General features: G+C 41.9%; 1 protein-coding gene, 2 non-coding genes and 1 pseudogene across 3 annotated transcripts in view; 3 read left to right on the plus strand and 1 right to left on the minus strand.

Annotated features, from left to right (window-relative positions):
* The first annotated feature begins 325 nt into the window (after positions 1–325).
* On the plus strand, positions 326–431 carry TRNAL-CAA (transfer RNA leucine (anticodon CAA)). The gene is made up of 2 exons: positions 326–363; positions 386–431. It is a non-coding gene; the product is annotated as a tRNA-Leu (tRNA).
* Positions 432–711: 280 nt separating this feature from the next.
* Positions 712–783, plus strand: TRNAE-CUC (transfer RNA glutamic acid (anticodon CUC)). Its single transcript has one exon. It is a non-coding gene; the product is annotated as a tRNA-Glu (tRNA).
* An 8685-nt stretch (positions 784–9468) lies between these two features.
* LOC100139823 (nucleophosmin-like) lies at positions 9469–10434 on the minus strand (annotated as a pseudogene).
* A 56003-nt stretch (positions 10435–66437) lies between these two features.
* Positions 66438–72089, plus strand: part of PGBD2 (piggyBac transposable element derived 2) — a 9766-nt gene continuing 4114 nt past the window's right edge. The window contains exons 1-2 of the mRNA XM_005209253.5: positions 66438–66956; positions 71080–71143. Of these exons, the coding sequence (XP_005209310.2) occupies positions 71127–71143 (17 nt within the window). The 5' untranslated portion in view covers positions 66438–66956; positions 71080–71126. The remainder of the gene's footprint in view (positions 66957–71079; positions 71144–72089) is intronic.

The raw sequence follows: 72089 nt of genomic DNA on the forward strand, positions 1-72089 counted from the left end.
ACACCTGGCACTTTCTTTTTGCTTTTGCTACTATAGTTTCCTTCCTTTGCTGGGTCGGATGGTCACTAAACCCTCTGGTTTTCTAGCGGGATTGTCCTTGCTTCTTGACTCGATTTTCCTGCCAACCTGAGAGCCTAGGCAGTCGGCAGGAACTGCAAACCCGGCATTCTCCAAGAGCTCCTCCGCAGCCAGCCGCAGGCGCCCAGCGCAAGGTTCTCCTCCGCCCTGACCTGGTGGATCCGCCGACAGCCTGCCCAGGAAGGCGGGACAGCGCATCAGCCTGTCGCAGAAAGCAGGCCGTTCAGGAACATCCTCCCTTCAGCGTGTCAGGATGGCCGAGTGGTCTAAGGCGCCAGACTCAAGGTGTCTACCTTCCCCTAGGGCATTCTGGTCTCCGAATGGAGGCGTGGGTTCGAATCCCACTTCTGACAGGCGCGTTTTTGCAACCTTTCGCGAACATATCCAAGAACATTTCCCGTTAGTGCTGGTGGTTTTGTTTTCTGTTTCTGAGACGGCGGCCATGTTTAGACTTCACAGTTGCTTCGGTTCTCCATTATGTTTTCTTCGGTTTTGCAGCGGCCGAGAGACCGGTCAGGTGGAAGAGGGAGGCGGTTTGAATACCGGAGGTTCAAGCAACCGCATTCAGGAACCCAGTTTACGTCACATCTTTTACAGTTTGTCTAGCTTACTGTAGAGGGCTCTCTTATGTGTTCCCTGGTGGTCTAGTGGTTAGGATTCGGCGCTCTCACCGCCGCGGCCCGGGTTCGATTCCCGGTCAGGGAAAGCACTTTTTTGTTTCGTTTTTCTTTCAGCTTGACGCCAAAAATACAATATTGGCTACCTTTCTGTTTAGGAGAATTAGAGGTTAGGAGTATTCTGGTTAACGAGTGCCGGCTGTCTGTGAATCACTGTCCTATACCTGCTGCTTCTGCTACTGCTGCTAAGTCTCTTCAGTCGTGTCCGACTCTGTGCGACCCGATAGACGGCAGCCCACCAGGCTCCCGCGTCCCTGGGATTCTCCAGGCAAGGACACTGGAGTGGGTGGCCATTGCCTTACGATACCTTAATTAAGAAAGGAAGAACAAGGCAGACAGCATTAAATGATCCCAAAAGAAAACACTGGTGCTGCTGCAAGTGCCAGGTCTTCCAATGCCCAGGGTTAAAAAAAAAAAAAAATCTCCCCGAATACTCAAAATGATTAGAATGACCGATGTCACCTAGAGGGGGCTCACTGCTCACATTGACTCAGGCAAGTTTTACTATAAAAAGGAGTCAGGAAATTCTTCCCACCCGAACACGTAACTTTTATTTTGAAAGTAAACTGAAATGAGTAAAATAATGACACAACGAACACCGGTGTTCTTTCTACCTCGATACGACATAGGTTAATATTTTGCCACATTTTCTCTTTCTCTCCAGACATAATCAGAGCTTCCTCAGTCTCCCACCCGTTTGAAAGTTGCATACATTATTACACTACTCCATGTCACACCTGAGAAAATCAACATTAACTTGTCATCAGATGCCAGTCCACATTTGAATTTCCCGTAATTGTTCCCAAAATATCTTTTATAGCTGCTTTTCAAATTTTTTTATTCTAGAAATTTCCACTGCTCATTTTTCTGTTGTGACTCCTGTGGAAAATAATCTATTTTAATAATAAAAACTCTTCAGCCACATTTAAGTTCTATCTTCTTAGTATTTGTATAATATTCTGACCCTCTATGCTTAATTTGTTGTTTTTGAAAGTATTCATTTCTCCCTGGGTATCTTTTCTAGACCTCCAGGCCAGGCTGTTAGGGTATAGCCTACCTCCATATTAGTTACAGCTTGGCTCACCAAACTACCCTTGAACAAATCATTTTGCCTCTGCTTTTCTCTTTCCTAGCTGTTGGCTTTTTTTTTTTTTTTTTCCTTTGGTAATTCAGCCTTGTGTGGAGTATAGTATAGCAAGAGATGATTGGTGGTCAGGTTGAGCTGAGTGCAAGTCCTGACTGGACTTTTCAGAAGGCAAGCTGTCTATTCTGTCTAAGCTTTAGTTTTCTCATCTGTAAAGCTGGCCGATCAAAGGATGAATAAGAAAGAGAATGAAATTTCATCTAACCTTTAAGTTTCATTTTGAAATTTTCCCTCATCTTCAAAAGGAATTGGAAGGAACCTAAGTGTACATATGTATGTTATGTGTGTGTGTGTGTGTGTGTGTGTGTGTGTAAAGAATAAAAAACAGCTGGGAAGACATATACTAAATGTAATGATTTTCTATAAGTGGTAGGATTATGAAAATTTTAAATTTTCTTTGTCCTAATGTCAGGCGTTTGCTTATTTTTCTACCATGAGTATATACAATTTATTAGTAGAAGAATAATACAATTTATTTGAAAAATTGCTCACACGTTACACAAAAATCAATTTAAAATGAGTCATAGATTTAAATGTAACGCTTAAAACTATAAAACTTTATAAGAAAACATAGAAAACCTTTAAGACCTAGTCCTTAGTGACAAGTTCTTAATAATGACATGTAGGAAAATATTAAATTGAACCTCATCAAAATTAAAAACTTATTCTGCAAAAGGCCTTGTTAAGATGATGTAGCTTGTTAAGACAAGCTACAAACAGAAAAAAAATATTTGCAAACCACATCTCTGACAAAGGGCTCGTATCTAGGACTTATAGAGAACTCTCAAAACTCAGTGATAAAAAAGCAAACAATCCAATTATATAATGAGCCAGTGGCATGACAAGACATTGATGTTCAATGTTGTTGAAGTGCAAATTAAAATCACAATGAGATATCACCAGAAGCTTTTCAGAATAGCTAAAATAAAAAGCAGTGGTAACAGCAAATGCTAGTGAGGATGACGAGAAACTAGATCACTTGTTCATTGCTAGCAGAAATGTAAATGGTATAGCCATTTAAGAAAGAGTCTAGCAATTTTTTTTACAGAACTAAACATGCAGTTACTATATGACCCAACAATTACATTCTTAGGCATTTATCCCAGAGCAATGAAAACTTATATTTACACAAAAACCTGTACACAAATGTTTAAAGCACTCTTAACAGCCAAAAAACAGGGAACAACTGAAACGGCCTTTAACAGGTGAATGGTTAAACAGGTGGTAGTACCACCATACCATAGAATGCTGCTCAGCACTAAAAATAAATGAACTACTGATGCAGGATATAACTTGGATATACCTCAGGGAGTTATGCTGAGTGAAAAAGTCAATATCAAAAGGTCACATACTTCATGATTTCATTCACATAAAAATTATAGTGAATGAGAAATTATAGTGATAGAAAACAGATTACTGATTGATAGGGCTTGGAGATGTTGGGAGGTAGGGAGTGGGGCAGAAGTGACTAAAGAGGCATAGCAAGAGGGAAATCTTTATGTTGATGAAATAGTTCTGTATCTTGTTGTGGTTGTAGTTAGAAGAATATGCACATGTGAAATAATAAAATACCTAGGAATAAACCTGCCTAACGTGACTCAATGGACATGGGTTTGGGTGAACTCCAGGACTTGGTTTGGACATGGAGGCCTGGCGTGCTGCAGTTCATGGGGTCTCAAAGAGTCGGACACGACTGAGTAACTGAAATGAAAACTGAAGGACGCAAAAGAGGTGTATGCAGAAAACTATAAGACACTGATAAAAAAAAATAAAAGACAACATTAACAGATGGAAGATATATCATGTTCCTGGATTGGAAGAACCAATATTGTGACATGACAATATTACTCAAAGCAATCTACAGATTTAAGGCAATCCTTATCAAATTGTCAATGGCATTTTTTCACAGAACTAGAACAAAAAAATTCACAATTCGTATGGTAAAATAAAAGACCCCAGAATAGCCAAAGCAGTCTTAAGAAAGAAGAATGAAGCTAGAGGAATCAACCTTCCTTGTTTCAGACTGTACTACAAAATTACCACACTTCCCTTGTGGCTCAGCTGGTAAAAAATCCGCCTGCAAGGCGGGAGACCTGGGTTCCCACTCCAGTATTCTGGCCTGGAGAATTCCATGGACTACAGTCGATGGGGTCGCAAAGAGTCAGACACAACTGAGCGACTTTCACTTTCACAAAACTACAGTCATCAAGACAGTATGGTACTAACAAAAAAAACAGAAATATAAACCAATGGAACAAGACAGAAAGCCCAGAGATTAACCTACACACATATGAGCACCTTATCTTTGGCAAAGGAGGCAAGAATAGAAAATGGAGAAAAGACAGCCTCTTCAAGAAGTGGTGCTAGGAAAACTGGACAGCTACATGAAAAAGAATGAAATGAGAATACTCCCTAACACCATACAAAGATAAACTCAAAATTGATTAAAGACCTAAATGGCTTCCCAGGTGGCTCAGTGAGTAAAGAATCTGCCTGCAGTTCAGAGGATGCAGGAGGTGTGGGTTTGATCCCTGGGTTGGGAAGATTCCCTGGAGAAGGGCATGGCAACTCCAGTATTCTTGCCTGGAGAATCTTACAGACAGAGGAGCCTGGTGAGGTGCAGTCCATGAAGTCACAGAGAGTTAGACATGACTGAAGCGACTGAGCACACAAGGATACTGTAAAACTTAGAGGAAAACATAGGCAGAACACATTTTGACGTAAGTGACAGGAAGATCCTCTATGACCCACCTTCTAGAGTAATGGAAATAAACGGTATGTAACTAACTAAACTCAAAAGCTTTCAGATAGCAAAGGAAACCATAAACAAGATGAAAAGAACCCTCAGAATGGGAGAAAATAATTGCAAATGAGCAACTGACAAAGGATTAATCTCCAAAATATGTAAGAAGTACATGCAGCTCAACATGAGAAAAACAAACAACCCAAACAAAAAATGGGCAGAAGGCCTTAATAGGTATTTCTCCAAAGAAGACATCCAGGTGGCTAATAAACACATGGAAAAATGATCAACGTAGCTTATTATTCAGTTCAGTTCAGTTCAGTTGCTTAGTCGTGTCCAACTCTTTGTGACCCCATGAATCGCAGCACGCCAGGCCTCCCTGTCCATCACAAACTCCCAGAGTTCACTCAGACTCACGTCCATCGACTCAGTGATGCCATCCAGCCATCTCATCCTCTGGCGTCCCCTTATCCTCCTGCCCACAATCCCTCCCAGCATCAGAGTCTTTTCCAATGAGTCAACTCTTTGCATGAGGTGCCCAAAGTACTGGAGTTTCAGCTTTAGCATCACTCCCTCCAAAGAAATCCCAGGGCTGATGTCCTTCAGAATGGACTGGTTGGATCTCCTTGCAGTCCAAGGGACTCTCAAGAGTCTTCTCCAACACCACAGTTCAAAAGCATCAATTCTTTGGTGCTCAACCTTCTTCATAGTCCAACTCTCACATCCACACATGACCACTGGAAAAACCATAGCCTTGACTAGATGGACCTTTGTTGGCAAAGTAATGTCTCTGCTTTTGAATATGCTATCTAGGTTGGTCATAACTTTCCTTCCAAGGAGTAAGTGTCTTTTAATTTCATGGGTGCAGTCACCATCTGCAGTGATTTTGGAACCCCCAAAAATAAAGTCTGGCACTGTTTCCACTGTTTCCCATCTATTTCCCATGAAGTGATGGGACCAGATGCCATGATCTTAGTTTTCTGAAGGTTGAGCTTTAAGCCAACTTTTTCACTCTCCACTTTCACTTTCATCAAGAGGCTTTTTAGTTCCTCTTCACTTTCTGCCATAAGAGTGGTGTCATCTGCATATCTGAGGTTATTGATATTTCTCCCGGCAATCTTGATTCCAGTTTGTGCTTCTTCCAGCCCAGCGTTTCTCATGATGTACTCTGCATATAAGTTAAATAAGCAGGGTGACAATATACAGCCTTGACGTACTCCTTTTCCTATTTGGAACCAGTCTGTTGTTCCATGTCCAGTTCTAACTGTTGCTTCCTGACCTGCATATAGGTGTCTCAAGAGGCAGGTCAGGTGCTCTCGTCTTCCCATCTCTTTCAGAATTTTCCACAGTTTATTGTGATCCACACAGTCAAAGGCTTTGGCATAGTCAATAAAGCAGAAATAGATGTTTTTCTGGAACTCTCTTGCTTTTTCCATGATCCAGCGGATGTTGGCAATTTGATCTCTGGTTCCTCTGCCTTTTCTAAAACCAGCTTGAACATCTGGAAGTTCGCGGTTCACGTATTGCTGAAGCCTGGCTTGGAGAATTTTGAGCATTACTTTACTAGCGTGTGAGATGAGTGCAGTTGTGCAGTAATTTGAGCATTCTTTGGCATTGCCTTTCTTTGGGATTGGAATGAAAACTGACCTTTTCCAGTCCTGTGGCCACTGCTGAGTTTTCCAAATTTGCTGGCATATTGAATGCAGCACTTTCACAGCATCATCTTTCAGGATCTGAAATAGCTCAACTGGAATTCCATCACCTCCACTAGCTTTGTTCTTAGTGATGCTCTAAGGCCCACTTGACTTCACATTCCAGGATGTCTGGCTCTAGGTGAGTGATCATACCATCTTGATTATCTTGGTCGTGAAGATCTTTTTTGTACAGTTCTTCTGTGTATTCTTGCCACCTCTTCTTAATATCTTCTGCTTCTGTTAGGTCCGTACCATTTCTGTCCTTTATCGAGCCCTTCTTTGCATGAAATGTTCCCTTGGTATCTCTAATTTTCTTGAAGAGATCTCTAGTCTTTCCCATTCTGTTGTTTTCCTCTATTTCTTTGCATTGATCTCTGAGGAAGGCTTTCTTATCTCTTCTTGCTATTCTTTGGAACTCTGCATTCAGATGCTTATATCTTTCCTTTTCTCCTTTGCTTTTCCCTTCTCTTCTTTCACAGCTATTTGTAAGGTCTCCCAAGACAGCTATTTTGCTTTTTTGCATTTCTTTTCCATGGGTATGGTCTTGATCCCTGTCTCCTGTACAATGTCATGAACCTCCGTCCATAGTTCATCAGGCACTCTATCTATCAGATCTAGTCCCTTAAATCTCTTTCTCACTTCCACTGTATAATCATAAGGGATTTGATTTAGGTCATACCTGAATGGTCTAGTGGTTTTCCCTACTTTCTTCAACTTAAGTCTGAATTTGGCAATAAGGAGTTCATGATCTGAGCCACAGTCAGCTCCTGGTCTTGTTTTTGCTGACTGTATAGAGCTTCTCCATCTTTGGCTGCAAAGAATATAATCAATCTGATTTCGGTATTGACCGTCTGGTGATGTCCATGTGTAGAGTCTTCTCTTGTGTTGTTGGAAGAGGGTGTTTGCTATGACCAGTGCATTTTCTTGGCAAAACTCTATTAGTCTTTGCCCTGCTTCATTCCGTATTCCAAGGCCAAATTTGCCACAGAGCGCAGCAGAGAGGAACTACTCCATGTTCGAGGTCAGGGACAGTGGCCAAGAGGAGCTACGATGCATCGGAGGTCAGTGGCTGCGGCCAGGAGGAGCAACCCCACGTCCAAGGAGCGATGGCCGCTCGGGCACTGGAGGGCCTAGAGGAGCTATTCCACGTTCAAGGTCGGGAGGGCCGGTGGTGAGGAGATACCCCTCGTCCAAGGTAAGGAGCAGCGGCTGCGCTTTGCTGGAGCAGCCGTGAAGAGATACCCCATGTCCAAGGTAAGGGAAACCCAAGTAAGACGGTAGGTGTTGCAAGAGGGCATCAGAGGGCAGACACACTGAAACCATAATCACAGAAAACTAGTCAATCTAATCACACTAAGACCACAGCCTTGTCTGACTCAGTGAAACTAAGCCATGCCCATGGGGCCACCCAAGACGGGCGGGCATGGTGAAGAGGTCTGACAGAATGTGGTCCACTGGAGAAGGGAATGGCAAACCACTTCAGTATTCTTGCCTTGAGAACCCCATCAACTGTATGAAAAGGCAAAATGATAGGATACTGAAAGAGGAACTCCCCAGGTGAGTAGGTGCCCAATATGCTACTGGAGATCAGTGGAGAAATAACTCCAGAAAGAATGAAGGGATGGAGCCAAAGCAAAAACAATACCCAGTTGTGGATGTGACTGGCGATAGAAGCAAGGTCTGATGCTGTAAAGAGCAATATTGCATAGGAACCTGGAATGTCAGGTCCATGAATCAAGGCAAATTGGAAGTGGTCAAACAGGAGATGGCAAGAGTGAACGTTGACATTCTAGGAATCAGCGAACTAAAATGGACTGGAATGGGTGGATTTAACTCAGATGACCATTATATCTACTACTGTGGGCAGGAATCCCTTAGAAGAAATGGAATAGCCATCATGGTCAACAAAAGAGTCCGAAATGCAGTACTTGGATGCAATCTCAAAAACTACAGAATGATGTCTGTTCGTTTCCAAGGCAAACCATTCACTATCACAGTAATCCAAGTCTATGCCCCAACCAGTAACGCTAAAGAAGCTGAAGTTGAACGGTTCTATGAAGACTTACAAGACCTTTTAGAACTAACACCCCCCCCCCAAAAAGCTTATTATTAGAGGAATGCAAATCAAAACTACAATGAAGTACTGCCTCACACTGATCAGAATGGCTATCATCAAAACATTTACAAATAGATAATCTTATGGGAGTTCCCTTGTATGTTATTTATTGTATTTCCCTCGTTGCTTTTAACATTTTATCTTTTTCCTTAATTTTTGTCAGTTTGATTACTGGGTGTCTCGATGTGTGTGTGGGTTTATCCTGCCTGGGACTCTCTACTTCCTGGACTTCATTGACTATTTCTTTTCCCATGGTAGGGAAATCTTCAGCTATTTTCTCTTCAAATATTTTCTCAAGTCCTTTCTCTCTTCTCTTTCTGGGACCTTTGTAATGTGAATATTGGGGCCTTTAATGTTGTCCCAGAGTACATTTTTTTTTTTCATTCTTTTTTCTATATTTTGTTTTGCAGCAGTGATTTCCACCATACAACCTTCTAGGTTACTTATCTGCTCTTCTGCCTCAGTTGTTGTGCTATTGAATCCTTCTAGTGTGTTGTTCATCTCTGTTTATTCCTTCGTTCTTCAAGGTCTTTGATAAACATTTATGGCACCTTCTCCATTTTTTCCCCCAAGATCCTGGGTCATCTGCCCTATCATTATTTTGAATTCTTTTTCTGAAAGATTGCCTATCTCCACTTCATTTAGTTATTTTTCTGGGATTTTATGGTGTTCTTTCATCTGGGAGATAGTCCTCTGAACTTTCATTTTGATTAACTTTCTGTGGTTGTGGTTTTCATTCGGAGGCTGCAGGATTGTAGTTCTTCTTGCCTCTCCTGTCTGCCCTCTGGCGGATGAGGCTGATGAGAGGGACTGTTGTTCAGTCGCTCAGTTGAGTCTGACTCTTTGTGACTCCATGGACTGCAGCAGGCCAGGCTTCCCTGTCCTGCACCATCTCCCATAGTTTGCTCAAACTCATGTCCATTGAGTTGGTGATGCCATCCAACCATCTCATCCTCTGTCATGCCCTTCTCCTCCTGCCTTCAGGAGGAGAACATTTATCAGACATGATAGGGAAAGTTCTCATTCTGCATTATGAAAAGGACAGCCAGATATCAACTGTTACAGAAATGAAATAAGACGGAAAATTTTTAACAAACTGTTTAAACTATTTTCTTAGAGAGACTTCTTTCACTGCCAGAGATCTTGAATAGCCTCCTGGTCAGTCATCTGGAAACAATTCATCACGTAATTGATAAACTTGGCTTCCACTTTGGGAAGGGAACCACCTCTTACTATATTTGCTTGCATTTTTCCTTTAATGTCTTCTGCAGAGCTAGGTCCTTCCAGTGTTTTAGGTGTTTTTTCCTGTTTTTTTGAAGGATTCCTGACCTTTTGATCTTGGTGTTGACAGTTTTGAGTCTTTTCCATTCTGGTTCAACTTTTGTGCATTTTTGGCTCGAGTATCTCATACAGATTTCTTTACTGGGGCTTTTTCTTTAACTTCCTCATCAAAATCATCATCATCATCATCACCTTCTTCATCTTCATCAGCAGCAAGCTTTACTTTTTTCTGGGGAATCTTGCTACCACAGAACACCTTCCAGATATACTTAGGAGTTTCATATCATCCTTCTCTTTATCTTCTGACTGTGCATCTTCCTCCACAGCTACTAAGTCTTGGTCAGTCCTGGTCAGCACCAGTTGTCCACTGATATGCACAGGCCCTGAACCACACTTCAACTGTAAGACCACAGGTGGTATAATTTCAAAGCCCCCAAGGGAAACTATTGGCTGTATAGACATTTTCAAAGTTGCCAGTGTCACTTTAATTGGACTGCCTTCATAATTCATTGCCTCTGCTTCAACAATGCATAATTCATCCTTTGCTCCAGCCCCTAAACTGACCATTCTTAAAGATAACTGGTGCTCATTTTCATCATTATCCACCTTGAAGTGATAATCTCTGTCGGCCTTTAGTTCACAACTGAAAAGATAGTCTGGGGCCTCGGGGTGTTCATGTCCATCTTCCCTGAATCCTCCATGGGTTGGTGACACACACTTCAGTGGGAAAGAAGCTGGATGGAATTAAATGACTACTGTTTGAACGAGCAGTCATGCAGGATGCAACCACACCCAGTCCCAGGAATCTTGATTTCAACTTGTGATTCATCCTGCCTGGCATTTTCCATGAGGTACTCTGCATATAAGTTAAATAAGCATGGTGACAATATACAGCCTTGACATACTCCTTTCCTAATTTTGAATGAGTCCATTATTCCATATCCAATTCTAACTGTTGCTTCTTGACCTGCATACAGATTTCTCAGGAAGCAGGTAAAGTAGTCTGTTATTTCCATCTCTTTAAGTGTTTTCCACAGTTTGTTGTGATCTACACAGTCAAAAGCTTTAGAGTAGTCAATGAAGAAGAAGTAGATGTTTTTCTGGGACTCTTGCTTTTTCTATGATCCAGTGGATATTGGAAATTTGATCTCTGGTTCCTCTACCTTTTCTAAATCCAGGTTGAACATCTGGAAGTTCATGGTTCATGTACTGTTGAAGCCTAACTTGAAGGATTTTGAGCATTACCTTGCTAGCATGTGAGATGAGCCCAATTGTATGGTAGTTTGAACATTCTTTGACATTGCCCTTCTTTGGGATTGGATGAAAATTGACTTTTTCTAGTCCTGTGGGCACTGCTGAGTTTTCCAAATTTGCTGGCATATTGAGTGCAGCACTTTGACAGCATCATCTTTTAGGATTTGAAATAGCTCACCTGGAATTCCATCACCTCCACTAGTTTTGCTTATAGTGATGCTTCTTAAGGCCCACTTGATTCTAGGATGTCTGGCTATATGTGAGTGACCACACCATCGTGGTTATCTGAGTCATTAAGACCTTTTTTGTATGGTACCTTTGTGTATTCTCGCCATCTCGTCTTAATCTCTTCTGCTTCTGGTAGGTCCTTATCGTTTCTGTCCTTTATTGTGCCCATTTTTGCATGAAATATTCCCTCATATTTCTAATTTTCTTGAAGAGATCTCTAGTCTTTCCCATTCTATTGTTTTCCTCTATTTCTTTGCATTGTTCACTTAAGAAGGCTTTCTTATCTCTCCTTGCTATTCTCTGGAACTCTGAATTTAGTTGTATATATCTTTCCCTTTCTCCTTTGCGTTTCACTATTCTTTTCTCAGTTATTTGTAAGTCCTCTTTAGAAAACCATTTTGCTTTCTTGCATTTCTTTTCCTCTGGGATGGTTTTGGTCACCACCTCCTGAACAGTGTTATGAACCTCTGCTCGTAGTCCTTCAGACACTGTCTATCAGATCTAATCTCTTGTATCTATTTGTCACTTTCACTGTATAATCATAAGGGATTTGACTTAGATCATGCCTGAATGGCCTAGTGATTTTCCCTACTTTCTTCAATATAAGTCTAAATTTTGCAGTAAAGAGCTCATGATCTGAGTCACAGTCAGCTCCAGGTCTTTTTTTTTACTGACTTTACACAATTCCTGCATCTTCGGCTGCAAAGAATATAATCAATCAATCTGATTTCGGTATTGGCCATCTGGTGATGTCCATGTGTAGAGTTGTCTCTTGTGTTGTTGGAAGAGGGTGTTTGTTTTGACCAGTGTGTTCTCTTGACAAAACTCTTTTAGCCTTTGTCGTGCTTCACTTTGTACCCTAAGGCCAACCTTGCCTGTTGCTCCAGCTATCTCTTGACTTCCTACTTTTGCATTCCAATCCCCTATTTAACCCCCAAGTTGTAAGTAATTATTTTATGCATGCTAAGTCACTTCAGTGGTGTCTGACTCTCTTTGACCCGAATCTTTGTGACCTAACTCTTTGTGACCCTATGGACCACAGCCCTCCAGGCTCCTCTGTCCTTGGGATTTCCGAGGCAAGAATTCTGGAGCAGGTTGCCATTTCCTTCTCCAGGGTAATCTTCCCAACCCAGGGATCAAATCTGCATCTCTTAAGTCACCTGCATTGGCAGACAGGTTCTTTACCTCTAGCACCACCTGGAAAGCCCTGTTAAGTTAATCATATTTCCATTATGGCTTGCAATTATAATTATCTTTTATTTTTTGACTGCTATTAATTGTGATAGCTGATGAACATCTCTTACTGTTGTGATTATGTATCTTTGTTTTAATACCATTGTATCATGACTGGTCAACAGAAAATAATAGAATTCTATATCACTGAAACTACCATTTAATAGAAAAATTTGTAATCAGTTTTTAAAATCCAGATGCAGATTAGAATTATCTTGGATATTTTTGAAAAAAAAAAAAAATTGGCCTGGTATTTTTTTTCCTCCAAACCTCCAGATGTGATTCTAATGAGCAGTCTTGTTTAAAAGCAACTGGACTATGATTATCTTTTATTTTTATCCAGTCTGTTTTTGGTTTCCCAGGTGGTACTAGTGGTTAAGAACCTGCTTGCCTAATGCAGAAGACATAAGAGACGTGGTTTGATCCCTGGGTCAGGAAGATGCCCTGAACAAGGGAATGGAAACCCATAGCGTCAAAAACAGTCAGACACGACTGAGGCAATTTAGCATGCACTGTATAGGTTTTGTTCAAATTTCACAAAATATTTTGCTAGTGTCCACGATTTGTTTTCATATCATATTCAAGATTCCACGTTGTATTTAGTTGAAATGAGCAGCTTTAGCTGCATGCAACAAATTCTGATAAATTCTCTTTTCATTTTTATTTTTACAAATATTTTCTAATGTTTCTTGTTATGCCTTCTTAGATACACCCATCATTTAAAAGTGGACATTGAACTTCCAAATACATGGAGTTTTTAAATTAGTTTTGATATTAATTTTTCATTTTGACATTGGTTTTTCACTTAAATGCTTTCTTCTCTGCAATCACCTCTGTGTTATTTCAGTCTTTTAATCTTCTTGAGGCTTTCGATGGCTAAGTCAAAGATTTCTCTTGGTAACTGTCAGATTACAGTTGAAAAATATGTGGGTTATTTTCAAATATCTTTTGATATTGTATTCTACCATAGTTATACAGTGATAGAACAGATTCTGTATGATTTTAATACCTTTAGACCATGACATTTTTGCATCTTGTTTTATGTCCCTGGATATGTTCCAGTGTCTCCTGGTTATAGCCTATGGGAACTTGAATAAAATTCATACCCTGCTGTTGTGTGAAAATTGTATAAATCTTAATTATATTGAATTGGTTAATAGTGCTTTTCAGGTCCACTATGTCCTTCTACTTCTTTTCTGTCCATTCTATTAATTTTTGAGAGTTTGATATTGAAACTCCAACTAAAAACCTTAATTTATGTACTTAAAAATAATGTTAATATATAATGGAGCTATATGTAACTTTGTTCTGTATTTTCCAAGTCCCTTGTAAATATGTTATCATACTTTCATAATTTAAAAAATTAAAATTAAAAAAATCTGCAAAGAATAAATGCTGGAGAGGCTGTGGAGAGAAGGAAACCCTCTTGTACTATTAGTGGGATATAAATTAATAGCCATTATGGAGAAGAGTATGGATATTTCTTTAAAAGTTAGAAATAAAACTACCAGATGACCCAGCCATCCCACTACTGGGCATATAACCTGAGAAAAACATAATTGAAAAAAACACATGTACTCCAATGTTCACTGTAGCACTATTTGCAATAGCTAAGACACACAAGCCACCGAGATGTCCATTGACAGATGAATGGATAAAGGACCTGTGGTGCATGTACACTAGGGAATATAACTCAGGCATAAAAAGGAACGAATCTGAGTCAGTTCTAGAGACGTGTATAGATCTAGAGTCTGTTATACAGAGTGAAGTAAGTCAGAAAAAGAAAAACAAATAGCATATATTAGCACATATGTATGGACTCTAAAAAAATGGTACTGATGAAACTATTTGCAGGACAGGAGTAGAGACTCCAACATACAGAACAGACTTGTAGACACAGGGAGAGCAGGAGAGGGTGGGACAAATTGAGAGAGTAGAATTGAAATAAATACATTACCATGTGTGAAATAGATAGCTAATGGGAAGTTGGTGTACAGTGCAGGGATTTCAGCCTGGTGCTCTGTGACAACCTAAAGGGGTGGGATGGGGTTGGAAGGGGGAGGGAGGTTCAAGGGGGATGGGACATGTGTATACCCATGGCTGATTCATGTTGATGTATGGCAGAAACCAATATAACATTTTAAAGCAATTATCCTCCAATTAAAAAGCAAATAAAAAAATATGCACATGCAATAAAACTACAAACACACATTGTATTAATGTCATGTTCTGATATTCATATTATATTACAATTATGTTAAGTGCAACCATTGGTGAAAATTGGATGAAAGGTACGCAAGGACCTGTCTGTACTGTCTTTGCAACTTCCTATGAATCTATAATTACTTAAAAACATTACTTGCTCTCTGCATAATGAGTGACATCAGCCCTCAGTCAGGAAGAAGCCCACTTCTGGCATTATGCCTTACGAACACCATCATCTGTCAGTTATCATACTTATTTAAACATATAGTCCCTGCTATGGACTGAACATTTTTGTTGCCCCAAAAATTCTTATGTTGAAACCTAATCCCAATATGGTGGTATGTAAGGTTTTAGGTTTGTTCCCAGGTTGATTAATATTCCCTCCCCCACCCCCTTCCAGCTACTGCAATTACTTCAGTTCAGTTCAGTCGCTCAGTCATGTCCAACTCTTTGCGACCCCATGGACTGCAGCACACCAGGCCCCCCTGTCCATCACCATCTCCCGGAGTTCACTCAAACTCATGTCCATCAGGTCGGTGATGCCATCCAGCCATCTCATCCTCTGTCATCCCCTTCTCCTCCTGCCCCCAATCCCTCCCAGCATCAGAGTCTTTTCCAATGAGTCAACTCTTCACATGAGGTGGCCAAAGTATTGGAGTTTCAGCTTCAGCATCAGTCCTTCCAAAGAACACCCAAGGCTGATCTCCTTTAGAATGGACTGGTTGGATCTCCTTGCAGTCCAAGGGACTCTCCACAGTCTTCTCCAACACCACAGTTCAAAAGCATCAATTTTTCAGCGCTCGGCTTTCTTTATGGTCCAACTCTCAAATCCATACATGACTACTGGTTAGGCATGGTTATGCCTTCACCTACTCGGCTAGCATGTGCACTACATGATATCAGAAACTTGCTTGTTTATCTAGGATGCCTAGTGGAGGGTGGGTATGTAGTGGTGCTCAAAGAGTGCTACATCGGTGAATGCAGGAATGAGGCATGCATTTGTGTGCCCATTGTGGTCAGCAGTGAGGCCAGAGAATCTTTACACATCCCTTCTCTGAATTCAGGCAGTGTTCTTGCTCTCCTTTCCACCTCTCCTTAGACTTGGATCCTCCCATAAGGGCCCCCTTGTCACCCCCTATTCCTGTACTTCAGGATTTTCATGTTAGATTTCCCCACTGGGGTTTTACTCTGGGTGTGAAACTTGCACTTCCTCCTCTTCTGGATTCCTAATGTATTTTTGTTTTTCATGCACACCTCTGCACTTCTGGGACTCAGGCCTGCTATACTTCCTATAGTCCTCTCATTCTGGGAACTGTCACCCTCTTCTGTCCTGCCCTTTGCTGAGTGGTGAGGATTCAAGATTGCCTAGGTTATAGTAGGAAGACGAAGGTCAGGTGCTGTCTGGGCTGGAGAGAAGGGGTGGGATTTGACTGGGTAGAAAGTAGAGATTGGTGAATGGTAGGGAAATGTGTAAATTTGTCAGTACCTGTTCCTGGCATACCTCCCTGTCTGTTCTCTGAAACCCAGAGCCATGAAGGGGCGCCTCAAGCTTGGCAATATTTAGCAATATGCTTGCCAAGCTTTTCAGCTGGGAAGCTGGCATCCTGTTTCAGACCTTTCTAATCGCTTCCCAAAGTGCCCTAGTTCCACCACAACTCTCAGGCATGTAATCAAAGGATCTGTTGCTGCTGCTAAGTCACTTCAGTTGTATCTGAATCTTTATGTCCCTATGGACTGTAGCCCGCCAGGATCCTCTGTCCTTGGGGCTTTCCAGGCAAGAATACTGAAGTGTGTTGCCATGCCCTCCTCCAGGGGATCTTCCTGACCCCGGGATCAAACCTGCATCTCTTACATTTCCTGCTTTTACAGGCATGTTCTTTACCACTAGTGCAACAGGAAGCCCAACCAAAGGAGACAAATCTGCAAAGTGCTGGCATAGTGGCAGCCAGTGGTGAGGGTAAGCCTCTTATTCTGGTGGATTTTATCCATTTGTTGATTCATTTTTTATCCATTCATTCAGCACATCTTTACTGAATACCCTACTAAAGGGCCTGGGATCCCTTAGGAAAAAACACAGGACTTTCACAAGAGGATATGCAAATGAACAGACACCATCATTAGTCATCAGGGAAATATGGATTAAAGCCCCAGTGAGATTCTTCTTCATATCCAGGAGCCATTAGAGATAGTTGAAATTAAAAGCCTGACAGTAGAAAGTGCTGGCAAACATATGGAGCAGCTGGAATTCTCGTATGGCATTGGTAGATGTGTAACTTGGTACACTTTTGAAAACCGTTTGTCATTATCTACTAATGCTGCATATATGTATACCTTATGATCTGGAAATTTTACTCCTTGATATATATCCATAAATGAGTACATATGTCCACCAAAGACACAGAAATGTTCATAATGGCCCCAAACTCACACAGATTATATATGTGTATATATATATATATATATATATATATATATATATATATAAAGTACCTATTCATACAATACTACACAGGAGAAAAAAGCAATTAAACAAAGAAAACAAAACAAATGACTGATAACACTTCACAACCAACATGGGTAGATGTCACAGACATAAAATTGAGCAAAAGAAATATGCTATATTATTTCCTCTGGGCGTCCCTGGTGGCTCAGTGGTAAAGAATCTTCCTGCCAAAGCAGAAGAGGTGGGTTCAGTCCCTGGGTCAGGAAGAGCTCCTGGAGAAAGGAAAATGGCAACCTACTCCAGTATTCTTGCCTAGGAAATCCCATGGACAGAGGAGCCTGGTGGGCTACAGTCCACGGGGTTGCAAAGAGTCAGATATGACATAATGACTGAGCAGCAACAACAACAACAACACTATTTATGAAAGTGAAGTGAAAGTTTCATACATGTTTAAAAACATGCAGAACTAACCACTGGGAATAAAAGTAACAATAGGGATAACTTCTTGAGGGTATTGACTGGAAAGTAGCACAGGAGAACCTTCCGAGGTGAAGGAAATGCATTAAATCATCACCTGGATGGTTTTCACTCAACTGTATAAATACACACAACTTCATCAACTAAGATATCTGCACTGTGCTATATATAAATTATACACTAGTAAAAATGTAAACAAATTTTAAATCATGAAGTACCTATGTGCTAAAATTAATTTTTTTTTTCCTAAGCTAGAAAAAAGGAGGAGAGAGGCCACAGAAGATGAGAGAGGAAAATAAAATAACTGTGTAGTATGTCAAGTGATGAAAAGCCTTCTGGAGAAAGAGAGGAGGGTACAGGGCAGGAGGAGATCTGGGAAGGGGGTAGAATCCAGAGGGAAAGGGTGAAGGAGAAGTCAGGGGCGGGGCTGATGGGAATTCAGGCTGACATCTACTGAGAACCTCCCTATCCCACAGTCCACGTGAGTCACTTCTTGGACCTGACGAAGGCCTTAGAAGCCCTGAAGTGAAGTGAAGTGAAAGTCACTCAGTCGTGTCCAACTCTTTGCGACCCCATGGACTATACAGTCCGTGGAATTCTCCAGGCCAAAATACTGGAGTGGGTAGCCTTTCCCTTTTCCAGGGGATCTTCCTAACCCAGGTCTCCTGCATTGCGGGCAGATTCCTTACCGGTTGAGCTACAGGGGAAGCCCAAGAACACTGGAGTAGGTAGCCTATCACTTCTCCAGCAGATCTTCTTGACCCAGGAATCGAACTGGGGTCTCCTGCATTGCAAGCAGATTCTTTACCAACTGAGCTATCAGGGAAGTCCTTAGAAGCCCTAGGCACTGACAAGCGAAATTATCAGTATAACATTGCCAAACTGCAACAGAAGAAAGTTCAACAAAATTCTGAGTTTTGTTTATGTTTTAAAAATATCCACTGTTGTAAATAGTGCTGCAATGAATATTGGGGTACATGTGCCCCTTTCAATTCTGGTTTTGGAATATATGTCCAGCAGTGGAATTGTTGGGTCATATGTCTGAGGAGGCTTTACAAATAGCTGTGAAAAGAAGAGAAGCGAAAAGCAAAGGAGAAAAGGAAAGATATAAGCATCTGAATGCAGAGTTCCAAAGAATACCAAGAAGAGATAAGAAAGCCTTCCTCAGAGATCAACGCAAAGAAATAGAGGAAAACAACAGAATGGGAAAGACTAGAGATCTCTTCAAGAAAATTAGAGATACCAAGGGAACATTTCATGCAAAGAAGGGCTCGATAAAGGACAGAAATGGTATGGACCTAACAGAAGCAGAAGATATTAAGAAGAAGTGGCAAGAATACACAGAAGAACTGTACAAAAAAGATCTTCATGACCAAGATAATCATGATGGTGTGATCACTGAACTAGAGCCAGACATCCTGGAATGTAAAGCCAAGTGGGCCTCAGAAAGCATCACTAAGAACAAAGCTAGTGGAGGTGATGGAATTCCAGTTGAGCTATTTCAGATCCTGAAAGATGATGCTGTGAAAGTCCTGCACTCAATATGCCAGCAAATTTGGAAAACTCAGCAGTGGCCACAGGACTGGAAAAGGTCAGTTTTCATTCCAATCCCAAAGAAAGGCAATGCCAAAGATTCCAATCCCAAAGTAGTTTGAGCACAAACTACTGCACAATTGCACTCATCTCACACGCTAGTAAAGTAATGCTCAAAATTCTCCAAGCCAGGCTTCAGCAATACGTGAACCGTGAACTTCCAGATGTTCAAGCTGGTTTTAGAAAAGGCAGAGGAACCAGAGACCAAATTGCCAACATCCGCTGGATCACGGAAAAAGCAAGAGAGTTTCAGAAAAACATCTATTTCTGCTTTATTGATTATGCCAAAGCCTTTGACTGTGTGGATCACAATAAACTGTGGAAAATTCTTCAAGAGATGGGAAGACGAGAGCACCTGACCTGCCTCTTGAGAAATCTATATGCAGGTCAGGAAGCAACAGTTAGAACTGGACATGGAACAACAGACTGGTTCCACATAGGAAAAGGAGTACGTCAAGGCTGTATATTGTCACCCTGCTTATTTAACTTATATGCAGAGTACATCATGAGAAACGATGGGCTGGAAGAAGCACAAGCTGGAATCAAGATTCCCGGGAGAAATATCAATAACCTCAGATATGCAGATGACACCACTCTTATGGCATAAAGTGAAGAGGAACTAAAAAGCCTCTTGATGAAAGTGAAAGTAGAGAGTGCAAAAGTTGGCTTAAAGCTCAACCTTCAGAAAATGAAGATCATGGCATCTAGTCCCATCACTTTATGGGAAATAGATAGGGAAACAGTGGGAACAGTGTCAGACTTTATTTTGGGGGGCTCCAAAATCACTGCAGATGATGACTTCAACCATGAAATTAAAAGACACTCCTTGGAAGAAAAGTTATGACCAGCCTAGATAGCATATTCAAAAGCAGAGACATTACTTTGCCAACAAAGGTTCGTCTAGTCAAGGCTATGGTTTTTCCTGTGGTCATGTATGGATGTGAGAGTTGGACTGTGAAGAAAGCTGAGCAGCGAAGAACTGATGCTTTTGAACTGTGGTGTTGGAGAAGACTGTGGAGAGTCCCTTGGACTGCAAGGAGATCCAACCAGTCCATTCTGAAGGAGATCAGCCCTGGGATTTCTTTGGAGGGAATGATGCTGAAGCTGAAACTCCAGTACTTTGGTCACCTCATGCGAAAAGTTGACTCATTGGAAAAGACTGTGGTGCTGGGATGGATTGGGGGCAGGAGGAGAAGGGGATGACAGAAGATGAGATGGCTGGATGGCATCACAGACTCGATGGACGTGAGTCTGAGTGAACTCCCGGAGTTGGTGATGGACAGGGAGGCCTGGTGTGCTGCGATTCATGGGGTCGCAAAGAGTCAGACACGACTGAGTGACTGAACTGAACTGAACTGATAGCTGTTCTATTCCCAGTTTTTTTTTTTTTAATATAAATTTATTTATTTTAATTGGAGGTTAAAATTTACAATATTGTATTGGTTTTGCCATACAGCAACATGAATCTGCCATAGGTATACACGTGTTTTAAGGAATCTCAGGAAAGGAGACACAGATGTAAAGAACAGAATTTTTGACTCAGTGAGAGAAGGTAAGGATGGGATATTTGAGAGAATAGCATTGAAATATGTACATTATCATATGTAAAACAGATGACCAGTGCAAGTTTGATGCATGAAGTAGGGCACCCAAAGTGCTCTGAGTCAACCCAGAGGGATAGGGTACAGAGGGAGATGGGAGTGGGGTTCAGGATGGGGGGGACATAAGTATACCTGTGGCTGATTCACGTTGATGTATGGCAAAACCCATCACAATATTGTAGAATAATTATCCTCCAATAAAAATAATTAATTGAAAAAACATATATATTAATTGATTAAATTCAATTCTGGCTTATAAACCAACAAAAGGATAATATCCACTATTGGATTGGTGGGAAACCCTCATCCTCTTTGGCAGGGTGCCTCCGTGTTGCCAGGGCCCAGGGTGTGGGTTTAACATCACTCTTGCTAATCTAGCTTTGAGGTTCTTTCACTGACTTGCCACCCACACACCTGGAGGCAGGTCCTTGTTACTTTTGTTTCCCCGTGAGGAAGCCAAGGCTCACAGGAAGGAGTCAGGGGCTTAACTGAGGCCTGATTGTGTTGGCTTGCATGTGTCTAAGCTGAGGATGATTCCAGCACTTCCTGGCTTCTGAGTATGCACTGAGCTGTGTTTCCTCGGGGAGATCCTTGCAGGTCTATAGCCTGGAAGAAATGTGACCACCATTTGACTCAAGCCCTCATACTGCATTGACTGAACAGGTGTGCACACAGACACCACACACAGGAACCCAGCCAAGTGAGACGAGCAAGCAAATTAGCTTTCGAGAGTAATCAGCACAGAGGCAGTGCTGCCACAGAACCCCAGGCCTGAGAGGTGGACTTCCCTTCAGAAAGGCGGGGATCAGGCTTGTAAGGTGTGTCTTGGTGCCCATGGTCCCCAGAGCTGGGGCCTGACCATGAAGGCTGGGACTGCCAGCTTCCTAGGCACTTGAGCCTTTGTTGGGGGGTGAGGTCTGCTTGTAGGGATTCTCTTAACCTTGTCAAGAATCCTGGACTTGTTCTCCAGTTTACTCAGAGCTGGGAGTCTGTCCTGGAGAGGGGCTTCTTCTGGGGGGAGGTCTGTGCTAGAAGAATCTATGCTGAGAGGATACCCTGGGGGCCCTAGCCTGGGGGAGCCTGTACTAGGGGACCTGTGCTGGGGGACTCTGTTCTTGAGGGGACTGTGCTGGGGGAATACTTTCCCACTTGCCATCTTCTGCTCAGGGAAAAGGCCCCTCAAAGTGTGGACTGAAGATGAACTGTTCATAGTCTCCTGAGGATTTAACCTGCTCACTATGAGCAGGGCTTATGGAGGCTGGGAGATTATGAGATCAGGTCAGGGAGGATTCAGGAGCTAGAAGGAACAAGACATTGAGCCAGAGAGACATTGGGTAAGGGAGTCCTGCCTGCAGTCCTATCCTTCACCCCCTGCCCTTTGCCCTCCTCTTTCTGTACCCGCTCAGTCCCTCCTCCACCCCTTGCCTTGGGGTGTGAGAACCACCTGATGGGAAAGCTCACACCTTCTGCATCCCACACAGTAGTAGACAATCACGGAGCCATACCTTCATGCCCCACTCTTGGTGGAGTTCAGAGTGAAACAGACATGGTGGCTGGGCTATATGGGCCTTGCACCTACCTTCCCACTCTCCTCTGCAAGCATAATACAGAACTTCAAAATCTGCCTGCAATGTGGGAGACCTGGGTTCAATCTCTGGGTTGGGAAGATCCCCTGAAGAAGGGAAAGGCTACCCACTCCAGTATTCTGGCCTGAAGAATTCCATGGACTGTATAGTCCATGGGGTCGCAGAGTCTGACACAACTGAGCGACTTTCACTTTCAAAAACTGCACAGAGACCTTTGAATGGGTAGGACAAGCAGGGGAGGTGGAGAGGAAAAAGAACATGGAGTCAGGAGGAGAGCATTGCACTAAGCACAAACCCTGACTCTGTACAGCTCCAGACCCACCCGCCTCGGACACTTGTGCAGGCTGACTGGATAACCACAAGTCATGCATGCCTCTGAGACATGTCCTTCTCTGTCTGTATCAGCACCCAGGAAAAAGGTAGACAGACTGTTCTTGAGGACACCCCAGGATCATCTCACCCTTGTAAGATGAAATGATGGGCTGCAGGGAGAGGGGTCCCTCCTTTTGTCACAGATGAGGGATCAGTCCCATCCCATCCCAGCCCTTGTACCAGCTCATGAGTGTCAGCCTCAGGAAAGACATGGCCAGGAAGGCATGTTGGTCCAGACAGTAGAGGACCAGGCCTCAGGTCAGGGGGAGGTGAACACATCCTCTTTGGGGGTGGCAGGCTGGTTAGAGGAGGTGTTACTTACAGGGTCTGCCAAGTTCATCCTAAAAGGCTGTGCCATGAGAGAAGGTGAGGGACCACCCACCTGAGAGTCTGCTTGAGGTAGGTCTTGTGCACAAGGTTAGGGCCTGAGCCGAGCTGTCAGCGTCTGAGAGAATGGATGGAATAAGAGTCTTGGACAAGGATATACCCATTGTGTTATCATGCCACTGGGCTTCCTGGTCTCACTTTCCCCTGCTTTTTCAGGTCTCCACTGACAGGCCCTACTGGAGTGAAGGCAGAAAAGGGTGGGATTTAAGGGCTGTTGGCCAAAACTAAATGCTAAGGCTTGTTTCCCTTCTCTCAGCAGACACCTGGGAAGAAATCCTTTTGAAGCAATAGGTGCATCAGCAAGAGTGTGCCAATCAGTGACCCAGCAAGAGCAGGCCACCTAAGGCTGAGTGGGTGGGGCAGGCCCTTGGTTTCTACCTCCTACCAACTCTCTCCACCTAGCTTCTGTGCTCATTTCCCAGCAGATCTTGCTGGGAGTGGATTGGGCTCCTATGCATGGCTTATCTCTCCATCTTGAAGCCTGGTTTTCCTTCTCCCAAGAACTGAACGTGGAGGAAAAGTTCTGGTTTGACCAGCAGCTGTTAGGAGCCCCTTGGAGGAATGAGGGGGCTCAGTGGAAGGTCCAGAAGTTGAGTGGTTCCTGTGGCCCAAGCTATATTCCGCCCTTGCCTGTGAGTCTTCATGCTGCTCTCTTCCTCCTGGAAACCCATATCTCTTGTGCTTTCACCCCATCTGTGCATCTGGGGTTAGTGTCGTCTTCCCCATAATGCGGGAGGAGGGAGGGGTTGGAGGAGATGGCTGGAGCACATGCCCATTGTCTTGCTTGACTCTGAGCTCGGCTCTGTTTGGGTTCGCTGTGTGTCTTGGTCATCACACATGTACAGTCTATTGTTTCTGAACCCCATTTTGCCTTGACATGAGACGATCCATATCCCCACACACTTTGAACTTCTATTGAAAACTGCCAGTGAGCTATCATAGTCTACGAACCAGCTTATATATTTGGCACAGGTTTTCTACTTGGCTCCATTGATTCTAAAATACCATCTCTCCCATGTGGAGTGGCATTCCTGACCCTGAGGTTCTCAGGAAGCAAGGCTGTGCCTGTGTCCTATGAGGTTCTCTGTGCACAGAGGTGAAGGCTCAGAGAGGGAGACAGAGGGACTGGGAGGTGAAGGAGAAGGGCACAGGGAGGGAGGGCTAGAGAGAGGAAGGAAGAGCATTAGAGAGGAGAGAGGGAAGGAGAAAGGGGACAGAGGGAGGGAGGAAGTGAGGAAATGAGAAAGGAGGGAAGGGGAGACAAAGGGAGGGAAAGAGGGGGGAAATGGCAATATGGATGCCAGGTACTTTCCAAATTTGGACACATGGGTTCAAAGGGCAGGCACATACAGAGTTTATTAAGTCACTGAAAAGAATGAGGAAAAAAACTCCTGCCTTTGAGTAGCTCCTGTTTGCATACCGTAGATAGCTGTATCGAACAATAGCACCACCATTCACATTCCTTCATTTTGTCACTCTCAAGAATGCCTGCTTACCTGTGGAGGACAGGCCCTGTGAGTAAGGTGGTGAATAAGGCAGGCAAATATCAGGGGCCTTATGGAATTCACAAAGCAAGGAGGGGACAGGAGGGGTGATTCCAATTTTACGTGAAGTAGCCATGCTGGGTGGCTACCTGGAGTGTGTGGTGGAGGTGTATGTAGTAGAGTTGTGGAGTGATGGAGGTGCATGGTGGTGGATGGTGGAGGAGGTGTGATGGTGGAGGTATGTGTGATGGATCTGTGCATAGTGGAGAGGCGTGGTGGTGGAGATGTTGTTTGTGGTACTCAGGTGCCCATGCAACAAATACCCTTCCTGGTGCCTCTGGTGGTGGTCCCATCCTGAATCAGTGACCTTCAGTGCTGATTCATCCAAGCCTGAGATGAGCCCAGGGCCATTTTTCCCACCTTCCTCCACCTTCTTGCCTGTTGCTCCAGTGGTCACCCCAAGGCTTGTCTACCTTCCTGTGCTTCAGAACACCTAGCCTGATGGAGTCAGTACTGATTTTAAACCTCAGGGCTACCAGAGGGATATTTTCAAATATAAGTCAGAAAAGGGCCCACTCTGCTTGCCTCCCTAACCCCATGCCTCTTCATTTTGATCAGAGAAAAAGCTAAGGGCTTAGAGCCCTCCAAAGCCCACAAAGCTCTGCCCCTGTTACTCTTCAACTTGGTCTATATTCTCCTCCTCTTTTGCCTTTAGTTTCAAGCACACGGGCCTCCTGCAGGTCACTGAATAGCTCAGGCTGGCTCCAGCCTAAGCCTGTGAATGAACTGTTCTCTCTGCCCGAAATGGTCTTCCCTACATTAGTTTCCCAGCAGTCCTTACCTTCTGCAGTCTTTGCTCAAATGCTACCTTCCCAGTCACACTTTCTATGACCACACACCTGCTCCACTGTTCACCTGCCTCCTGCTTTATTTTCTCTAAAGTACTTGTCATCTTCTCATAGCCTGTATATTTATCATCTCCCTATACAGAAAATGGAAACTCCACAAGCTCAAGGAATGCCATTTTGGTCACTGTTGTATCCTAGTTCTTGACACCTAGTAAGTGCTCAGTAAATTCCTGTTGAATGGGGAGCTCTAAATATTCATTCAATTTGAGAAAGCAGAGGAGCTTTTATTTTCAGAGCCTTCAAGACAGAGGGGGCTGAGTTGTGGGGACCTTCCCATTTCTCAGTGACCTTCCACACCTGAGATTCTCCTGCAGAAGGAGATAGCATTACATTTGCTCCAGTTTGGCCCATCCTTCTCTGGCCAGGCTGCCACTTGGAATTCCCAGAACACAGGGTGTTCTTCTTGCAATGTTCCCCTTCTCCATCACACGACCCTGTCCTTGGAGCCCAGGCACTTGAGTATCTCTGGTTCTTGATTAGCAGCTCTGTTTGGCTAGGTGTGGGTGGTGAAGAGAGGGAGTGGTAGGTAATTATTTCTCTGGGGTGAGCAGGAGTAACATTATATTACCATCGTGTGCTTGGTTGTGGATGTGAATCTTTATTGCTGGAGGCAATTGTGCTTTTTATGTTGAGTGGAGAGATGGCAGATTTATGCAGCCACCCATCTGTTTCATGGTATGTGGGTGTGTTTGTGGAACTAATGCAGAGATGTATGTGGTTGTCTCATCACTACACCTGGAAGCATGTGCCTTCCTTTAATCTCTGACTGGATGTAGGTCATAGGATACACAGATGAGTGCACATGGATGAGATGCGCCTACTAAATTCTGCTGTATGAACCCAGAGCTTTGGAGTTTATTGCCCAGTCCATGGAGGAATCCAGGCAAAGGAGAGTTTTTCTCTCTCTTCCCAAATTCTTTCTCTCATAATATGTGAGAGTATTCTATTTACAACTAATGTAAAATATAAATATATGGACAATTAGCATGAAAAGTGAAAGTGAAAGTTGCTCAGTCGTGTCTGACTCTTTCTGACCCCATGGACTATACAGTCCATGGAATTCTCCAGGCCAGGATACTAGAGTGGTAGCCTTTCCCACAATTAGTTTACTAGGTGATTATTCAGCTTATCAGTTAGCTTATTATCTCTTGGACAAAGTAATTTAGTTAATTTATTTTTTATTGAAGGATAATTGCTTTACAGAATTTTGTTGTTTTCTGTCAAACCTCAACATGAATCAGCCATAGGTACAGATATATCCCCCTGCTTTTGAACCTCCTTCCAATCTGTCTCCCCATCCCACCCCTCTAGGTTGATACAGAGCCCCTGTTTGAGTTTCCTGAGCCACACAGCAAATTCCCATTGGCCATCTATTTTACATATGGTAATGCAGGTTTCCGTGTTACTCTTTCCATACATCTCACCCTATTCTCCCCTCTCCCCATGTCTATAAGTCTATTTTCTATGTCTGTTTCTCCACTGCTGCTCTGTAAATAAATTCTTCAGTACCATTTTTTTAGATTCCATATATATATATGTTAGATATTTATCTATCTCTTTCTGACTTACTTCAGTCTGTATAATAGGTTCTAGGTTCATCCACCTCATTAGAACTGACTCAAATACATTCCTTTTTATGGCTGAGTAATATTCCATCATGTATACGTACAACAACTTCTTTATTCATTCATCTGTCGATGGACATCTAGGTTGCTTCCATGTTCTAGCTCTTGTAAACAGTGCTGCAGTGAACAATGGGATACATGAGTCTTTTTCAATTTTGGTTTCCTCAGGGTATATGCCTGGGAGTGGGATTGCTGGGTCATATGGTGCTTTTATTCCTAGTTTTTTAAGGAATCTCCATACTGTCTTCCATTGTGGCTGTATCAATTTATATTCCCAACAGTGCAAGAGCATTCCCTTTTCTCCACATCCTTTCCAGCATTTATTGTTTGTAGACTTTTTGATGATGGCCATTCTGACAGGTGTGAGGTGATAACTCATTGTAGCTTTGATTTGCATTTCTCTAATAATGAGCAATGTTGAGCATCTTTTCTTGTGTTTGTTAGCCATGTGTATGTCTTCTTTGGAGAAATGTCTGTTTAGGTCTTTTTCCCACTTTTTTTATTGGGTTGTTTGTTTTTCTGGCATTGAGTTGTATGAGCTGCTTATATATTTTGGAAATTAATCCTTTGTCACTTGTTTCATTTGCTATTATTTTCTCCAATTCTGAAGGTTGTCTTTTCACCTGGCTTATCATTTCCTTTTCAAAGCAAAAGCTTTAAAGTTTAACCAGGTCCCACTTGTTTATTTTTGTTTTTATTTCCATTACTCTAGGAGGTGGGTCATAGAGGATCTTGCTTTGATTTATGTCATCAAGTGTACTGCCTATGTTTTCCTCTAAGAGTTTTATAGTTTCTGGTCTTACATTTAGGTCTTTAATCCATTTTGAGTTTATCTTTGTGTATGGAGTTAGGAAATGTTCTAATTTCATTCTTTTACTTGTAGCTGTCCGGTTTTCCCAGCACCATTTATTGAAGAGGCTTGTCTTTGTCTTTGTATATTCTTGCCTTCTTTGTCAAAAATAAGGTACCCATAGGTGCATGGGTTTATTTCTGGGCTTTCTATCTTGTTCCATTGGTCTATATTTCTGTTTTTATGCCAGTACCATACTGTCTTGATGATTGTAGCTTTGTAGCATAATCTGAAGTCAGGAAGGTTGATTCCTCCAGCTCCATTCTTCTTAAGACTGCTTTGGCTATTCAGGGTCTTTTCAGTTTCCATATGAATTGTGAAATATTTTGTTTTAGTTCTGTGAAAAATGTCATTGATAATTTGATAGGGACCATACTGAATCTGCAGATTGTGTTTGGTAGTATAGTCATTTTCACAATATTGATTCTTCCTACCCAGGAACATGGAATGTCATTCCATCTGTTTATGTCATCTTTGATTTCCTTCATTAATGTCTTATAATTTTCTGTGTATAGTTCTTTTGTCTCCTTAGGTAAGTTTATTCCTAGATATTTAATTCTCTTTGTTGCAATAGTGAATGGGATTAATTCCTTAATTTCTCTTTCTGATTTTTCATTGTTAGTATATAGAAATACAAGTGATTTCTGCATATTGATTTTGTATCCTGCAACTTTGCTAAATTCACTGATTAGCTCTAGTGATTTTCTGATACTATCTTTAGGGTTTTCTATGTACAGTATCATGTCATCTGCAAATGGTGAGAGCTTTACTTCTTCTTTTCCAATCTGGATTCATTTCTTTTTCTTCTCTGATTGCTGAAGCTAGGACTTCCAGAACTATGTTGAATAATAGTGGTGAAAGTGGACACCCTTGTCTTGTTCCTGATCTTAGGGGGAATGCTTTCAGTTTTTCACCAGTGAGAATAATGTTTGCTGTAGGCTTATCATATATGGCCTTTACTATGTTGAGGTAGGTTCCTTCTATGCCCATTTTTTGAATTGTTTTAATCATAAATGGTTGTTGAATTTTGAAAAGGCTTTTTCTGCATCTATTGAGATTATTATATGGTTTTTATCTATCAATTTGTTAATATGGTATATTACATTGATTGATTTGTGTATATTGACGAATCCTTGCATCCCTGGAATAAATCCAACTTGATCATGCTGTGTAAGCTTTTTGATGTGTTGCTGAATTCTGTTTTCTAACATTTTGTTGAGGATTTTTGCATCTATTTTAATCAGTGATATTGACCTGTAGTTTTCTTTTCTTGTGTTGTCTTTGTCTGGTCTTGGTATCAGGGTGATGCTGGCCTCATAGAATGAGTTTGGAAGTGTGTCTTCCTCTGCAATTTTTTGAAAGAGTTTTAGAAGGATAGGCATTAGCTCTTCTCTAAATTTTTGATAGAATTCTTCTATGAAGCTATGTGGTCCTGGGCTTTTGTTTTTTAGATTTTTGATCACAGCTTCAATTCAGTGCTTGTAACTCTGTTGTTCATAATTTCTATTTCTTCCTGGTTCAGTCTTGGAAGATTGAACTTTTCTAAGAATTTGTCCATTTCTTCCAGGTTGTCCATTTTATTGCCATATAGTTGTTCATAATAATCCTTGGACAAAGTAATTTAGATCAACACTTGTAAAACATTGCAACACCATTCAGTTTTTTCAAGTTTATTTATTTTTAATTGAAGGATAATTGCATTACGATATTATGTTGATTTCTGCTGTACATCAACATGAATCAGCCATGGACATACAAATGTGTCCTCCCTCTTGAACCCTCCTTCTGCCTTCCGCTCCATCTAAGTCGTCACAGAGCACTGGGTTTGAGCTCGCTGCATCATACAGCAAGTTTCCACTGGTTATCTTTTACATATGGTAAAGCATGTGTTTCAATGATACTCTCTCAGTTTGTCCCACTCTCCCCTTCCTCCACTGTGTCCACAAGTCTGTTCTTTATGTCTGCGTCTCCATTCAGTTCAGTTCAGTCCTTCAGTCATGTCTGACTCTTTCAACCCTATGGACTGCAGAATGACAGGCTTCCCTGTCCATCACCAACTCCTGGAGCTTGCTCAAGCTCATCTCCATGGAGTCGGTGATACCATCGAACCATCTCATCTTTTGTCACACCCTTCTTCTCCTGGCTTCAATCTTTCCCAGCATCAGGGTTTTTTTCTAATGAGTCAGTTCTTTGCATCAGATGCCTGAAGTATTGATGCTTCAGCTTCAGCATCAGTCCTTCCAATGAATATTCAGGACTGATTTCCTTTAGGATTGACAGGCTTGATTTCCTTGCAGTCCAAGGGACTCTTAAGAGTCTTCTCCAACACCACAGTTCAAAAGCATCACTTCTTCAGTGCTCAGCTTACTTTATGGTCCAATTCTCACATCCATACAAGACTATTGGAAAAACCATAGCTTGAACTAGATGGACCTTTGCTGCCAAAGTTAATGTCTCTACTTTTTAATATGCTGTCTGCTGCTGCTGCTGCTGCTGCTGCTGCTGCTGCTGCTAAGTCGCTTCAGTCATGTCCGACTCTGTGTGACCCCATAGACGGCAGCCCACCAGGCTCCCTTGTCCCTGGGATTCTCCAGGCAAGAACACTGGAGTAGGTTGCCATTTCCTTCTCCAATGCATGAAAGTGAAAAGTGAAAGTGAAGTCGCTCAGTCGTATCTGACTCTTAGCGACCCCACGGACTGCAGTCTACCAGACTCCTCCATCCATGGGATTTTCCAGGCAAGAGTGCTGGAGTGGGGTGCCATTGCTGTCTAGCGTTTGTCATATATCTAGCATATGTCAATATGTTTGGCATAGCATTTCTTCCAAGGAGCAAGTGTCTTTTAATTTCATTGCTGCAGTCACCATCTGCAGTGATTTTGGAGCCCAAGAAAATAAATTCTCACTGTTTCCATTGTGTCCCCATCTATCTGCCAAGAGTGATGGTACCAGATGCCATGATCTTCATTTTTTGAATGTTGAGTTTTAAGCCAATTTTTTCACGCTCCTCTTTCACTTTCATCAGGAGGTTCTTTAGTTCCTCTTCACTTTCTGCCATAAAGGTGATATCATCTGCATATCTGAGGTTATTGATATTTCTCCTGGCAATCTTGATTCCAGCTTGTGCTTCATCCAGCCTGGCATTTCACATGATGTACTCTGCATATAAGCAGGGTGACAATATACAGGCTTGACACACTCCTTTCCCAATTTGGAACCAATCCGTTTTCCATGTCTGGTTCTAACTGCTGCTTCTTGACTTGCATACAGATTTCTCAGGAAGCAGGAAAGGTGGTCTGATATACCCATCTCTTGAATAATTTTCCACAGTTTTCTGTGATCTACACAAAGATTTTAGGGTAGTAAATGAAGCAGAAGTAAATGTTTTTCTGGAATTCTCTTGCTTTTTCGATGACCCAACAGATGTTGTCAGTATGGTTTCTGGTTCCTCTGCCTTTTCTAAATTCAGCTTGAACATCTGGAAGTTCTCAGTTCATGTACTGTTAAAGCCTGGCTTGGAGAATTTTGAGCATTACTTTTCTAGCATGTGAGATGAGTGCAATTTTGTGGTAGTTTAAACATTCTTTGGCATTGCCCTTCTTTGGGATTGCAATGAAAACTGACCTTTTCCAGTCCTGTGGGCACTGCTGAGTTTTCAAAATTTGCTGCCATATTGAGTGCAGCACTTTAGGATTTGCTGGCATATTGATTAGCATATTTTACGATATGAAACTGCTCAACTGGAATTCCATCACCTCCACTAGCTTTGTTCATAATGATGTTTCCTAAGGGCCCACTTGACTTTGCAGTCCAGGATGTCTGGCTCTAGGTGAGTGATCACACCATCATGGTTATTTGGGTCTTTAAGATCCTGTATAGTTCTTCTATGTATTCTTGGCACCTCTTCTTATTATCTTCTGCTTCTGTTAGGTCCATACCGTTTCTGTCCTTTATTGTCCCCATCTTTGCATGAAATGTTCCCTTGGTATCTCTAATTTTCTTGAAGAGATCTCTAGTCTTTCCCATTCTAGAAAGGAGGAGGCAATCATCTCCATTGCTTCCCTGCAAATAGGTTCATCAATACCATCTTTCTAGATTCCATATATATATGTGCTAATATGTGATATTTGTTTTTCTCTTTATGACTTACTTCACTCTGTATAACAGGCTCCAGCTTCATCCATCTCACTAGGACTGACTCAAATTTATTCCTTTTTATGTAAAACATGTATAATATACATTGTATATATGTACTGCAGCTTCTTTATCCATTCATGTCTCAATGGATATCTAGGTTGCTTCCATGTCCTAGCTATTATAAATAGAGCTGCAGTGAACATTGGAGTGTGTGTGTCATTTTCAATTATGGTTTTCTCAGGATATATGCCCAGTAGTGGAATTATTAGGTCATATGGCACCCCACTCCAGTACTCTTGCCTGGAAAATCCCATGGATGGAGGAGCCTGGTGGGCCACAGTCCTTGGAGTCGCAAAGAGTCGGACACAACTGAGTGACTTCACTTTCACTTTTCACTTTCCTGCACTGGAGAAGGAAATAGCAACCCACTCCAGTGTTCTTGCCTGGAGAATCCCAGAGACGGGGGAACCTGGTGGGCTGCCATCTATGGGGTTGCACAGAGTCGGACACGACTGAAGTGACTTAGTAGCAGCAGCAGCATGGTAGTTTTATTCCAAGTTTTTTAAGGAATCTTCATACTATCCTCCATAGTAGCTGTCTGAATTTGCATTCCCACCAACAGTGTAAAAGATTTTCCTTTTCTCCACAGCCTCTCCAGCATTTATTGTTTGTAGATTTTTTAATGACGGCCATTCTGACTGGTGTGAGGTGATACTTCATTGTAGTTTTGATTTGTATTTCTCTAATAATGAGTGATGTTGAGCATTTTTTCATGAGTTTGTTAGCCATCTGTATGTCTTCTTCAGAGAAATGTCTGAACAACAATAATGTTCTCCAAAACCCTGTACTAAGTACCAACTGGGAAGTTTTCTCAGTCTAGTTGTTTATTGCTAGAACTGGATTACAAATTTTTCTCTTATGGTCAAGCCTCAAGAGGCTTAAAACATAAGCCTCTAATGTTTTACTAAAGAATAAGAACCTGCCCCAATTTTATGAAAAGAACCTGACAAAATAGCTTTCAAGGCTCTACATCAAGCAGAGTTTGATGAACTTACCTGCCCCTTGGGTATCACAGTTATCAGATTCCCTTTTACCATTTGTCTCTGAAAAGGAAGGGAATGCCCTTGGGGTACTCATCCAAAACAGGGGACTACCATCAGCCTTTAGGGTATTAATGTCAGCAACTGAACCAGTGACACACAGATACGAGTGCCATTATGGGTACTACCTTTTTGGTTAAGACCTCTGAGAAAATCATTGTGGGATCCTCTTTAACCATTTTTGCATCTCATTCAGTAAAAGTTCTCTAAAATTCTCATCACACTCAAAATTCCTCAATCAGCTGCCTCACCTCATATGAAGTCCTATTGTTAACCCTCTTTACATAACTACTTTATGTTCTGATATCCTTAACCCTGATACTCTCCTCGCTCTATCTGATGCCCTTCATGATTGTTTAATGCTGATGGATCACTTTCTGATTCCCCATGGTGATGTTTAGATATTTCTTTGAGTAACACTGACTTCTCATGGTTCACCAATGGTTTGTATTTGAAAGGTGACAAAGGTAAATATTGTGCTGGGTATACAGGAACTCCCATGGACAGAGGAGTCTGGTGGGCTACAGTCCATGGGGTTGCAAAGAGTTGGACATGACTTAGCGATTATACAACAGATCCTCTTGCAACTCCTTTTGATGTAGTTAAGACAGCATGTTTACTATGGCTGCTTCTATTCAAGTGGCTGAAGTATATGTTCTTACACAGGCTTGTACTTTAGCCAAGGACAAAGCTGCCAATGTTTATACTGATAGTAGGCTTGCTTTCTGCATAGCTCATGATTTTGGAATGTTGTGAAAGCAGTATGGTTTCTTTTCTTCTAGTGGAAATAAAATTTTAAATTGTCCCCATCTTCAGAAAGTATTAGATGCAATACTTTAACCTGCCACTTTCACAATTATTAAGATTCTGGGGCATTTTAAACTCGACATATTGGAAGCTAAGGGAAATTACTTTGCTAACATTTTGGCAAGGAATGCTGCCCTTAAAGGGACCAGCAGTAGTCAAACCTCTGTCACAGGCCAAAGAAAAGTGATAGTCACTCAGTCATGTCCAACTCTTTTCAACCCTATGGGCTGGAGTTCACCAGGCTCCTCTGTCCATGGAATTCTCCAGGCAAGAATACTGGCGTGGGTTTCTGTTTTCTTCTCCAGGGGATCCTCCCAACCCAGGAATTGAACCCAGGTCTCCTGCATTGCAGGTGGAGTCTTTACCATCTGAGCCACCAGGAAAGCCCTATTTCCCCAAATGACAACTTAGAAAAACTGACTAGAGGGACTTCCCAGATGGTCCAGTGGTTAAGAATTCACCTTGCAATGCAGGGGATTTGGGTTTGATCCCTGGTCAGGGAACTAAGATTCCATATGCCTCAGAGCAACTAAGCCCACACACCACAACTAGAGAGTCGACATGCAGCAACTACAGAATCCTGCAGAATCTGGAGCCATGGAACACAGCTCCTGAGTCTGAGCACCACAGCTAGAGAGTCTATATGCAACAGTGAAATCCCACATGTCACAGCAAAGATCTCATATGCTACAACTAAGACCCAAGACAGTCAAATAAATATTAAAAAAGGAACACTGGTTAGAGAACCTCAACAAACGGGCCCAAGGAAGGGAAAAACAAGACTGGAAATTGAACAAATTTTGACCTGATCAAATTTTCTCACTTGAGGTCAAATCATAACTCAGTCCTAACCAGAGATTCTAAAATCCCCAATGTTCACCACTGTACACGCATTAAGCCATTGGTCTATGGACAACATGATATCACTCAAGAGTCAATGTTGATGAGGGGAAATGAACAAGGCCACAGAAAATGCATACCTCACTTGCCCCACTTATACAAAGTACAACCCAGGGAAACATGTTCATACTGCTCCAGGACATTTTAATTGGCCCAATGGACAATTCAAGTTCTGGCAAATGGATTCCATTCAACTTCCTTCATCTCATGAATATAAATATGATTTAGTCATGGTCTGTGTGTTTTCACATTGGACCGAAGTCTTCTCTTGGAGACAGGCTATGGCCTCTTCTGTGGCTAAAGTCCTTTGGGAAAATTTCTGTTTACCTGGGAAACTCCTCTCAAACTGCATAGTGATTGAGGAGTAAAACCTAATTTTCTGGTTAAGTACTTCAACAAACTGTGCTATTTGGCAGGTTTTCCCCACTTCCACTGTGCTTATCATCCTCAGTTATCTGGCTTAGTTGGATGCACTAATGGCATTATTAAAATTCATTCAGCAAAAATTCACAGAGGCCTTCCCAATACCCTTGCTAAAAGCATTAACATTGGTCCTTCTAAATGTCAACATCACTCTTCTTATAATCTATAAATTCTCATCCTTTGAGATAGTCATAGGATGCCCAATGCAATTGGATCATGCTTCTTTTGACTGACAGATGATGAAAGGAGAGATACTTCAATACTGCAAATGCCTAATTGCTTCTATTAAACCATTTTTTGGTGACATGAAATTGTTAGTCACTCAGTTGTGTTTGACTTATTGCTACCTCATGGACTGTACCTTCTGTCCATGGAATTCTCCAAGCAAGAATATTGGAATGGGTAGCCAACCTCTCTCAAGGGCATCTTCCTGACCCAGGGATCAAACCTGGGTCTCCTGCATTGCAGGTAGATTTTTTACAATCTGAGCCACCAGGGAAGCCCATTCTTTGGTAGAGCATTTTCTTCACAGTGAGCTCTTGAGAAATGAAGGCCTTAAGCATCACATTATACTTTGCAACCTAGATAATTCATATTGCAAAAGTCCCCACCAGAAGAACTCTACTTAACCTCACTGGAAAGACTCCAATCAGGTACTACTAACCAACCCTTGTGCTGCCAAACTCCAAGGAATAGACTCTTGGATTCATGTGATATACCTTAAAAAAGTGCCAAACTCTGAATGAATCTACACATTGTCTGGTGACCTAAAAGTATAGATTTCCTCAAACTGAAGTAGATGACATTGGATGAGACTACTTTTCTAAAATATCTGGACCAGGCCTGTTGGAAGTTTGTTGCCCAACCTCTGATGATACATAACACTTCATATGATCTTCAATATCTGTGATCTTGATAACAGATAATGGGCTTTAGGTAAAACCTTCTTGAGACTTCTCTCTCCTACCCCTCCTTGTTATTTGAATGTGACCTTAATAGATCTCCAAAACATGCCATTTCCCTCCAATTTGAGACACTAAACCCAGTAAAGGTCCTTCTTGATGTTGAGACGAAAAGTCACTGAAACCAAAAAAAAAAAAAACCTAATTCTTGACCAAGTTCTGCTTTCAGAGAAACTTCTTGCTTCAAAGGGGGAAATACAAAAAAATTAATCAACAGAAACCTCATTTAAATAGGATTGGGAGACCAGAAGAGGGAGCTCTCATACCTTGCAATGATAGCAGATCCCAGGTGGGATGAAGAGATGGTTTTTCTGGTAAAGACTCAGCCAACAACCCCGGAATTCTTGGCTTATGATAACCCTCCCAGCTTCCTTTTTCACTCTATAAGAGTGTTCTCCTTCCTTTGCTGTGCAAGAACTTGTATGTGGCTTGCCATGGTTGCAGACCCTGAATTGTAATTCTTTGCTGAACCCAAATAGACCCATCTTTGCTGGAGAAATAAATGGCAGTCTATTTATTCCAGGTCAACAAACCTCACGTTTGTTGTCGAAAACTCCAGCCTCTAGCCTGGTGTCTGGCTCAGAAAAAGCATGTGAGAAATGTTGGATTGAATTCTGAATCAAGATGTGAAGATAGTCTTCTGCGGTCTGCATTGCTGAAGACTGAGGCATGTGGCAGAAGCTGGGTTTGAAATGGAAGTTCTAAGGTCTGTTCTCACCCTCCTGAGATTTGGGTCCTCAGGACCTTCAGGTCCTCCCTGACTTGCAGATAGCCACCTACCTGACAGGTCCTCACACAGTGAAGGAAGAGAGGGATCTGTTTTCTTCCTCTTCTTCTACAGGCACTATTCCCATCCAGAGGCTCCTCCCTCATGCTCTCATCTAAACCTACTATCTTCTGAAGGCTCCAGCTCTGAACATCACATTGTGGGTCAAGGCGTAAATCATACCTCTTGCCTCTCCAATCATCCTCATAATTAAGCTCATTTTCCTTCTGTATGCAGGAGTTTCTGAGGGAGAAGAAATTTCCGCACAGAGTGGTGCTGGGCAGTGGAGAAGAGGGAAAGTAAGGTGGAGCCTGACCTGGGTCAGGGAGGGGCAGAACTGGCTCACAGTTATGCAAAGAAGCAAGTGAATTGGAAGCCCAAGGTTTTGGCTCCAGTGTGAGTAGTCACAGAGGTTAGGCCCTCTTTTTGAGCCAGTTCTGTATGTTACATATTATAATTCATCTAACAGTAGAGTGCTATTGCTTCAGTTTTACAGATGATCAAAGCAAAGATTAGAGATGCCAAGTCAACCTCCAAGGCCACACCATAGAGCTAGAAATGGTGCAGACGGCGGAGCCTGGCTCCTGGCCTTTCTGAATGTCATCCTTGCTCCCAGCATCAGAAGCATCATGTGAGAGGAGATGACCCACAGTGACTCACAAGTTAGGGGCAGCTTACATTTCAGTGTGAGTTTTTGTCAGTCTTGGAGTCTCTGGGTTACTCTTGGTTCCGTGAGAAGAAGAGGGTGAGGGAGGAGAGACCCCAGCGAAGTGGAAGAGTGGACCAACCTGCTTACTCATCTTGGGGCTCCAGCCACACAACCCAGAACTGAGGCAGTTCTCGCAGCAGTACACTCCTTGGCTGGGCTGCTTCTTTGACTTCTTGTTTGGTCAGTGCTATTTACCACCAGACCTCAGACAGCAAAGGGGCTGTTTTCCCCACTGTGTGCCCTGTGGGCCTTTCTCAGTGGCACTCAGGATTCTTGTGGGTCTTCTCTGCCCGCTTCTTCCTCACCCCTCCTACCTCTGCTCAAGAATGTTTGTAGCTTTTGGGTCCCCAGCACTGAGTTTGGAGACTCTGGGCAAGAAGATTGCTGAGGTCCCTTTCCAGCTCTGCACTCTGTGATCAGTATCATCACTCTCACTGGCCTCAGTATAGGGAGAATGATGCACTGGCCACTCCGGCCCTGCCCAGAGCTTCATCTGTGAGCCTTGGGCTTCGTTTATACTTAGCTGAGAACTACTAAACCGGCATCAAATATTTCCTATGCTTAATGCTTTACCTAGATGTCCTACTTCCTCCTGACTTTTCTACCTATTTTCCCTTGCTACTTACTTTTTAAATTTAAATTTTAAGTGTATTTTAAATTTAATGCATTAAATACAGTTATTATGACCTGTTCTTGAACTTCATTTAGACAGCATCACCATTCTCTCAGCTCTGTGTTTGTAGGATCTATTTGTATTTGTTTAAAATAATTTTATTTATTTATTTATTTATTTTTGTCTGCACTGGGTCTTCGTTGCTGTGCTGGGTCTTCTCTAGCTGCTGTAAGTGGAGCTACTCTTGGTTGCAGTGTGTGGGCTTCTCATTAAGGTAGCTTTCTTGTTGTGGAGCACCGGCTCTGTGGCCCCCAGGTTCAGAGTTTGGCTTCAGGGCTCTAGAGCACAGACTCAATAGTTGCCATTCACCAGCTTAGCTGCTCTTCTGCATGTGAGATCTTTCTGGACTAAGGATGGAACCTATGTCTCTTGCATGGCAGGTGAATTCTTCTCTGTTGAGCCATCGGGGAATCCTGCATCTATTTATACTGTTGGTGTAGTAAGTTGGTATCATTTTTGACGCTCATGATATGCCACAATTATTTACTCATCCCACTGTTGATGAACATTTGGGTGGTTTCCAGCTTTTGGCTTTTGAGACTAAAGTCGTGAGAGCATTTTAGTGCATGACTTTTGGTAGTGATAAGTACTTATTTCCCTTGGGCATATGTCCATTCTACCTGAGTTTTAAACCTACATCATGAAGGCCTTTTCTCTATGTCCAACTTCATTAACAATTAAAAAAAGTAATTATAATACATTACTTTTACAAAAAAGTAAAAGTAATATTTACAAGTATAAATATTGTCTTTTGAATGTATTTTGAATGTATTATATGAGTTGTCACTTGGGTCTGTAAAAAGCTACTAACCATTTGGGAAAAATAAATAAAATTAGATTACTACTCAATGCCAAAGCAAATTAATTCCAGATAGACTAAATTTTTGCAACTACTTTTATTGTTAAATGAAGCACAAATTCAGGAAACCAACAAATGACATAATACATTTTACGAATTGCCACCATATAACCACCATCCTGGCAAAAAAATCAGTCATCCAATGGCCCCCTCCTTGTGCCCACCTCAGTCACACTGGCCTCAACCAGGAAAGCAAACTCCAACTGATTTCATAACAGTTTCATCTGCGTTTCTCTATAGCTTTACCACTCAAAGAACATCCCTGACATTATGATTTAGTCTCATCCTTCCTTCATTTTACAATTCACAATCTGCTAAAGGTGTTGGGTGTTTGACTTGTAGTTTCTCCTAGTCTGCACATAGCTGTTTGCAAACTTGTGGTGCTGTTTAACCTGCTTCTCTGTCCTCAGAGCTTTGGGTTAACTGGTTGAGAGGCTTGGGCAGATCCAGGTTTGTTCCCTTTGGCAGGAGATAGTGGCATATTCCTTCATCAAGAGGAACCTCATGTCTAATTTGCCTTTTGCGATATTAGCAGCTGTTGATGCTCAATGCCCAAATCCATTAAGTCCATTACTTCATTGGGAGTTACAAATGTGATATTCTAAAACAATCTTTTTTTTTATTAGTTGGAATACTTTTTATAAAGAGTCATTTCCACTTCTATACCTATTGGTATGAATCATACAAGAAAGATAAATTTTCTCTTTAATTCACTACTTTTCAAGATAATATTCTATGCTATATAATTCTCCAAGTGTAACCAAAAAAATTTTGGTATCATTATGAAATTGCGATTTTTAAGCATATAGGATACATTTTAACCCTTTGCAATTATTATCATTATTGAAGTTCAGATTGTCCCATCTTAAAAAATAATTGTCCCATCTTTGACTGGTGGTAGCCCTTTCAAGTTGACCTTTAAGTGCTTTAGTCATGGCCATTATAGTTCTTCTAGATTCTTGGCTTTCTAGCATTACAAGATGTTCTAGGCTTGTCTTGTGTATTTCTTGTTCTGGACCTGGAATCAACCATTTGTCCAAGTCTCTTTGGTTTCTTTAACAAGGAAATGGTATTTCAAAACCATGATCTGTTCTGGGGGTGAGGAATACTCAATGCTACTTAGCTGGTTATTATTTATAAGCCTTTTCAGTGGACAGAATGGAAACATTAGACACTTAATACATTCATACTTACAAATTAAATGCAGCTTCAAAGATTTTTAAAACTAAATCTCTTCTATAATACATCTTTACCTCATTTCTTAAACCCTGAGAATCCTGGATCTCAAGAAAAGAGGAAATAATGGAATTAGCATGATTTAGTATTATGTTTGTTTTTCCCTGTATCACATATGCAACAGTTTCAGTAAAGGTAATACTAATACTGACATCAATTTTATAATTACTGAAACCAGATTAACATTTTTTCTGTTCATTCTCTCCCATTTAAAATACATTTGTACTATATTTGCATGATTGAACATATAGACACTACAAACTATTTTCTGTCTTTCACCCTTTATTTAATACTAGTTTTACAAATAACTCTGTATTTAATGTCCACTTATATTCTTTACATCAGTTTTCTCCTGTCATTTTTGTCTAAAGCCCATTCTCTAGCAGATACATACAAAAGTGCTCATAGGAACAATTGTCTTCGAGCTCTTGCATGATAACCACCTTTTGTCTATTCCCTTTGGTCACAATGAGTATCAATTTTGTTGGTGATAAAATCATTAATCATAAAATCATTAATTTCCTTGAGTATTTTAATGTCAATTTTTTTTGGTATGAGTGCTGCCAAAAGTTTGATGATAACCTAATTTCTTTCTTGTCAAGTCACTTATTCTTTTTGTGAACACTCTCAACTGATTTCTTTTTCTTTTTCTCTCAAATCCAATAATTTTACTAGTTTATATCTCAGTATCACTCATTCTAGGTTGGTATATCTAGACTTATGGTGTACTCTTTCAAATATAGGTTCAAATATTTTTTTGTCTCTTTCTTGAAAGTTTTTTAAATTCTAGCTTTCAGAATTTTTTCTGTTATTTTGCTTTATTTTTCTTTATAATGCATTCGCATTATCCATATTGTGGATTTTCTTTATTATGTTAAATTTTTAAAATTATCTTGAATCATTTTCATTTTTTTATTTATTGATTTTAAATTGTTTTCTTCCTTTTCATCTTCTATTTGTATTAAGACATTTTTGATATGGTCTTTTATTTTTGTATTCCTTCTAGTTTAGTTTTTGATTATGATATCAATTTTTCTTATTCTAATTCTTTCCTAAACAAAAACTCCAATGTTTTTCTATTTTTGATTTTTGTTGTTTTTTCACATCTTATGTTATTTTCTAAATGTATTTTAGTTCTTTTTGAACTCTTGGGTGATTTGTGTCATTGGCATGTCTTTCTAACTTATTTCCATTGTTTGTAGAGACTTTATTTCACGCTTATTCTCTCTTTTTTCTTATAATAGCATTGTATGAACTGAAAACTTCCGGATGTACAAGTTATGTTTAGAAAAGGCAGAGGAACCATCAATCAAATTGCCAACATTTGTTGGATCATGGAGAAAGCAAAAGAATTTCAGAAAAACATCTACTTCTGCCTCATTGACTATGCTAAAGCCTTTTACTATGTGGATCACAACAAACTGTGGAAAATTATTAAAGAGATGGGAATACCAGGCCACTTTACCTGTCTCCTGAGAAACCTGTATGCAGGTCAAGAAGCAACAGTTAGAATCTTAAACATGAAACAACTGATTGATTCATAATTGGAAAAGTTGTATGACAAAGCTTTATAATGTCACCCTGTTTATTTAACTTATATGTAGAATACATCATGTGGAATGTTGGGTTGGAGGAATCATAAGCTGGAATCAAGACTTCTGGGAGAAATATCAACAACCTTTGATATGCAGAAGATACCATTGTAATGGCAGAAAGTGAAGAGGAACTAAAGAGCCTCTTCATAAGGGTGAAAGGGGAGAGTGAAAAAGCTGGCTTAAAACTCAACATTCAAAAAACTAAGACCATGGCATCCAATCCCATCACTTCATAGCAAATAGAAGTAGAAAAACTGGAAGCAGTGATAGATTTTATTTCCTTACATTCCCAAGTCAGTGCTGAAGAATTGATTCTTTTGAATTATGCTGGAGAAGACTCTTCAGAGTCCGTTGTACTACAAGGAGATCAAACCAGTCAATCCTGAAGGAAATCAACACTGAATAGTCATTGGAATGACTGATGCTGTAACTGAAGCTCAAATACATTGGCCATTTGATGTGAAGAATTGACTCATTGGAAAAGACCTTGATGCTGGGAAAAATTGAAAGCAAATGGAGAATAGGGCAGCAGAGAATGAGATGGTTGGATAGCATTACCAACTGAATAGATGTGAATTTGAGCAAACTCCAGGAGACAGTGAAGGTCATAGAAGCCTGGCCTGATGCAGTCCATGAGGTCACAAAGAGTTGGATATGACATTGCAACTGAGCAACAAAAATAAATCCAAGGAGAACTCTGTGGGGCCTTTCTGAGACAGACAACTCCAGCCCCTTATTGTGCCATGCCTCATGTTTGTAGAAAAACTTTAGCCTCCTAAGCCTTCCCTGAGTTCCAAAGAACAGATTTAATAGAGGAAGTGAGAAAATGCAGAAACAAAGGAAAACAGTCAAGCAAGACAAAATAATAATAGTTTAGCCATTAAACCTAACATCTTTAGTTCTTTTTCTCTGGGGCCAAAGATGATATTCTAAGCCATGTCCTTGAGGTACTTTGCAGATACTGAAACCCCCATCTGGTGGAGGAAGTTAACTGCATGCTACCACAAACACATAGGCTCCAGACCAATTTGAACCATGAGGCTGATGATGTTCATTCCTGATTACCTCACCACCAACCAATCAGAAAAATGTCTATGAAGTGATCATGCACTCTACAACTCTCTCCTTTACCCTGTCTTTAAAAACCTTTCCCTGAAAGCCATTGATGAGTTCAGGTCTTTTGAGCATTAGCAGTCCCTATTCCTTGTTTGGGCTTTTAATAAATATTGTACTTTACTTCACCACAACCTGGTATCAATCAATTGGCTATATTGTGGACAAGTGAGAGGACCTTATTTAGTTCAGTAACAATTTGACCTTGATTTTTTTCTGCTGTTCACTTCCCTGTGAAATTTGTTGTCCTACACATTAGGAGCCATGGTTCAGGATAGCTTTTCTAACTTCATGGAGCTATCTCTTCTATTGCTTCTGAAAAGTGGTTGCTCACTCTCTGACATTTCCTGGTCTATCCCTGTTTTTTCAGAGCACAGTCACTATTGGATTGGGCAAAATCCCTTCTAATTTCATCTGCTGTTCTCAAATTGGCTTGCTAAATTTTCCAATAAGTATCTATTGACAATTTTGTTGTTCTCCTGTTTTCAGGTTGTCAGATACCTTCTTGTTTTGCTTTGCTTCCCCTACATAGACTCCAATAGCGTGCTGGTGTTGTGACCCACTATTTTGTCCTCACCCTACTGGTACTTTGGATTTATATGGATATGTGCAGGCATGTGTGCTAAGTTGCTTCAGTAGTGTCCAACTCTGTGTAACCCTATGGACCATAGACCGCCAGGCTCCTCTGTCCACAGGATTCTCCAGGCAAGAATACTGGAGTGGGTTGTCATGCCCTTCTCCAGGGGATCTTCCCAACCCAGGAATTGAACCCTCATCTCTTAGTTTCCCGAAAAGTGGCAAGCCAGTTCTTTACCACTGCACCACCTGGGAAGCCCTCATAGAGATAGCTTGTCACTTAATGTTGTTATAAACACTGTTGATGAGATTTTGCAATCTAGTTTCTCTGGTTGTTTCTAGGACTGAATACAATAAAAACTCTACCACCAAGACTAACTTTCCAGAATCCTCAACTAAGGCTTTAAATCCAAAAAAAAGGGGGGAGGATTGTAAAAGTATTAGTTAAAAATACAGATGAATTATTTCATCTGCTCTAAGTGCAGAAGGTCTTTCTAAACATAGTATTAACCAAACATTATGGAAACCAAAGTGAAAAACATATGTATTTGACTACATAAAAAAATCTGTGTACAAACACCAGCATAAGCAAAATAAAAGACAAAACATAAACATGAGTACAATTCATGACAAAAGAGTAGTATTCTTAACATATGCTATCTTATAAATTAATTTTAAAAATTCATTGGAAGCTGCCAATTTATAAGAAGTAAGATGGACAAGAAATTGCAAAAAAAAAAATTAAGATGACAATCTTTTTAAGAGTATGGGATTTGTAGAGTTTTAAATAAAATAATTGACATAACTTTCCTGGAGGAAAGTTTGGTAATATATATGTAAAACCCTTAAAAAAAGTACATTCCCTCCTACACAGCAATAATACTTTTAGGAATTTATTCTGAGGAAATAATTACTAAAATGTTGCAAAGATGTGTAAAGGAGGTTCACGAAAGTATTATTTTTATATGAGAAACATTGAAAAAATCTAAATGGAATTCATTCACTGAGGGATTTTTAAAACAATCATTGTTAAATGAATAATGGGATACCTCTCAGTCATTACAAATGTTGTTGTGTTTGCTGCTGCAACTCCATGGACTGTACCCCGCCAGACTCCTCTATCTGTGGAATTCTCCAGGCAAGAATACTGGAGTGGGTTGCCATTCCCTTCTCCAGGGGATCTTCCTGATCCAGGGATCAAATCTGAGTCTCCCACATTGCAGGCAGATTCTTTACCATCTGAGCCACCAGGGAAGCCCTACAAATGATGATGTAGTGCTAAGTTTATTGACATGGAAAGCAGTCAATGATTTATCGAGTGACAAGCCAAAAGCTTTAAAACAGCCATCATAATGTGGTAAGTAGGATGACTTCCTCAAACCTCAATGTGTAAAAATTTCTTCCAGCATAATCAATCACCATTTGTGGAAAGCTTAAACACAATTTTACATGTCTACTACAGTCCATTAAAAATGTGTTCAGAAGGATAGTCAATTCCTGTTTACAGGAGAAAATTTGGAGAGGGCCAGGCCACTCACGGGCTTTCCAGGTGGTCCTAGTGGTAAAGAACCCAGCTGCCAATGCAGGAGACATAAGAGATGTGGCTTCAATTCCTGTGTTGAAGAGCCCCTGGAGGAGGGCATGGCAACCCACTCCAGAACCTTGCCTAGGGAATCCCAGGACAGAGGAGCCTGGAGGGCTATAGTCCATAGAGTCACAAAAAGTCGGACACAACTGAAGCAACTTAGCATGCACACATGCACATACTCAGGCCACTTATACTCACTCTTAGGCACCTGTGTGGAGAAGGCGATGACACCCCACTCCAGTACTCTTGCCTGGAAAATCCTATGGACAAAGGAGCCTGGAAGGCTTCAGTCCATGGGGTAGCAAAGAGTAGGACATGACTGAGTGACTTCACTTTCACTTTTCACTTCCATGCATTGGAGAAGGAAATAGCAACCAGTGTTCTTGCCTGGAGAATCCCAGGGATGGCAGAGCCTGGTGGGCTGCCTGTCTATGGGGTCGCACAGAGTCAGACACAACTGAAGCAATTTAGCAGCAGCAGCAGCAGGCAGGCACCTGTGATGGGCATAGCAATGATCTCCCCCCAAATCCACATTCTAATCCCCAGAATGTATGAATATATTATGTAACATAGTAAAGGAGAATTAAGGTTGCACATGGAGTATATAGAATACTAGTTTGCTAATCGATGGACTTTGCAATGGAGAGATTATCCTAGATTATCTAGGTGGGCCAAATATAATCACAAGGTCCCTTAAATGTGGAAGATAGAAGCAGAAGAGCAGCTCAGAGTGAAGTGACATGGAAAGGACTTAGCTCGACAATGATCCTTTGAAGAGAGAAGAAGGGGCCATAAGCAAAGGAATGCAGACAGCTTCCAGAAGCTGGAAAATCAAGGAAACATACTGCCCCTAGAGTCTCCAAAAGGAACACAGTCCTGCCAACATTTTGACTTTAGCCTAGCAAGCCCTGTGTCAGACTTCTGATTTTCAGAACAGTAAGACCAAAAAATTGCATTGTGTTAATCCAATAGAGTATGGATCACAATAAACTGTGGAAAATGCTGAAAGACATGGGAATACCAGACGGCCTGACCTGCCTATTGAGAAACCTATATGCAGGTCAGGAAGCAACAGTTAAAACTGGACATGGAACAACAGACTGGTTCCAAATAGGAAAAGGAATATGTCAAGGCTGTATATTGTCACCCTGCATATTTAACTTATATGCGGAGTACATCATGAGAAACGCTGGGCTAGAAGAAGCACAAGCTGGAATCAAGATTGCCAGGAGAAATATCAATATTTCTCAGATATGCAGATGACACCAACCTTATGGCAGAAAGTGAAGAGGAACTAAAAAGCCTCTTGATGAAAGTGAAAGAGGAGAGTGAAATATCAATATTTCTCAGATATGCAGATGACACCAACCTTATGGCAGAAAGTGAAGAGGAGCTAAAGAGCCTCTTGATGAAAGTGAAAGAGGAGAGTGAAAAAGTTGGCTTAAAGCTCAACATTCAGAAAACGAAGCTCATGGCATCTGGTCCCATCTCTTCATGGCAAATAGATGGGAAACAGTGGAAACAGTGTCAGACTTTATTTTCTGGGGCTCCCAAATCACTGCAGATGGTGATTGCAGCCATGAAATTAAAAGACACTCCTTGGAAGGAAAGTTATGACCATAGATAGCATATTCAAAAGCAGAGACATTACTTTGCCAACAAAGTTCCATCTAGTCAAGGCTATAGTTTTTCCAGTGGTCATGTATGGATGTGAAAGTTGGACTGTGAAGAAAGCTGAGCATCAAAGAATTGATGCTTTTGAAATGCGATGTTGGGGAAGACTCTTGAGAGTCCCTTGGACTGCAAGGAGATCCAACCAGTCCATTCTAAAGGAAATCAGTCCTGGGTGTTTATTGGAAGGACTGATGCTGAGGCTGAAACTCCAATACTTTGGCCACCTGATGTGAAGAATTGACTCATTGGAAAAGACCCTGATGCTGGGAGGGATTGGGGGCAGGAGGAGAAGGGGACGACAGAGGATGAGATGGCTGGATGGCATCACTGACTCGATGGACGTGAGTCTGAGTGAACTCCGGGAGTTGGTGATGGACAGGGAGGCTTGGCGTGCTGCAGTTCATGGGGTCGCAAAGAGTCAGACACGACTGAGCGACTGAACTGAACTGAAGCCAATAGATTTGCATTTAATTTGTTATAGCAGCAAAAGAAAATTGCTATTTTACAGATTTACCATCATTTGAATTTTCAAACCTAGTCTCAGTTCAGAAACAACACCCCTTCACATTATTAGACTCAAGACTAGTAAAAGGATCCCACCCCATTTCTCATCATCAACAGGGCTTGACAAAGATAATCTCATCAGTCCTGTTGATCTCCATCACCAGCCCCATCTATCTACATTGATAAAAAGAGAAAAGGGTCAGGGACTGGTTCCCCAATTGCTTCTTTCCTAAATTCTGCATCCAGAGATCTGTCTTATGGTGTGGTATCTGATGTCCCTCAGATTGGTGACTCAGTTTATTTCTTTGTTTTGGCCACACTGTGTTTGTGATCTTAGTTACCCAACCAGGAATTGAACCTGGACATGGACCATGGCAGGAAATGGCAACCCACTCCAGTGTTCTTGCCTGGAGAATTCCAGGGACAGAGGAGCCTGGTGGGCTGCCGTCTATGGGGTCACACAGAATCGGACACGACTGAAGTGACTTAGCAGCAGTGAAAGCACTGAGAACTAACCATGGACCACCAGGGAACTCCCGGTGACTCAGTTTAAACTGAAGCAGAAAGAATCCTATTTTAATATCCTGCTACACAATCAAATACATAGTAATTGCTAAATAAATACATGCAGCCCTTGAGACCAGCCTATATATTAAATTTGATGTTAGAACAAAATTTCTTGTACAAAGTCCTTGCTGGGTGAACATTTTTCACAAATTCATCTTGTCAAGTCCCCATCAAGCTTCTGCTCTTAACTAGCTTGGAAATTGATCTCTTTCCTAGCAAGCTTTCCTATCTTGCATGCATACATCAAAGTACGATGTGTTCCCTTTAATAATCCGTTTTAAGATAGTTTGTACAGACAGTGGTTGCCAAAGGATTTGCTGAGATTATACTCTGGTTTGCAAAACTTGCCCCACATCCAAACTGGCAAAGTGGTGAAGACAGAGCTCTCAGCTCCTGCCAGGTTTCTATGGGGAATGCTTATAGTTTATTGGCATAAAGGTAGAAATTAGAATTGTCAATGATATGCATTGTTAATAATAATGCAATAATAAATTCTTGTTAACGATGTTATTAGTATCAATATCATCAGCCTGATACTTAAGGGTACATCCATTAATAGAAATAGTGTTGTCTATACCCACTCCAGTGTTCTTGCCTGGAGAATCCCAGGGATGCGGGAGCCTGGTGGGTTGCCGTCTATGGGGTCGCACAGAGTCGTACACAACTGAAGCGACTTAGCAGCAGCGGCATATCCATCCTAATGTGATCAACTAAATGAGTTCTATCCTCTGGGACTAATTATTCTTTTGAGCTGAGAAATGAAGGTGATTGTTAATTTGGTACCAAGAGATTCATCACTTTCAGGACTCCTTCAGGGATTGTTTCTGCTCCATCTGAAAGTTTGATCTCTTTGAATTAAAATTATACAGACTCAGGTTTTGAACAAACATTACAACTGAAAAGTATCTTCCCAGGTGTTGGGATGGGAAGTGGGGGTTGGAGGATCTGGTTTTCATGTGTGGTTCAGGTCTGACAGCACATGCAACCTGGCCTTCTTGGGACAGGGAATGTTGGTGGGGCCTAGGGACTTAGCATAATAAGTACTCCCTAACCAGTGCCACACGGGTCCTCCATGGAGTGTTTAATAGGAAACTTAAAAAAAAAATAGATGCTTACTTTTTAATAATGCAAGCAGTCAACAGGGAACTTGCAGTGGAAGAATCACGCTTTCTCAAAGAGCAGGCTAATCAGAAAAACTCAACAGAGTAAAACCCTGTGGCTTGCTGGCAGCCAACTCACTCAACGTGGATCATATATATATATATGTGTGTGTGTGTGTGTGTGTGTATATATACACACATACACGTATGCATATATGCATATATATGTTTATATGCATACATACATATATGTCTATGTGTGTATACATTCATAGACACGTCTGCTATTTATTTAGAAAGAGTTTTAAACTTACAGAGAAGTTACAAAAATAGTAAAAAAGAGAATCCCTTTCAGTCAGGTTCTCCTAATGCTAACCATAGTACAGTTATCAAAAGCAGAGAGTTAACTAAACTACAGGCTTTACTTAAATTTCACAAGCTCTTTCACTAATGTCCAAACAGTATCTCATATTGCATTTTTTGGTGTTGTGTCCAATCAAGGATACTGTGATTTTTAAAAAATTTTTTGTTTTGTGTTGAGGTATAGCCAATTAACAACATTGTAATTGTTTCTGGTGAACAGGGAATGGACTCAGCCATATATATACACATGTACCCATTCTCCCCCAAACCCTTCTTCCATTCAGGCTGTCACATAACACTGAGCAGATGTCTATGTGCTATACAGTAAGTCCTTGTTTGTTATCCATTTTGAATAGAGCAGTGTGCATATGTCCATCCCAAACTCCTTAGCTATCCCTTCCTCCTGGCAACCATAAGTTTATTCTCTAAGTTTGTGAATGGCTCTCAGATTGGTTTGATTTTTTTTTTTTTTTTTGGCTTTTTACTCATTGTTAAATAAGGACTTGCATTCTCGTCAAGTGTCACAGAAAGGATGTTGTGTCGTTCCCAAAGCATTGTACCAGGAGATACCTGATGTCAGTCTGTCTTGTTAGTGATGATGTTAAACTTGATTAGCAAAGACAAGTTTTGAGTTAAGAGGTGGTGGGAGGAACATGTGTTACAAAAAGCAGAATGTTCCAGCCTGGGCAAGTGTCCAGCCATTGCTTTGGGAAGTATGTCTGTCCACTCACTGCCCACAGGGGAACTTAAACCTAAAGTGAACGTCTATCCCTCAGGCTTGGGCTGTACAAAACCACCATCCCTTCTTCAGGTGTTAAAAAATCAGGCTGGCTTGATGGAAGGCACTGACTTTGGCTTTGTCAATCATATCCTCTAGGTTACTATTTCTCAAACACTTTCTCATGTTTGACCATGATCTATAATAATAGCAACAGTAATAAGAATGATGAAAATAAAATAAATAGTACTTACTGAGCAAGGCATGGTACTAGATGCTTTACATTTTTTTTTATTCAGTCCTTATGATAACCTTGAGGTAGTTACTTTTTTTTTTTTTTTTTTAAGAAATTGAGACTCAATGAGTTCAAGAAAATTATCCAAAGTCACAAAATCCCTAAGATGCAGGGCCGGGACTCAAGGCCAGGCCTCTGGGCCCTTGACTGTTACCCTTCACCATAACACCATGGTTATGCTGTTTCCAACCAGCCAAAGGGCCTTAGGAGTTCAATTCAGTTCAGTTTAGTCGCTTAGTCGCATCCAGCCCTTTGCGACCCCATGAATTGCAGCACGCCAGGCCTCCCTGTCCATCACCAACTCCTGGAGTTCACCCAAACTTATGTCCATGGAGTTGGTGATGCCATCCAGCCATCTCATCCTCTGTCATCCCCTTCTCCTCCTGCACCCAATCCCTCCCAGCATCAGAGTCTTTTCCAGTGAGTCAACTCTTCGCATGAGGTGGCCAAAGTACTGGAGTTTCAGCTTCAGCATCAGTCCTTCCAATGAACACCCAGGACTAATCTCCTTTAGAATGGCCTGGTTGGATCTCCTTGCAGTCCAAGGGACTCTCAAGAGTCTTCTCCAACACCACAGTTCAAAAGCATCAACTCTTCAGCGCTCAGCTTTCTTCACAGTCCAACTTTCACATCCATACATGACCACTGGAAAAACCATAGCCTTGACTAGACGAAACTTTGTTGGCAAAGTAATGTCTCTGCTTTTCAATATGCTATCTAGGTTGGTCATAACTTTCCTTCCAAGGAGTAAGCATCTTTTAATTTCATGGCTGCAATCACCATCTGCAGTGATTTGGGAGCCCCCCAAAAATAAAGTCTGACCCTGTTTCCACTGTTTCCCCATCTGTTTACCATGAAGAGATGGGACCAGATGCCATGATCTTAGTTTTCTGAATGTTGAGCTTTAAGCCAGCTTTTTCACTCTCCTTTCACTTTCATCAAGAGGCTCTTTAGCTCCTCTTCACTTTCTGCCATAAGGTTGATGTCATCTGCATATCTGAGGTTATTGATATTTCTCCTGGAAACCTTGATTTCAGCTTGTGCTTCTTCCAGCCCAGCGTTTCTCATGATGTACTCTGCATATACGGTCTCTTATGCTTCACCACTTAACCATGCTGCCTCCAACCAGCCAAAGGGCCATAGGAGTAATATACGTCAAGAAAGGACCCAGCCCACTCATGAACACATACCACCTCACACACTCTCCTATACTTACACAGTCACACACACAGATACTCATACTTACAGTTAACATAACTGAAATAAAAGGTATACAGAATCTGCCTCTACCAGGTGTGATGCCTGAATTTCATCTTGTCTTCCATTTCATTTTTCAAAATGTTGGACATCAATGATTCTCTGAAGGATGGGGAATCCCTGCCTGCAACCCACTAGCCTGAGAGATGCTCACACTGTACTTTCTTCCAGGTGTCGACCCTGGGGCCAGATATCAGTGGGACCCAGAGGGTAAGGACTATGTGGATTGGCTGTGTCACAGATATTTCTGGGAAAATCTGTAATTATGACAGTGGAATATGGGTTAAACTTTTTGAGTTTCCTCATGTACATTTTGAAGATTTTGATTCAGTACTTATCATTCTTTTTAAAATATTAATTATATATTTTGGCTGCTCTGCATCTTTGTTGCCGTGTGCAGGCTTTCTCTAGTTCAGCAGTTGCAGCGCATGGGCTTAATTGCCTCGAGGCATGTGGAATCTTCCTAGACCCGTGTCCCCTGCATTGGCAGGTGAATTCTTAACTACTTGTCCACCAGGAAAGCCCCATCATTCCTTTTGCTTAATAAGAATTATGTACTTTGATGGAAAGTCACAAGAAAATCATCAAAGATACTTTTAAAATATGTTTTGAAGAAAAGTCCAACCCCTTGTAGCCAAAGTCTTTACAGCTAATTTCTTCTTTTCTAGGCAATGACCAATGAAATGAAAGTTTCTAAGCCCTTTATGAGGTCTAGGCAGTAAAGACTAAGGAGATCTGCAGCTTCCAAACCTTGCACATTCCAAAGAAGGCTTTGCCTGGCTCTTGGGAAGTAACTTATAAGACCTTGGAATAACTTGTCTGATAAGAGTCTTTGTTTGCCTGGGGCTTGGGCCACCTCATATAGTCTACAACGATAACTTGAGTTATATTGGATACCTTGGACCATGCAGTGTCGACTTGACCTCTGCAAGGGCTGGAGACTAAGATCAACCATAAAAACTTCCATAAAACTCTGAACACCAAGGCTCAGGTGAGCTTTTCTGGATGATAGTATTTTGTGTTGTCATCACTGGAGAACTAAGCACTGTTTGTATGACTCCACCAGGAGAGAACACCTGGAAGCCTGCTCCTGGTCTTTTCTGGCCCCTGTATGTTTTGGGGGGAACCTGGACCCTGTTACTTATTTTACTCTTTATCCTTCCACTGTAATAGACCATAGAAATTAATATAAAAGATTTTCTCAGTTCTGTGACTCCTTCTATTGAAGCTGAGAATCATCTTGGGGATCCCCAACAACAGGCTGGTGATTGGGAGTTTAAACAGAAAGCAGCCAGAGGGGTGTGACTGTGGCTGCTATCTAGTTTTGCTCTGACTTCATGGAGACTAGTCCCAACCCTGCAGTGTTAGTTCTTTTGGTGTGAGTGGCCCCCATACATGCAGAGGCCATATTGCCAGCCCAACTGAACACACACTTGGGTATAAAATATAAAGGGGAGGATGTGAGCAGCGAGGGGTCTGCTGCTCAAGGGAGCAAATCTGTGGCAAGACTGCCTTTGAGAATGTTGTGACTGATGGACTCTGACCCTGAGAAAGCTGCTGAAGGAGAAGCAGCAGCATGGGTATGAGGGTGGAGAAAGACTCCTGTCTGTCTTTGGTGGACCAGGAAAAACAAAGTCAACCCTTGCTTTATTCAGAACGCTGTTAATCAGCTCCCTCATTTAACTGGAAATGTGACTTTCTGATATCCCTTTTGGGGTGGGGTGGGAGGAGCTAAATTACAGGGAAATGAGCAAACTCAGAGATTTGAGAACTATAGCCTGGGCGGGGCCTGGCTTCTGTTGGGGAGGTCCAAGTTCAAGAGCCTTATTCTAATAAAAATTAATGATTTGTGAGTGACTCAGTGGTTGTTGCCAGACTATGAGCAGATCAGTGTGTTTCAGGAAGAGTTCAACCCCGTTTCTGTTTTATCTTCACATAACAGAAACTTGAATTGAATACAGAACCCTGAGCTCCTTCTTTGAGATTTGTCTGAATTGTCTGGGCTCCCAGGCCACATCAGAGAGACCAGCACCCTGTTCTTTCCAGGTTGGCAGCTGAGATCTGGCCTGCATGCACAGGTAGGCATTGAGGCCACTGAGATATTGAAGTTCACTCAGCTCAGCCTCCCTGATTGGGAGGACAGGTGGCCTGGAAGGAGCTCCACTCATACTCTGCAATCCAATCCACTTACCCTCATGGCTTGTGCTTTCCTTGAGGCTGGCAGCTTTCAGTACCATTTATATTCTGCCTACCCCAGTCTATCTGTCTAGCCAGGAGATCTACAGTAGTCTATTGGGATATTTAATAAGCACCTCACATGGGTCAAACTGATCTGCTAATTTCTGTCCATCCCAGCCCAAACTTGCTATCTTCCCAGTTTAAATAAAAATATCCCCACACTTCCAGCTGCTCGAGACAAAATCCAGGGGATCGTTCTGGATTCCTCTCACACTCACATCAGCAGATTCCATCAACTCTACTTTCAACTTCTCAGCACTTCCCCTGCTCCTATCCTGGTCCCAACCACCATCTTCTGTCTGGATATCTCTGTAGCCTCCCAGCTTCTCTCCTTGCATCTGCTGGCCCCTACTTGTCTATTGTCAACATGGCAGTTAGAGACCGTGTCTCCTTCAAGTGTTTAAATGAAGGAAAGGGTATTATACATGGATTCAGACTCTGTATTAAATTCAGATAAATAATACTTTTAAAATATAAGGACATATATTTAAAAAATAAAGAAATGAATTCTTTGTATTCAAAACTCTTTTCATGTGCTATATCTATATAGAAGATGTGAAAAAGAGTAACATATTCCTCTGTATGCCAAGTTTCCGTGCTTTCCCCACTAATATTTCTATTAATGCTATGTATGTTTAATTTTGTATAGTATATACTATATGTTGTCATACATAAGTATCATGGAATTAATACTATATAATATGAATATAATATTACCCTAAGCATGTACATTGTATTCTTGGTGTTACATAATACATATTATGTTTAATTGTGCATATATTTATCATCTCCATGGATATTCTTTACCAATAGTAATTTTAGATTTTACATAGGACATTAACTCCTTAATCATACAGAGTGTATTCAATCAGTTCTATTCTTATCAGCATGCATATCACAGTCAGTATCATCCCTTAACAAGCAAGTTTGGGGAAACAGCAGCCTCTTGGTTAATGCCATTTTCATTGCCCTGGGCCTGTTAATAGCAAGAGATTCCAGCTTGACTCTATACTTGGCATCTGATTCTTTCTTCAGAGCCATCTTGCCTAAAAACTTCATGCACTCCCCTAAATAAGACACCTTGATGAACAGATGACTAACCTGCTAGTGGTCCCATAGAACTGTGATGTCATGCATGTGGCATACTTAATTGTTGAGTAGCCTGTGATTCTTCTCATGGCTAATGAAGGCCTTGACACTTAAGTTCAGGTAGCTGAGCTATAATTGAATGTTATTTATCAACATCATCAACCGTAAAGTGTTATTTAGTTCATGCTTGGCAGACATGATAATTTTAATATGTAAAAATTTATCCCACACATACACATGTAGATGTATACGCATACACGTGAAATAAACTCAGTGATCACTTACATAAAGATAGAAGTTTAATTCCTCCTGTTCCTTTTCCTCCTTAAATATGTCTTACAGCATTTTTACAAACACCCTAAAAAAATCATCAACCCCCTGAAGCTCATTTATAAATGAGCTACGACAGATTTATTTGAAATTTGCTTTTAAGATAATAAATTTAAAACTTTTTTTCCCAAATTTGTTTCTTTAAAACATCCTATTTCTCAATTAAAGACAATTTCAAAATTTATATTTTAGAAAGAATTCTGGTTTAAAGGCCTGATTTTTCTAATTCCTATAATGTAGGTTTTTTCCTCCTTTTCATCCCCAATTTTTTGCATCATTCTTCATTTGTTAATATGGTGTATCACGTTGATTGATTTGTATATATATACACTTTGCACCTCTGGTGTAAACCTCACTCAATTGTAGTGTATGATCCTTTTAATGTATTATTGGATTCTATTTCCTAGTTTTCCATCAAGGATTTTTGCATTTATGTTCTTAAGTGATACTGGACTGTAATTTTCCTTTTTGTGTAATATTATGTCTGGTTTTGACATCAGAGTGACGGTGGCCTAATAGAATGAGTTTGAGGATATTCCTCCCTCTGCAATTTTTGGAAGAGTTTGAGAAGGATAAGTGTTAACTAACTTGTATCTAAATGCTTGATAGAATTCACCTGTGAAGCCATCTGGCCCTGGGCTTTTGTTTGTTGGAAGATTTTTTATTACAGTTTCAATTTCAGTGCTTGTGAATGGTCTGTTCATATTTTCTATTGCTTCCTGGTTCAGGCTTGGAAGGCTGTACTTTTCTAAACATTTGTCCATTTCTTTGAGGTTGTCCATTTTATTGGCATATAGTTGCTTGTAGTAGTCTCTTGTGATCCTTTGTATTTTTGTGGTGTCAATGGTAATTTCCCCTTTCTTCATTTCTAATTTTATTGATTTGAGCCTTCTCACTTTTTTTCTGAATGAGTCTGGCTAGTGTGGCACTAATGGCAAAGAACCCACCTACAAATGCAGGAGATATAAGAGACGTGGATTCCATCCTTGGGTTGGGAAGATCCCCTGGAGATCTTGGGGAAACTTATTCCAGGGTTCTTGCCTGGAGAATCCCATGGACAAAAGAGCCTGGCAGGCTACAGTCCATAGGGTAGCAAAGAGTCAGACACAACTGAAGTGATTTAACACAATGGTTAATCTATTTTGTTTATCTTCTCGAAGAAGCAGCTTGTCGTTTTATTGCTCTTTGCTACTGTTTTCTTCATTTCTTCTTCATTTATTTCTATAATTTCTTTGCTTCTACTAACTTTGAGGATTTTTGGGGAGCGGGGAGGGGTTGTTGTTCTTTCTCTAATTGCTTTAGGTGTAAGGTTAGGTTGTTTGAATCTTTTTCATGTTTCTTGAGGTAGGATTGTATTGCCATTAACTTCCCTCTTAGCACTGCTTTTGCTGCATCTCATAGGTTTTGGGTTGTGTTTTCATTCTTTTGTTTCCAGGTACTTTTTATTTTCTCTTTGATTTCTTAAGTGACCTCTTGGCTATTTAGTGGCATATTGTTTAGTCTCCAACTCAAATTTTAAAAATTGTTAATGTAGCTTAATTCCAAGCAAGGCACTGAAAATGTCTACATGGGCTCTTCAAATCTCTGTAATTAATTTTTCATAAAGTTACATGTGCTAGCATTCACGTGTAACATTAACAAAATGCTCCATAGGTGACAAACGCTCTCTAGATGCGAATGCTCTCAGAATTCTCTCTACATTATAAAAAGCTGAAGGGAGCAAGCTCTGAGCACACTGTCTATGTACTGTTTATGTATCTCATTACTCCTTGCTCAATTCACTTTCATGGGACACAGCAATAATAAAAATTCTGCAATAAATGAAAGTTTGACTGAGTTATACTCAGAAGCATATATAAGGGTTGATAAATTTCATACCAGTCACTGTGAGCATATGCTAACTCAACAAAATTTGTCACAACGTGTATTTAACAGAAATAAGAAAGTTAAACTTTAACCAAAGCCATTAAAAAGCTCTAGCTGAAATAAAAATAATCTACAAAAGTGATTTTAACATTTTAAAATACATGAAAACCAAGATTCCACCATGCTGAGCCCTAAACCTAAACAACTAACAAAACACATTTTTTGTTTGTTTGTTTTGCCAGAATACTATGAGCAACAGCTTAAAACACAAAAGTGAGATGATGGATGTCCTTATAGAAGACAGAAAAGCAGAAGGCACACACAGACACATGTTGAAGAGGCAGAGATTGAATTGATGAAGCCACAAGCCAAAAACACCAAGGACACTCATCATTGGATTTAAGCCCCACCATAATCTATGATGATTTCACTTCACCTTTATCATATCTGCAAAGACTCTTATCCCAAATAAGGTCATATTCTGAGGTTCTGGGTGGATATAGCTTTTGAGGGAGCATCAATCAATATGCTACAGTGCTGGTTAAAACATCCAATACCACTAGCAAAGGAATTGTTTATATAAAAAAATTCCTTCAGTGTACTCTGAGAAGGCAGCTGAGTGTCAAAATTAATAAAAGGAACTATATTAGAGCTGGGAGGCCAGAATGGGAAGCTTCACACACATACCACTCCATGGCAATACAAATCTTAATAGGAAGACACCTGCTTTGCATCTCTGGCTGAAAATGACCCTACTTTACCCACTGCCAGCATGAGGAAGAAAGATGTTTTTCTCCTTGTTTGGCAACAGCACAACAAACGTGACATTGTCACAACTCAGCCAATGAAAAGTCACTATACTTCAGTGGACTTATTGTAACAGCCCATCCCAACATCTTTTTTTCTGTAAAAGGTTTCCTCTCCTTTATAGGACTTGCATGTGGTTCACCATAATTGCAGTTCTTTGCTGCCCCCCCCCCAATAAACTCATTTTTGCTGGTAAAATAATTGGTTGTTTTATTGTTTTAAGGTAACATCAGTCAAGGAGAGAGCACCTGCATTACTAGATGGGCTCACTTGGAGAACCCTGGCACTATCCCATCATTCTCCTCTTTCTTCTCTTTTCATGATTATTTTCTTCTCCATTTTGATCTATGTTTATTTCTCCCTGTATCTTAGACCCCCCTCTCCCCCAAATCTCTATGATCCTAATATCCCAAAATAGGGATCTGATATTTCTAGTGGTTTGTATGCAGGTTTATTCTGGAACAGTGTTGGCCTCTCATTCTCAGAGTCCTCCATCCTCTATTTGAGGTGATTTGTGAATGAAGAGCCACAGTTGCCAGCACATGTACTGCTGTATGAATAGTGAAATCCTTTCGCATACCCCTTCTGTTATCTGAAGAGGAAGGAATTGGGGATCCAGAATGGAGGGGGATGGTTCAGTGTAATCCTTCCCAGGCTAAACTCTATGAATCACCCAGGGGTTGTGAATATTTTCATTATTTATATGAAGAAGCTAAAGTTTGAGTGTAACAAACCAGTCATCCAGGCAAAAATCTCAGATTTTTACTGAGCATTTATGCAGGAGAAAATGACTTAGCTAAGGATCCTAACCATCAATTTAGACAGAGGTGGGTATGAGTTGAGTAAGTATTTCTCCATCTAGAAAAGAAAGCCAGTCAGTCACCTCCACTAACTTGTGAAGCAAGGTCCCAAAAGAATGAGGATTATGTTGTTGTTGTTTGGTCGCTCAGTCATGTCTGATTTTTGCAACCCCATGGATTGCAGCACGCCAGGCTTCCCTGTCCTTCACTATCTTACAGAGTTTGTTCAAACTCAAGTCCATTGAGTCAGTGATACCATCCAGTCATTTCATCCTCTGTCTCCCTCTTCTCCTCCTGGTCTCAATCTTTCCCAGCATCAGCGTTTCCAATTAGTTGACTCTTCCCATCAGGTGGCCAAAGTATCAGAGCTTCAACTTCAGCATCGGTCCTTCCAATGAATACTCAGAGTTGATTTCCTTTAGGATTGACTGGTTTGATCTCCTTGCTGTCCAAGGGACTCTCAAGCATCTTCTCCAGCACCACAATTCAAAAGCATTAATTCTTTGGTGCGCAGCCTTCTTTATGGGCCAAACCTCACACGTGTACACAACTACTGGAAAAAACCATAGCTTTGAGTATGCAGACCTTTGTCGGCAAAGTGATGTCTTTGGTTTTTCATACGTGTCTAGTTTTGTCGTGTCTTTTCTTCCAAGGAGCAAGCGTCTTTTAATTTCATGGCTGCAGTCACTGTTCACAGTGATTTTGGAGCCCATGAAAATTAAGTCTGTCACTGTTTTCATTTTTTCCCCCATCTGTTTGCCATGAAGTGATGGGGCTTCAGCAATATGTGAACCATGAACTTCCTGATGTTCAAGCTGGTTTTAGAAAAGGCAGAGGAACCAGAGATCAAATTGCCAACATCCGCTGGATCACGGAAAAAGCAAGAGAGTTCCAGAAAAACATCTATTTCTGCTTTATTGACTATGCCAAAGCCTTTGACTGTGTGGATCACAATAAACTGTGGAAAATTCTGAAAGAGATGGGAAGACCAGAGCACCTGACCTGCCTCTTGAGAAATCTATATGCAGGTCAGGAAGCAACAGTTAGAACTGGACATGGAACAACAGACTGGTTCCAAATAGGAAAAGGAGTTCGTCGAGGCTGTATGTTATCACCCTGTTTATTTAACTTATATTCAGAGTACATCGTGAGAAATCCTGGGCTGGAAGAAGCACAAGCTGAAATCAAGATTGCCAGGAGAAATATCAATAACCTCAGATATGCAGATGACACCACCCTTATGGCAGAAAGTGAAGAGGAACTAAAAAGCCTCTTGATGAAAGTGAAAGTGGAGAGTGAAAAAGTTGGCTTAAAGCTCAACATTCAGAAAACGAAGATCATGGCATCTGGTCCCACCACTTCATGGGGAATAGATGGGGAAACAGTGGAAACAGTGTCAGACTTTATTTTTCTGGGCTCCAAAATCACTACAGATGGTGACTGCAGCCATGAAAATAAAAGACACTTACTCCTTGGAAGGAAGGTTATGACCAACCTAGATAGCATATTCAAAAGCAGAGACATTACTTTGCCAACAAAGGTCCATCTAGTCAAGGCTATGGTTTTTCCTGTGGTCATGTATGGATGTGAGAGTTGGACTGTGAAGAAGGCTGAGCACCGAAGAATTGATGCTTTTGAACTGTGGTGTTGGAGAAGACTCTTGAGAGTCCCTTGGACTGCAAGGAGATCCAACCAGTCCATTCTGAAGGAGATCAGCCCTGGGATTTCTTTGGAAGGAATGATGCTAAAGCTGAAACTCCAGTACTTTGGGCACCTCATGCGAAGAGTTGACTCATTGGAAAAGACTCTGATGCTGGGAGGGATTGGGGGCAGGAGGAGAAGGGGATGACAGAGGATGAGATGGCTGGATGGCATCACTGACTCGATGGACGTGAGTCTCAGTGAACTCCGGGAGTTGGTGATAGACAGTGAGGCCTGGCGTGCAGCGATTCATGGGGTTGCAAAGAGTTGGACACGACTGAGCGACTGATCTGATCTGATGGGACTGGATGCCATGATCTTATTTTTTTGAATTTTGAGGATTATGTATCTAACACCACACTCCTCATCTCCCACCAAACCTGCTCCTTGTGCCATCTTGCCCTTCTCAGTCAATGACAACCCTATTCTTCCACTTGTGAAGGCCCCAAACCTGGAGTGTTCCCTGACTCCTTATTCTCATGTTCTACATCCAATCTATAAGCAAACTTTGACTCTACCTGCAAAATACTTTCAGAACACTACTATTTCTCTGTGGCTCCACCATTCGCACCTTGGAAGTCACTATCGTCTTTCTTCTGAACCACTGCAATAGCCTCCTGTGCGGTTCTTTGCTCTTGCTTCACCTCAGAGGGCACTTACAAAAGCTTCATCAGACTGCGTTCTTCCTCCACTAGGACCCTAAATGCATGCAGAGGCTGGCCACATATTTGGCATATAACTTATCATCTCTCCAACTTCATTGTTTTGATTCCCCTTCTTTACTCAGCTGCAGCTATTCCATTCCTCCAAAGTGTTGGGGTTCATCCCACCTCAAGGTCTTTAGACATGCTATTCTCCCCATCTCAAGTATTTCCCTGCTTGAATTCTGCATGGCTTATTCTTCATAACTTTTGGCTTTCCCCTCAAATATAATTTTTTTCAGGGATACTTTCCATGACTACACTATTTAAAACAGGATACAACATCCCCCTTTTCTGATTTCATTTTCTCCATAGAACTTTCCACTTATAATAAATACCACATATTTTACTAGTTTGTTTATTGTCTGTTTCTCTCACTGGGATGTAAGCAGTGACTGTCACAGAGTGGGCACTCAGTAGCTGTGTTGCCAAAATCTTGGCTCCTTGTCTGCCAATGCGAAATAGAAATACGGAGACAGAGTTTGGGGTAAACAGAAAAGAGTAGCTTTATTATTTTTGCCAGGCAAAAGGGAAACACAGTCGGCTAGCTCCTCAAGAACTGTGCCCCCCTTGCTCAGGAATAGGGAAAGGTTTTATATCCTCTTAAAGGTCTTGCATTTTTTTTTTCCTTCTGTAGTCTCAAAATGGCCACAGCTGCCATCAGGCAACTCAGCAACTGGGTCTAGTGACCCTGCAGTTATTGGCCCATGACCTTCTTTTTGAAATGCAGACTGCTACAAGAGTGTAGGGTCAAAGAATGCCAGGTGCAGAGTATAATCTATGTATCAGTCAGAGAATGATTAGCTTTGTAAAGGACAAGTTCAGCTACAAGTGTTTGCTAGTAGCAACAGCTGCTGCTGCTAAGTTGCTTCAGTCGTGTCTGACTCTGTGCGACCCCATAGACAGCAGCCCACCAGGCTCCCCCATCCCTGGGATTCTCCAGGCAAGAATACTGGAGTGGGTTGCCATTTCCTTCTTCAGTGCATGAAAGTGAAAAGTAAAAGTGAAGTCACTCAGTTGTGCCAAACTCTTAGCGACCCCATGGACTGCAGCCTACCAGGCTCCTCCGTCCGTGGGATTTTCCAGGCAAGAGTACTGGAGTGGGGTGCCATTGCCTTCTCCGAGTAGCAACAGCTAAAGAACAACAAAGATTGTTTAACTCCTGCAGGCCTGTTTGACTGGTATGTGCCAAAGGCCATTCACTCATTTCTGTTTTTACTGCAACAGATCTTGCTGAACGTGTGAATGAATGAGATGTAGGTATGGGGAACAAAGGAAGATAGGAATAACTGCACTTACGTTACCTAAAATAGCACTCCACCCTCCCAGAACTCATCTACCCACTTAACTTACTTCCTTTTTCTTCACAGCATCTATCACCTTTGACACTATTTGTTTCTTGAGTGCCTCTTTTATTAAAAAGAGACTCCACTGAGAACAAGAACTTTTTTGTTCTCTGCTGTATCTTGTTTGCAGGCCATCAATAGATTTGTGGAATAAACAGTGACAAACTTGAGTGTGCCCTTGGCTCCAGAATCTCACAAATGAGGATGATGACTTATTTTCCTGACCTAGGTGGTTTACTTTTTACGCTAACCAAACCCTTATGGAGAAATGCCAACTTAGAGAAGCCAATACAGAATCTTCGCTACTTGGCCCTCTTCTTGAATATTTAGCATGATTTGGTCCCAAGGATTTTTGTGTTTAGAAAATCCCTTGGAGGTCAAGGCACCTTTTACTGTAAAGTACACTCATATATACCTTATGGAGCTGAGTCTCAAAGTGTGTGTATAGGGAGGAGATGGGGGTAATCTTGGGTGGAAGGGGGACTTTGCCCACCACCCCCTTCATAGTACCTGCAGACAATTTTAGTTGTTGTCAACTTAAAAAAAAAAAAAAGCACAATGTGAGAGTTGTGAGTTAAGTTTTATTGGGGACAAAAATGAGGACTGCAGTTCAGGAGACAGCACCTCAGATACCTCTGAGAAACTGCTCCACGGAGGCAAGGGGGAAAGGTCAGTATGTATGTGATTTTAGTAATGGGGGGAGTACTTGCAATCAAGCACATATTTTCCACAAGGTTTCTACTAGTCTCGTGAAGCTTCTGCTAGTCACAAGAAACAGTCATCACCATGAAGGATTTTGGTGCTTTTCTAGATATGAGATATGAGAATTGGGCTCATAAAGTCAGCTCCTGAGAATACCTATCTGAAGAACCTGTCCTGCCAGTTTTTCTCTGAGCACAGAGCACCTCATTTCTTCTCTCCAGCCTCAACTCCTTCAGGGGGTGTTGAAGGTCAGCAGCTGCAGCAGCACATGACTTAATCCTTGTAGAAGTAGATGGAAAGCACCCATGGCAAGTGCCAGTTTGTAGTTGATGTTATCATAACTGGTGGAACAGGGGGTGTGGTTTGCTACTGGCACCTAGTGGATACAGCCAAGGGATGCTCAAAATCCTAAATCAGTGCTACCAGATTTAGCAAGTAAAAATACCTATAGGTAGAATCAGCAAAAGGTCTTAATGACTTGGATAACCATGATGGTGTGGCCACTCCCATAGAACCAGGTATTCTGGAGTGTGAAGTCAAGTGAGCCTTAGGAAGCATTACTATGAACAAAGCTAATGCAGGTGATGGAATTACAGCTGAGCTATTTCAAATCCTAAAAGATGATTCTGTTAAAGTGCTTCACCCATTGTTGTTGTTCAGTCGCTAAGTTGTGTCTGATTCCTTGTGACCCCACGGACTGCAGCACACCAGGCCTCCCTGTCCCTTACCATCTCCCAGAGTTCACTAAGTTCATGTCCATTGAATCACTGATGCCATCCAACCATCTGCTGCCCTCTCCTCCTTTTGCCTTCAGTCTTTCCCAGCATCAGGGTCTTTTCCAGTGAGTTGGCACTTCACATCAGGTGGCCAAAGTATTGGAGATTCAGCTTTAGCATGAGTCCTTCCAATGAATATTCAGGGTTGATTTCCCTTAGGATTGACTTGTTTGATCTCCTGGAGGAGGGAATGGCAAGCCACTCCAGTATTCTTGCCACAAAAACTCCTCCCTCCATGGGATTCTCCAGGCAAGAGTACTGGAGTGGGTTGCCATTTCCTTCTCAGGGGATCTTCCCGACCCAGGGATCAAACCTGGGCCTCCCACATTCCAGGCAGATGCTTTAACCTTTGAGCCACCAGAGAAGCCCACAAAAACTACATGAACAGTATAAAAAGGCTGCACTCAATATGCCAGCAAATTTGGAAAACTCAGTAGTGGCCACAGGAAAAGGTCAGCTTTCATTCCAATCCCAAAGAAGAGCAATGCCAAAGAATGTTCAAACTACTGCACAACTGTGCTCATTTCACATGCTAGGAAGGTAATGCTCAAAACCCTTCAAGCTAGGCTTCAACAGTACTTGAACCAAGAACTTCAAGATGCACAAGCTGGATTTTTAAAAGTCAGAGGAACCAAAAATCAAATTGCCAACATCCGTTGGGTCACAGGAAAAGCAAGAGAATTCCAGAAAAATGCCTTCTTCTGCTTCACTATGAGAAAGACTTTGTCTGGATTACAACAAACTGTGGAAAATTCTTAAAGAGATGGAAATACCAGACCACCTTACCTGCCTCCTGGGAAACCTGTATGTCAGTCAAGAAGTAACAGTTAGAACCAGACATGGAATAATGGACTGGTTCAAAATTGGGAAAGGAATATGTCAAGACTGTACACTGTCACCCTGCTTATTTAACTTATGTGCAGGGTATATCATGCAAAACATTGGGCTGCATAAATCACAAGCTGCAATCAAGCTTGCAGGAGAAATATCAATAACCTCAGATATGCAGATGACACCACCCTTATGCAGAAAGCAAAGAGGAACTAAAGAGCCACTTGATGAAAGAGGAGAGTGAAAAAGCTGGCTTAAAACTCAAAATTCAAAACACTAAGATCATGGCATTTTGGTTCCATCACTTCATGGCAAACAGATGGTGAAAAAATGGAAACAGTGAGACTTAATTTTCTTGGGTTCCAAAATCACCATGAATGGTGACTGCAGTTATGAAATTAGAAGATGCTTGCTTTGTGGAAGAAAAGCTATGACAAACCTACCATTAAAAAGCAGAGACATCACTTTGCTGATAAAGGTCCACATATTCAAGGCTATGGTTTTTCCAGTAGTCAAGTACAGGTGTGAAATTTGGACCATAAAGAAGGCTGGGTGCTGAAGAATTGATGCTTTTGAACTGTGGTGCTAGAGAAGACTCTTGAGAGTCCCTTGGGCAACAAGGAGATCAAACCAGTAATTCTAAAGGAAATCATCCCTGAATACTCATTGGAAGGACTAATGCTGAAGTTGAAACTCCAATACTTTGCCACCTGATGGGAAGAGCCAACTAACTGGAAAAGACCCTGATGCTGGGAAAGATTGAGGGCATGGGGAGAAGAGGGAGACAGAGGATGAAATGGTTGGATATCATCACCAACTCAATGCACATGAGCTTGAGCAAACTCTGGCAGATGGTGAAGGACAGGGGAGCCTGGCATGCTGCATGCAGCCCATAGGGTCACAAAGAATTGGACAGGACTGAGGGACTGAACAACAACAGCGTCACCAGATGAAATCCTTAACTCCTAGATTAATCTTATTGTTCAGTCTTGTCCAATTCTTTGCTGCCCCATGGACTGCAGCATGCCAATCTAAGATTAATCTTAGGGTATATATTTATCTGAAATTCGAACTTAACTGAGCACCCTGATTTATATCTGGTGATCCTACCTGCAATACACAGGACAGACCCCCACGACCAAGAATTATCCAAACTAAAAAGTCCAAGGTGTAAAGTTGAGCAGGTTATGCAAGTTACTGGGCCAAGCCTCGTAATTTCTGATTAGGTATTTCTGGGATGGGGCCCCAGAATATGCATTTTTATCATGTTCCCAAGCGAAGCTGTTGTTGAATTATATTGGAGAACCATCCACCTAGAGAGAAAAAAAGGTTTCGTCCCTTCGTAAGTAATAGAGAGGAAAGTGCCTAGGCTAGCAAGTAGAGGAACCGGGGGAGTGGAGGGTGCAAGAGAGGCCTTGGAGAAGTGCAAGAGGTGCAAGGGGTGCAAGAGGTGCAAGGGGTGCAAGAGTATATTTCACTTCCCTGGCCCCGGCTTCAGAGGCACTTCCGGGTTTCCCCTAGGCACAGCGGAAGCCCCAAAGTCTCGTTGGTTGCTGGGATCGGGGGCGTGTCCTAAGCAGGGTGTGTCCTGGGCGGGGAGCGGAAGGCGGGCCGAAGGCGAGTGGAGCGCTCTCTTGCCGGACGATGCGCTGCCGCGACGGCCGACGCCAGCAGCGCCGAGGCGCTCTAGGCTCCGCGCTACTAGTGGTATCTGGCACGAACCACGAGGCTCCAGTCTGTTCATCGCAGGTCGAGGTCGCCCCGCTTGCACCGCCGACTATACCCCTCTTGGATGTGGGAGCGGCGGACCGTAGCGATGTTTTTTCTCAACGGTGCCCCAGGCGTTGGGCCTCGATGCCGCGGGCGCACGGTGAGTAGGTGTGACTGGTACAGGCACAACGGACCTCGGGGCTTCGAGTTAACAGAGCCGTTTGAGGGGGTCCCCCTGCGGGGAGGAAGGCGGGGCCGGCACCGGGGCGGGGTTAACTGGGGCGGAGCGAGCGTGGGGGTGGGAGCCTTTGGGCTAGGCCGGGCTGGGGGAGAAGCCGAGGCCCGCTAATGCAGAATGTACTAAGGGAGGAGTGACCAGGGCTCTTGGGCGGGATCGGGGGCGGGGCAAGGCCGGGCTGGGGCGGGAAAGACTGCTGTGGGCGGAGCTTGGGCTCGGGCGGGCTGACGCTGGGGGCGGAGCGGGTGGACATCTGTGGGCGGGGTCGGCGGGGTCGGCGGGATCGGGCGGGCTTAGAGGCCTTGCCCTTTAGGAGAGAAGGGGTTCTGCGTGGGGATACGCTGTGTGAAGGGCGCTTTTGGCATTTCCACAGTTTCTGCCTGCTTCTGGGATCTCTGAGGTTGCATAGCATCTTTGTTTTCCTCTCTTCCCCTTTTTTGTTTAGCATTGAGATGCGTACGAGAAGGAGAGCCCCCATATCTCACAAAGGCCATTCTTGAGCCGTTTTGCACCTGGCTTGACTTTGAGGCATTTACGTTTATAAAATGTCTTACTAAACAATGTTTTTTCTAAGTAACTTTAAAAAATGAGAAAAGTTTGAAAACTAATACAAAGAATCCCTACATTCAAGTCACCTGGGTTCCCCAAATGTTAACATCTAAACCAGGACACCAAAGGTCTACAGGCCTTGTTCAGAATTTTTCGCTCTTCTCAACCATTTCCTTTTTGTGGTATAGGATCCAAGTCAGGATTTAGTTCCATTTAGTTGTCCTGTCTCATTGGAAAATTTAATATTTTAAGCACTACAGGTCCCCTCACCTCTAAGATCCCTCAGAATGGCCCTAGGAACATCAGATCTCAAATCTAAGAGCCTTTTCTTCCTGGGTGCCAGAGTCAGTTGAAAATGTCCAGCTGAGCCTCTGGGAATGTCCAACTGAGAATGTCCAGCTGAGCCACAGCTTTGCACACCTGTGCCTTGACACATCTGGCCCTTGACTGCTCAGCATTTCCTGGTTTTTCTATCTCTCAGGTCAACCTCCTGCCCTTATATCTCTTAGACATCTCTGAAGATGCCTTTTCCAGCTTCTCTTTCATTTCAGGCTTCCTCCCTGGGTATCACCTGTGGCTTCAGGGATTCTTGTGGATTTGGGGCTTCCACAAATCCTCAGAAAACTGACTCACTTATGACTTTATCCCAGGCCATTTCTCAGACCTAGAGGGACTGTGGCCTTTCAGTACCTTTCTGGGTTATCTCAAAAGCACTTCCATCCCAATATGTGCAAGACACAGGTCCAAATCACCCACGTCTCATGCCATTCTTGTGCTCCTGGCCTCTGTGAATGGCACCACCCTACTCTAGCCACTAAACCTTAACTCTGGGAGGCCTCCCTGATCAGCCCTCTCCCTCCCCCTCAATCATCCAAACTTGTTGGTTTACTTTTTGAGTCCTACTTGGGCTGGCCCACTTTTTGCCATAAGCACCACCATCCTGATGATCGCTCTTATCTCCTTACGTCTGCTTTGGTGCCCTCACTCAGTTGTCTATACCACAGTCAGAATAAACTTATTAAAATGTAAAGCCAAATGTGTCATGCTCTGCCTATAACCTTCTTTGATTTCCCTTTGCTTTACATTAAAGATAAGTCTCTTTAAACAGTGCCTTCAAGACATGGAATAGTTGATCCAGTCTCTTTGTATACCCTCTCCCTTGGGTTCTCTACCCTGTCATAATTGTCTTTGCTTTCCCGCGTATTTGCTGTTTCTTCTGCTTGGGATGCTGTTCTCTGCCTCCTCGGGGAATTTGTACTCTTTTGGAGGGTCTGTTTCCTGCTGCTGCTACTGCTGCTAAGTTGCTTCAGTCGTGTCCGACTCTGTGCGACCCAATGGACGGCAGCCCATCAGTCTCCCCTGTCCCTGGGATTCTCCAGGCAAGAACACTGGAGCGAGTTGCCATTTGCTTCTCCAGTGCGTGAAAGTGAAAGTGAAGTCACTCAGTCGTGTCTGACTCTTCTCGACCCCATGGACTGCAGCCTACCAAGCTCCTCCGTCCATGGGATTTTCCAGGCAAGAGTACTGGAGTGGGGTGCCATTGCCTTCTCCATCTCTTTCCTAGGGGAGGTCTAATTATCCTTTCCTTAGAAAGAAGTTCTGTGACTTTCCTGACTAGATCTAACTAAGTCCTGTTTTGTAGATCTTAATCTCGCCTACCTCTGCTTTTTGGTAGCCTTGTTAGAGTAGTGATTTTATACATGCTTAGGTGTCTAGTAGGCACTTCTGATGTTTGCTAAAGGAGTGAAGAAATTAAGGGCTGCTTTATATGGCTGCCCAACAACCTCTTTCTGGAAATCATTCCCGTTGGGAATTTGCTTAGCCTGCAGAGGCACTGTTTACTGTTGTCCAGCTCCTCTGGTGGTTCTGTCAAGAAGGGCAAGAAGGATGGAAGGGCCATGCAGTAGGGTATGGAGGGACTGAGGAGCACGGCCAGAGGACCACTGAAAGAGAAAAATGGCTTTTCCTACCCTTTCTGCCTAGCTATCCCTTCTGTTCTTGAGTCCACTGTATCAGTTGGCTCTCCATTGCTAGACATTTCGTATGCAAAGTTTTAGAGAATCTTTAGGAATGCATTTTTGTTAGGGTGAATTAAGTATTGAGTTCCTTAGTACTTTACTAAATAGCTGTCTTAAAGCCAAAAAGTTAAGATGAAAATGAAAGCCTGCTATAGAATTAGGAGAATGCCCTGCAGTATGGCCATTTGCTCTACAGCAGAAGTTGTTCAGTTCAGAAGGTATTTACTGTGTGCCTGTTACATGCCAGGGGCTGTGTTGGCTTCTAAGGATCAGTCAGTTCAGTCACTGAGTCATGTCCGACTCTTTGTGACCCCATGGACTGCAGCACGCCAGGCTTCCCTGTCCTTCACCATCTCCCAAAGCTTGCTCAAACTCATGTCCATTGAGTCGGTGATGCCATCCAACCATCTTGTCCTTTATTGTCCCCTTCTCCTCCTGCCTTCAATCTTTCTCAGCATCAGGGTCTTTTCCAATGAGACAGTTCTTCATATCAGATGGCCAAAGTAATGAAGCTTCAGCTTCAGCATCAGTCCTTCCAGTGAGAATATTCAGGGTTGATTTCCCTTTAGGATTGACTGGTTTGATCTCCTTGCAGTCCAAGGGACTCTCAAGAGTCTTCTCCAACACTACAGTTCAAAAACAACCTACTACAGATTTGTTGGAAGTTTGATATAGTTAAAATTGTCCATCCTCCTTTGAGTTTCTGTGTTTTCTAAAAGAAAGGTTTCCCCATGCTGTAGTCATTAATATACTTCAAAAGTTTTAAAGTTGTGTTTTTGTTTTGTTTTGTTTTGCAATTAGTGCTTAATACATCTAGGACTTCACTGTCTAAAAAGTAGCCATGGTCCACATGTGACTGTGTAAATTAGAATTACTAAAAATTACATAAAATCAAAAATTCAGTGTCCCAGTCACACTAGCCATATATCCAGTGCTTAATCTTCACAGATGTCTCATGCCTACTATACTGGATAGCACTGATGCAAAATATTTCTATCACTGTGGCAAGTTCTATTGGCAGCACTGATGTAGGACTGTAGTTTTCAACCAAGGCAGATTTTACCTCCAGTCCTTCCCACCAGGGAACGCTTGGTGATGTCTAGAAACCCTTTTGTTTTTCACAACCAGTGGGACAGTTGTTCTGTACATACCCATACAGTGGTATGTAGTAAATGGAGGCCTGGGATGCTGTTAAACATCACACAATACATAGGAGAGCCCCCCACAACAAACAATGCCAATAGTTCTGACTATTGGAAACCCTGTCCCAGAATGTATTTTGTTGTGAGGTGTGAGATGAAGGAGCTTCTTCTTTTCTTCTCTGACTAGCCAGTCAACTACACATCATTTTCTGTGTGTACTTGATCCATTTCCCTCTGGTTGGTAGTGAATCTGAAGATTTTTTTTCCCTCAAATGATAGAGAAGGTCCTATTGTCTTGCATATGATTTCTTAAAACTGACTTCCATTTTCTTACAGATTCTTAGACTCTGCAAGTAAAGATAACCTGGTGTTCCCAGTATATCATGGCTTCATCTTCAAGGTAGGAGTAATGTTTGATGAAAGGCTTTATGCAAATACAGTTGACTCTTCAACACATGGGGACTAGGGTTGCTCACCTCTGTGCATTCACAAATCTGTGTGTAACTTTATAATGGAGCCCTCTGCTCTGCTGGCTCCAACTGAGGATCGTGTAGTACTCTAGTACATATTTACTGAAAAAGAATCCATGTATAAGTGAACTCACATAGTTCAGTTCAGTCGCTCAGTCGTGTCTGACTCTTTGCCACCCCATGGACTGCAGCATGCCAGGCCTCCTGTCCATCACCAACTCCCGGAACTTGCTCAAATTCATGTCCATCGAGTCAGTGATGCCATCCAACCATCTCATCCTCTGTCATCCCCTTCTCCTCCTGCTTTCAATCTTTCCCAGCATCAGGGTCTTTTCCAGTGAGTCAGTTCTTCGCATCAGGTGGCCAAAGTACTGGAACTTCAGCTTCAGCATCAGTCCTTCCAGTGAATATTCAGGACTGAATTCCTTTAGGATGGACTGGTTTGATCTTCTTGTAGTCCAAGACTCTCAAGAGTCTCCTCTCAGTTTACATAGTTCAAACCTGTGTTATTCAAGGCTAACTGTATTCACCCCTTTGCTTTTGAAAGGCCAAGTTTTCAACGTTTTCAGCTCTCAGTCCTGCCAGCCACCCTAAGCACTTGTTGTCTATGAAGCACCAAGGAGGGAGAGGAGAAAGGAAGATAGGAGAAAAGGCAAGGCAGACGGGAGTGTGTGGGGTGCTATGGATGCAGCTGTGTAGCTCTACTTCCACACTTGATCTAAAGATGTGACTTGCTTTCCCCATCCTTCAAGACACAAGAGGGTTCTGTGTGGGGCTGCCTCAGTTCCTGTAGGCTTTCTCAATACAGGGGTGTGAACAGCCAGGCAGAGAAGGTGTTTGAGGGCCTGTGGGTGCACAACAGCTTGAGTGGTGAGA

This window comes from Bos taurus, chromosome 7 (assembly GCF_002263795.3).
Source record: "Bos taurus isolate L1 Dominette 01449 registration number 42190680 breed Hereford chromosome 7, ARS-UCD2.0, whole genome shotgun sequence".
In the NCBI taxonomy this organism is placed as follows: Eukaryota; Metazoa; Chordata; class Mammalia; order Artiodactyla; family Bovidae; genus Bos; species Bos taurus.